Raw genomic sequence first — 72,089 nt, forward strand, 5'->3', positions numbered from 1 at the left:
CTTCCACACGGGCTATCCTTTGCCCTGCAGAATTTTGCGGATTTCCACTTCCCAAACGGGACACTGTCCCGCTCCTACGCTGCTGACTGGTGCGACAGGAAAATCTTCGGGGTTCATGAGGCGCTGCATCGCTTGCATTGCCTGCATGGCTCTCTCTTATCTGCTTGTTACGTTCGAATTTGGAACAGGGGGCTAAGGTGGTGTGGTAGATGCGGGTACGGCTTGCGCTAATTTCCGAAATACCAACTGCCGATAGTTTTGACGCAACAAAAAATTTATCAGTTTTGTCTTATAACCCTGTTAGTTACGCATGCATATACACACTTCCGAATTGTGAACCGCTTGAACACTTGTGTTTTTTTTTTTTGTTTTGTTTCCGATTGGATTCTAATTCAAAATGTTGGGGTTCTCCCGGAGTGGTTTTCCACTTCTAAGTCGGGTCCCGTCAGGATGTCGCCAATTATGTTGCTCTTTTTAACCTTAGTCTATTGGCTCTGATTACGTCACCTTTGCTCATGAGTCGCCAGGTATCTTTATGATACCGCCACGTGGTTCAAGTTCAGGTTATGATTAATAATACTGCACACCGCTTAGTAAGGATTAAAACAACGGTCATTTATTATATACAACAAGCAACATTAATACCCTAATACTACTTTCTATATAATAAACCGATCACTACTGGCCAATACTTAACTTAGGAAGAGCCCACCAGGTCAGGGAAACGAATGGCTTGTCCAATCAGATCTGGCCCGCGGGATTCAAAAGGCTGCTACAGGTTGGTGGCTAGGTGTCTCTACCGAATAGCGATCGCTGGATTCAAACTTACTGTTGCCGGTTGCTGTTCTTGCGAAGGTCTCGAGCAGGCGAAGAGGAGAGAGAGAGAGATCTGAACTTGGACCCTCACTTTTATAGGGCCCAGGGGCTTCCCGCCTCCCGGGGCGGCCCTTGACCCTGAGTCCCAAGTGATTGGATCTGTCCCCAATCTCTGGGGTCGATGTGTCCAATGGTGAGGCGATTCCTCGATCGGGGGGTGGTCGCTCACCTGTCTTTGTTTCGGCCACTGCAGGCGCCGAAAGGTCTGGACCGGGATTCAATTGCTAATACGTTGCAATTGTTCCCGTGGATAGCCGATTTAACTGTGGATGTCTGAGTAGATTAGGTGTAAACAGTCCTGAATGCAACTGCAAATACCTGGGTTGATGGGCTGTTGATAGCCCTGAGTATCGATCTGGGCTAACTTCCCAGAGCCGAATATGCAGCTGCCTGCTTGTGTCTTCTTAGCTGCTTTTTCGGGTCTTTCGGGTTAGCCATTTTAAACTGGGTTTTGGTCAGATTAATCGGAACGCAGCCATTTTACGTGGCTACACGGTCTACCCAGCTCATCTAACCGACAAGAAGACACTGAAGGTCTACCCACCTTATGTGCGACAAGTGACAAAGGTTTCACGATTCCCATACAAGATGTGCGACATCTCAGCGAGACTGACAGATCTCAGCTAGTATGTACAAAGGCACTCGACAATCAAAGTGAGGCTACTAGTGACTCCAGTGATACCATGTTAATTCAAACCTCATCTACTCGAGCCTCTCCACAAGAACCTGAAATGACTCCAGATGGGGTGCATCAAGAAACCAAAGGTGATTCAGGTGAACCAGAAAGGGCTGCAGATGGGGAGCATCGACAAGCCAAAGATGATTCAAGTGAACCGGATATGACTCCAGACGGGGAGCGCCGAGGAATCAGAGATGGCACGCTCAATGAACCAGCAGATGCCACAAAGGACACTGACACAAGTAACTTTGTGAAGGACTCAAATTCTCCACTCGGTGTGGTCATTGAGCGCAACAAATACAACAACAAAACCTACAAAAACAACAACAAAGCCAACAAGAAGCGTACCAGAGGCAACAAACACAACAAGCAAGTCAATAACAACAATGACAACAACAATAGAACAACAACTGGTACGACATGGTACAACTCTGCTCATGAAGGACAATGTTACTGCTCAGCTCAGAACAATGGCGAGAGTGCAAACATACCATGGCATGTCAACGCATCTTACCAATTCATGTTTGCTACACGACGGAGAAGCAAACCAGCTTTCAGGAAAGATGTCATCAAGAATTGCTACCACAAGTTTAAAAAAAAAAGTCCACCTCAGACAATGAAGTGATTTGACCATTTGAACACCTCCTGATGACTTCTTGGTTACGTAAACACCAGGACACTGACGGCGTTCACAAGGGAATGACAACATCAACATCGACACTTCCATAACAGCACAAGAAAGCCATTTGACCGTGTACATTCATGAACTTGGGACTCATAATTTGATATTGTATAATCCTCAACATCATCATAACTATTATTTGGTATTGTATAATCCTCAATGTCATTATAACTATTCTTTGATCTTGTATAGTCATCACAGTCATCATAACCTGTACATGTCGTCACTTATTTACCTGTTTTTGTTCAATTTTTCTTTAACACTGTACAGAAAATATGTAACACGAAAAAAGGGGGGATGTGGTGATATGCATCACTGTAAATACACAAGGGGTTAATGTAAATTCACTATGACTAAGTAAACACAAGAGGGAGCACCAGAGACGTCATGACATGCAGACATACAGCTAATGAACACTAGAATAGGACACGGCCAATGGGCAGTCAAGACACCCAGAGGCGACACTACCACAAGGGGGCATTACACAACCCATATATAAGGACAGGGCACACATGCTTTGTCTCTTTCCACAGGCGACAAATAGAGAGTAGGACAGGGACAGATCAGAAGCATCACACCCACCATGTGGCTTAGAGCAGACTGGTTAGTTAGGCTGAGTTACTATAGCAAGATTAGCAGGAGAGTCAAACTCATAGAGAACTGTGCTGATGGTTCAATAAATCACATTGAACTTACTTCAAAGTCTGGAGTATCTTTTGGTCAAAGCTGCATCGAGTTGCAGCCTGTGTTATCCCAGAGTACATAACACAACAGTTTCCTCCCAACTGAGCTCCCCACAGGAAATAACCCCCGGACCCGGAGGCAGTCGGGGAAGGAGACCCTGCAGTCTTGGCGTGGCATTGTATCCTGACAGTCGTGTCTCTGCCTATGTCTACAACAAAAATCTATACTTCTTTGCTTTCTCAGCATTGCTTAAAATATTTGTCCACACACTAGGTGGCAGCAAAACTCTATTACTTGCTCAGTAACAGAATATAATAACACATAAAGGTGTCGAGAATTCTCTCAGAAAAACTGATCAAGAGGAAGAGAATGACAGACATGGAAGACAAAACAACACAAAAGGCCAGAATTTTACACTTCCACCTCCACCTGGCGTGGGGGTAATGTTAAATTGTATGTACGTGATTTCCTTCCTCCAAGATCCCGTCCACCCAGACCGAGATGCAATTTTAGGTTGGGGCAGGCAAAGCGTCTGATGGAAAGCCTGCCGTCCCTATTAAGGCCCTCAAGTAGCCACATAATTCCCGGTCTCCCACATTTTACACTCCGTAAATCTGAGGAAATCAAAAACTCTGACTTCAATATCTTAACTCACAGCAAGTTCTGTTCACCAACACCCCTGCTCTCACTGACTTACATTGGTTGAAGGTCAAGCAACATCTTAAATTTAAAATTTTCATCTTTGTTTTCAAATCCCTCAATATCCTAATCCCGCCCTATCACGGTATTCTCCTCCAGCCCCACAAGCATCCAAAGTATTTATGTTACTTTAATTCTGGTCTTGAGCATGCTTGATTTTAATTGGTCCACCATTGGTGGCTGCAATTAAGCGAATACCTTCCCTTAGTACTGTAAGAGTTCTTCCTGCTATTTCTCTTGTCCCCATTGATTTTATTATTTTTAGTCTATAGACCCATAATTGGAATGTGTCTATAAGCAGAAATGTTTAGGCCTTGGAAGGAGAAGGAACACTCTCTCTCTTCCTTGCTCCAGTGAGAGAACTGCCTATCGTCCTAAAACTAGTGAGTGCCTGTCACATCTTTGCTGTGAGCTTGAAAAGATCAGGGGCGGGATTCTCTCAGCTCACACTGGTTCAGAGAATCGCTGGGCCGGGCGCGATTCGCGCGCTGACGCCCCGACGCCGGTCCGCCGATTCTCTGGTGACCGGAGAATTGGCGCCGGCGCAGTCGGTGCGGCGTCAGTCAGGGGCCGCTCTATGCGCCCCCCCCCCCGGCGATTCTCCGCCCAGGATGGTCCGAGTGGCCGCCAAAAAAGCACGAGTCCCATTGGCTTTTTTGGCTTTAACCAGCGGGCCCTCAGCGTCCATCCTGTCGGTGGCGGCCTGGTGGGGGGGGGTCCGATCCCGGGGAGGGGGCCTTCACCGTGGCCTGACCCGCGATCGGGGCCTACCGATTGACGGGCCAGCCTCTCCTGGTGGGGGCCTATTTTACTCCGCGCCGGCCCCTGTAGCCCTACGCCATGTTGCGTCGGGGCCAGCGCAGAGAAGGAAGCTACCGCGCATGCGTGAATTCATGTCGGTCGCAGCACGCATGCGCAGACCTGCGGCGCCCATTTGACGCCGGTATCGGCAGCTGGAGCAGCGTGGGTCACTCCAGTGCCATGCTGTTGTTCTGTCGGGCAGAGGATCGCTACACTTAGCGATCCGATGACGCCATCGTTAAACCCTCCAGTTTTTACGATGGCGTCAACACTCTGCAGTCAGAAGGGAGAATCCCGCCCCCTGAAACTGCAGAGAAAGTAGACAACTTTGCCAGAGAAAACCATCTCAAGCCTAGAAGGAAGACGTGCCAAAATGAAAACCTGAACTTCAGAAAGACATTAACCAGAAGTCATCCCAGTGCATCAAACATCCTTTAGTTTTATTTATATTTTCTTTACCTTTAAAAATTAAAAAAAAAATTCTCCTCCTTTTTCCCGCATTTACACCCATCAACAATAAACAATAATCAGGAGGATATGTCAATCCCCATAATAACAATGATCCCATCCGCCCACCAACCCCCAAACATCAGCCCGCATGTTTACATAAACAAATGACAAAAAGGAATCAGGGATTACCCAGAGTCACCCTTAATCTACACAGCACCGCCCCCCCCCCCCAACTAATGTTCGATGTTATCCAGTTCTTGAAAGTGCATAGTAAATAGTGCCCATGACTTGTAGAACCCCTCTGAGCTTCCCCTCAGTACGAACTTAACCTTCTCAAGGGTCAAGTATTCCAACAGGTCCCCCCCGCCACGGCAGGGCACCGTGTGGAGAGGCTGCTCTCCATCCCAGCAGGATCCGCCTTCGGGCGATCAACGAGACGAAGGCTATGATAGCGGCCTCCGCACCCGTTTCTAACCCTGGCTGGTCCGACACCCCGAATATGGCCTCCTGGGGACCCGGGGCCAGTTTCAAACACACCACCTTGGAAATTACCCTAAACACCTCCTTCCAGTACTCCCCTAGCTTTGGACAGGACCAAAACATATGAACGTGATTAGCGGGCCCCCCCCTGCAACGCTCACACACATCCTCTACTCCTTCAGAAAATCGGCTCATCCTCGCCCTTGTGAGGTGTGCTCTATATACCACCTTCAGCTGTATCAGCCCCAACCTCGCACATGAGGTGGAGACATTCACTCTCCGGAGCACCTCACACCAGACCCCCTCCTCTATAACCTCTCCCAGCTCTCCCCCCCACTTTGCTTTGATCCCTTCCAGTGGTGCCTTATCCTCTTCCAAAATAGCTCCATACACCGCTGACACTGCCCCCTTCTCCAGTTCCCTTGTCGGCAACACCTCCTCCAGCAATGTGGAGGCCGGTTCCTATGGGAAGCTCTGTATCTCCTTCCCGGCAAAATCCCGAACCTCCATGTACCTAAACACTTCTCCCTGCTCTAGCCCATACTTCGCTTCCAGCTCCCTGAATCCTGCAAACCGACTCCGAAGAAACAAATCCTTTAGCGTCTTAATCCCCTTCTCTTCCCATTTCTGAAAACTTCCATCCCACCTCCCTGGCTCAAATCTGTATTTTCTTTACCTTTCAACCACCCTTTCCGCTCTGTGTTGTTTGTCTGTGTGTGTGCATGTGTGTGTGTATAGCGAATGGGGGTAGATAGAAAAAGGAAGAGGGGGTGTTGGGAAATGGGTATTGTCATGATATTTAGATCAGCATATCATGGTGCAATCAAACACACACTGATGGACATGCAATGGGACCAACCAACACACACACAACATCGCAGCCAATCACCAGTGAGAGCACACGCACTATAAAAACAGGGGACACTACAGTGCCTGCCCATTCCAGCAGCAGCCAGCACAGAGCACCAAGCTCAGAGCCTGCCACTCAGACATTCACCATGTGCTGAGTGCCTCACCCAGATAGTAATAGGACAGGGTCCACAGATTAGCTGGTAATGCACGTACCCAAGTTAGCAGTGTGCTGTTACAGTTAACCAGTTAATAAAATTGAGTTACACCATCTCCAGCCATGTTGGATCGTTTGTACATCAGAACACCCAACACGACATGATACCAGTAGTGGACGCAACCCAGCGCCTGTGAGACCTACCTGCAACGTTTCAGCAATCCGCCGTCCTGCACCATGGAGAACATCAACCTGCCGCCTCCGCTCCGAATCGCTGGCAATCTCGGGGTCAATTGGAAACTGTTCAAGCAGCGCTTCCAACTCTTCCTCGAGGCCACAGACAGGGAGAATGCATCGGACACCAGGAAGATTGCCCTTCTTCTCTCCACGGCGGGGCAACATGCCATCCACATCTTTAACTCCCTTACATTTACAGACGGCGAGGACAAAACCAAACACAAGACGGTGCTCCTGAAGTTCGACGAACACTTCAGCGTTGAAGTAAACGAGAGCTTCGAGAGGTACCTGTTCCAGCAGTGCCTGCAAGGTAAGGACCACCCTTTCCAGTCTTACTTAACACACCTCCGCATCCTCGCGCAGTCCTGTGGCTATGGGACCACCTCTGACTCCATGATACGGGACCAGGGCCTGCGTCTTAACCGAGCCAAATGCTCTTTTGGACAAACCGAGCTGAAGTTCCTGGGGGACCACATCTCCCAGTTGTGGGTGCGGCCTGATGCCGACAAGGTGGCAGCCATCACGGCCATGCAGAAGCCCACAGACAAGAAGGCGGTGCTACGATTTCTCGGAATGGTCAACTTCCTGGGGAAGTTCATCCCCAACCTTGCTTCCCACACTACAGCTCTCCGGCACCTTGTCAGGAAGACAACTGAATTCCAGTGGCTTCACACCCACCAGTGTGAATGGGACGAGCTCAAGGTCAAGCTCACCACCGCCCCGGTACTGGCGTTTTTCGATCCTGCAAGGGAGACAAAAATCTCAACTGACGCCAGCCAGTCCGGCATTGGGGCGGTCCTCCTGCAACGGGATGACGCCTCATCATGGACCCCAGTCGCCTATGCGTCACGGGCCATGACCCCCACAGAGAAGCGCTATGCGTAGATTGAAAAGGAGTGCCTCGGCCTGTTGACTGGCATTGACAAGCTCCACGACTATGTGTATGGCCTTCCCCAGTTCACCGTGGAGACTGACCATCGCCCGCTGGTTGGCACCATTCAAAAGGACCTCAATGATATGACCCCTCGCCTCCGGTGCATTCTGCTCAAACTCCGGAAGTACGACTTTCAACTTGTCTACACCCCGGGTAAGGACCTCATCATAGCAAACACTCTGTCCAGGGCAGTCAACACGCTGTTCGACCCTGAGGGGTTCGTTTGCCAAGTCGACGCACATGTAGCCTTCACTTCTGTCAATCTGCCGGCCACTGATGCACGCCTGGCCCACATTCGACATGAGACTGCGGCCGGCCCCCTTCTGCAACGTGTGATGCGCCACATGACGTCGGGTGGCTCAAGGGACAATGCCCACAGTTTTGCAACATTCGGGACGACTTGGCAGTCGTTGATGGTGTCCTCCTGAAGCTGGAACGCATCGTGATGCCACACAGCATGCGCCGGCTTGTTTTAGAACAACTGCACGAAGGCCATCTCGGCGTTGAGAAGTGCCGGCGGAGGGTCCGAGAGGCTGTGTACTGGCCGGGAATAAGTGAGGACATTGTTAACACTGTGCTCAATTGCCCCACCTGTCAGCGGTTTCAGCCGGCACAACCCCGTGAGACCCTTCAGCCCCATGAGTTGGTCACTTCCCCCTGGTCGAAGGTGGGCATGGACCTGCTCCATGCGCTCGGCAGGGACTACATCATCATCATCGACTACTTTTCCAGCTATCCAGAGGTCACACGCCTGCACGACACTACATCATCGGCTGTCATCCGGGCCTGTAAGGAGACCTTTGCTCGCCACGGCATTCCACTCACCGTGATGTCAGACAATGGCCCCTGCTTTGCGAGTCAGGAATGGTCTTCCTTCGCCAGCTCATACAACTTCACACACGTGACGTCCAGTCCTCTGCATTCTCAGTCGAATGGCAAAGCAGAAAAGGGCGTCCATATCGTTAAAAGGCTCCTCTGCAAGGCTGCTGATGCAGGATCTGACTTCTGCCTCGCCTTGTTGGCCTATCGCTCGGCCCTACTGTCCACGGGCCTATTGCTGGCCCAGCTGCTTATGGGTTGCACCCTCAGGACCACTGTGCCATCCATTCACGTCCCAGACCTCGACCATGCTCCGGTACTTCGGCGGATGCAGCAACAGCGTGAGCAACAAAAGGCGACCCATGATGCTCGGGCGGCTGATCTTCCTGCCCTGGCACTTGGAGATAATGTCCGCATACACCTTCCGGAGGGCGGCTGGTCGGCAACCGCTGAGGTTCTCCGACAGATAATTCCCCGCTCATTCATGGTTCGTCTGCCTGATGGCTCTAATCGTCGCCGCAATCGGCGTGCCGTTCGTCTGGTTCCACGCTCGCTACGTGATCCTTCACCGGTGCCACGCCCTCCTGTTGTCCCTGTAATGGACTTTGTTGACCTTCCGGACACCCTGCATCCTCCTCACTCGACCGTGGACCGGCCCGTTCCTCAGCAGGTGGATCCTGACCCACCCTTGAGGCGGTCAACCCGAATTTGTCGCCCACCTGAGAGACTTAATTTATGAACCTTTTCATATTGGACTCACTGACTTGTTCTGACATACTGTTTCAGACGTTTTGCCATACTGTTTAAGATTTTAACCTTTTGCCATACTGTTTAAGATTTTGTTATTGTTTGTTAATGACATTGGTTTCGTTCTTGGTGTAAGATAGTTAGTTTCTGCACCTGGCACCTTCCTGTGTATATAGCCACATGTACATATTGTTGTAAATATTGCACACACATGATTAGATGCACTCACCACACTTCTTTATTTATTATTATGTAGGCACATATTCTTTGCGAAAAGGGGGGATGTCATGATATTTAGATCAGCATATCATGGTGCAATCAAGCACACACTGATGGACATGCAATGGAACCAACCAACACACACACAACATTGCAGCCAATCACCAGTGAGAGCACACGCACTATAAAAACAGGGGACACTACAGTGCCCGCCCATCCCAGCAGCAGCCAGCACAGAGCACCGAGCTCAGAGCCTGCCACTCAGACATTCACCATGTGCTGAGTGCCTCACCCAGATAGTAATAGGACAGGGTCCACAGATTAGCTGGTAATGCACATACCCAAGTTAGCAGTGTGCTGTTACAGTTAACCAGTTAATAAAATTTAGTTACACCATCTCCAGCCGTGTTGGATCGTTTGTACATCAGAACACCCAACACGACAGGTATTAGATAGTCAGTTACATTTTTCTGTCAGTTCAATTATAATGTTGTACATAATAAAAGGTTACTTGTGTTAAAGGTACAAACCTGATGGCTGTAGTTTGTATCTCAACCAAGGACCTTGGGTATTTTAAATAAAATCTAATTTCACCTGTGTTGCAATTCTGGGTATAATTTGGGGCTTTGTCCTGGGATCTTTGGAACAGTAGACGGTGCGAATTGGGGAACAGTATATATTAAAAAGGCACCAGGTCTGTAATAGCATAATAGGATGGCTGTGGAAGCTGCTCAGTCCTTTCTAGCACAAGCCCAGGGTGTTGTGACAGTACCATATTTTGTTTAATAATGCTCCTGTGAAGCACCTTGGGACATTTTATTACATTAAATGCACCATATGAATACCAGTTGTTGTTTCCAGCTCTTTGAAAAAGCTAGCAAATGAATCCCAGACCCTGAATTTTACCTGTAGCCCTACAATATTTTTTCATTTTTCATTTTCAAGTATATACCTAATTCCCTTTGAAAAATTACTATTAAATCAGCTGCTACCACCCTTTAAGGTAGTGCATTCCAGACATAAAAACGCACTGCTTGAAAACAATTTTTATCTCCTCACGGGTTCTTTTGTCAACATCTTAAACCTGTATCCACTGGTTTTCAAGCCATCTTCCAGTGGAATCAGAATTTCATTGTCACATTTGTAGCAATGTTTAATAAAAGGGTGAATGCTCTGCAAAAGCGAAGTACTAAATAAAGGAATTCTAAGTTCAACAAAATCTCCACTAGAGTGCTGAGAAAGGAAGTAAAGGGGAAGAAAATCCCTCTTACAAGGGGAGGACAGGAAGAAGCAGAGGAATAAAGACCATTGCTGCGCCAAGATTCGGGCTAACAATAAAGTGAAGGCACATCAATACAAGAAATGCAAAGAAAAATCTCAAAGTCTGAGCAGCAGAACAAAGTCATGAATCCTGGGCACTGAACATAAATATTAACTTATTGTAAGTAAAGTCCAACAAATGCTGACTTAAAATGGCATACTGTTATTTCCACCAATTAATGATATTGAACATAACCACAACTTACAGTAAGTAACCAATGCTAAATATTTGTGATATATTTGACCTCATGCTAATTTCATAAATTCACAATATATGTTAAATGACTCAGCAGCTAAATTCAGGCATTTTGTACTTTTCTGGTGAATTTTCAGCTTTGTCAAGAACTTCGGGGGAAAGGATTGAGGATTTCGGCGGCAGCGGTGCGCAGGGGCCTTCTTGGAGGTGAGTAGTGAATTTAAAAGCACTTACCTTTGCAGGAGCAGCCCTTTGGATTTCGGCGGCAGCGGTGCGCAGGGGCCTTCTTGGAGGTGAGTAGTGAATTTAAAAGCACTTACCTTTGCAGGAGCAGCCCTTTGGATTTCGGCGGCAGCGGTGCGCAGGGGCCTTCTGGGAGGTGAGTAGTTAGTTTAAAAGCACTTACCTTTGCAGGAGCAGCCCTTTGGATTTCGGCGGCAGCGGTGCGCAGGGGCCTTCTTGGAGGTGAGTAGTGAATTTAAAAGCACTTACCTTTGCAGGAGCAGCCCTTTGGATTTCGGCGGCAGCGGTGCGCAGGGGCCTTCTGGGAGGTGAGTAGTTAGTTTAAAAGCACTTACCTTTGCAGGAGCAGCCCTTTGGATTTCGGCGGGAACCGGAAGTTCGACCTCTGGCAAGTGCCCCCCCCCCCCCCCCCCCAATAAATTCTGGTGGAGAGGAAACCCGAGACACTACACGTGTAGTGTCTCCCACCCGCCCTCCTCCTCTAACCTAATAATAAGACCCATTGGTGTAAGGTAAGTGCCATATTATATTATTATATTATTAGCATTGTGCAGGTCAAGGATTGGAGGTGGAGGAGCAGTCTCTGTCAGCGAGGGAACCTGAGAACATCTCAGAAGGTAAGCAAGTGATTTTTACTTTTATACCTGTTTTTCAAATTGTGTGTGTCGGGGGGAAACTGAAGTGACATCACAGAAAAGCTGTGACCTGAGTGGCTGGTTGGGATTCTAACCTAAATTTTTTTGAGTATTTGGGATCTAATTAAACATAATAACTTAATTATAATTTAGAGGATATCTAAGCCAGAGATCGGAGAATATTATAGTTAGCTATCGCATTTCTATTAGAAATCTAGTGCTAGGAAACAGATAGTTGACAGTAACTTTGAAATTTAAAAAAAGTATTAAAAAAAAAAAAAGACAAATTTTAATTTTAATTAATTGACGCAATGTCAGTTAGAGGGGTGCTGTGCTCTGACTGTGAGATGTGGCAGGTCCGGGAGGCTTCCAGTGTCCCGGATGGCTTCATCTGCAGAAAGTGCACCCAACTGCAGCTCCTCACAGACCGCATGGTTCGGTTGGAGCAGCAATTGGATGCACTTAGGAGCATGCAGGTGGCGGAAAGCGTCATAGATCGCAGTTATGTAAGTGTGGTCACACCCAAGGTGCAGGCAGAGAAATGGGTGACCACCAGAAAGGGCAGGCAGTCAGTGCAGGAATCCCCTGTGGTTGTCCCCCTCTCGAACAGATATACCCCTTTGGATACTGTCGGGGGGGATAGCCTATCAGGGGAAAACAGCAGCAGCCAGAGCAGTGGCACCACGGCTGGCTCTGATGTTCAGAAGGGAGGGTCAAAGCGCAGAAGAGTAATAGTTATAGGGGACTCTATAGTCAGGGGCACAGATAGGCGCTTCTGTGGACGTGAAAGAGACTCCAGGATGGTATGTTGCCTCCCTGGTGCCAGGGTCCAGGATGTCTCCGAACGGGTAGAGGGAATCCTGAAGGGGGAGGGCAAACAGGCAGAGGTCGTTGTACATATTGGTACTAACGACATAGGCAGGAAGGGGCATGAGGTCCTGCAGCAGGAGTTCAGGGAGCTAGGCAGAAAGTTAAAAGACAGGACCTCGAGGGTTGTAATCTCGGGATTACTCCCTGTGCCACGTGCCAGTGAGGCTAGAAATAGGAAGATAGAGCAGACAAACACGTGGCTAAACAGCTGGTGTAGGAGGGAGGGTTTCTGTTATCTGGACCACTGGGAGCTCTTCCGGGGCAGGTGTGACCTGTATAAGATGGACGGGTTGCATCTAAACCGGAGAGGCATAAATATCCTGGCCGCGAGGTTTGCTAGTATCACACGGGAGGGTTTAAACTAGTATGGCAGGGGGGTGGGCACGGGAGCAATAGGTCAGAAGGTGAGAGCATTGAGGGAGAACTAGGGAATAGGGACAGTGTGGCTCTGAGGCAGCGCAGACTGGGAGAAGTTGCTGAACACAGCGGGTCTGGTGGCCTGAAGTGCATATGTTTTAATGCAAGGAGCATTACGGGTAAGGCAGATGAACTTAGAGCTTGGATTACTACTTGGAACTATGATGTTGTTGCCATTACAGAGACCTGGTTGAGGGAAGGGCAGGATTGGCAGCTAAACGTTCCAGGATTTAGATGTTTCAGGCGGGATAGAGGGGGATGTAAAAGGGGAGGCGGAGTTGCGCTACTTGTTCAGGAGAGTATCACAGCTATACAGCGAGAGGACACCTCAGAGGGCAGTGAGGCTATATGGGTAGAGATCAGGAATAAGAAGGGTGCAGTCACAATGTTGGGGGTATACTACAGGCCTCCCAACAGCCAGCGGGAGATAGAGGAGCAGATAGGTAGACAGATTTTGGAAAAGAGTAAAAACAACAGGGTTGTGGTGATGGGAGACTTCAACTTCCCCAATATTGACTGGGACTCACTTAGTGCCAGGGGCTTAGACGGGGCAGAGTTTGTAAGGAGCATCCAGGAGGGCTTCTTAAAACAATATGTAAACAGTCCAACTAGGGAAGGGGCGGTACTGGACCTGGTATTGGGGAATGAGCCCGGCCAGGTGGTAGATGTTTCAGTAGGGGAGCATTTCGGTAACAGTGACCACAATTCAGTAAGTTTTAAAGTACTGGTGGACAAGGATAAGAGTGGTCCGAGGATGAATGTGCTAAATTGGGGGAAGGCTAATTATAACAATATTAGGCGGGAACTGAAGAACATAGATTGGGGGCGGATGTTTGAGGGCAAATCAACATCTGACATGTGGGAGGCTTTCAAGTGTCAGTTGAAAGGAATACAGGACAGGCATGTTCCTGTGAGGAAGAAAGATAAATACGGCAATTTTCGGGAACCTTGGATGACGAGTGATATTGTAGGCCTCGTCAAAAAGAAAAAGGAGGCATTTGTCAGGGCTAAAAGGCTGGGAACAGACGAAGCCTGTGTGGCATATAAGGAAAGTAGGAAGGAACTTAAGCAAGGAGTCAGGAGGGCTAGAAGGGGTCATGAAAAGGCATTGGCAAATAGGGTTAAGGAAAATCCCAAGGCTTTTTACACTTACATAAAAAGTAAGAGGGTAGCCAGGGAAAGGGTTGGCCCACTGAAGGATAGGCAAGGGAATCTATGTGTGGAGCCAGAGGAAATGGGCGAGGTACTAAATGAATACTTTGCATCAGTATTCACCAAAGAGAAGGAATTGGTAGATGTTGAGTCTGGAGAAGGGGGTGTAGATAGCCTGGGTCACATTGTGATCCAAAAAGACGAGGTGTTGGGTGTCTTAAAAAATATTAAGGTAGATAAGTCCCCAGGGCCGGATGGGATCTACCCCAGAATACTGAAGGAGGCTGGAGAGGAAATTGCTGAGGCCTTGACAGAAATCTTTGGATCCTCGCTGTCTTCAGGGGATGTCCCGGAGGACTGGAGAATAGCCAATGTTGTTCCTCTGTTTAAGAAGGGTGGCAGGGATAATCCCGGGAACTACAGGCCGGTGAGCCTTACTTCAGTGGTAGGGAAATTACTGGAGAGAATTCTTCGAGACAGGATCTACTCCCATTTGGAAGCAAATGGACGTATTAGTGAGAGGCAGCACGGTTTTGTGAAGGGGAGGTCGTGTCTCACTAACTTGATAGAGTTTTTCGAGGAGGTCACTAAGATGATTGATGCAGGTAGGGCAGTAGATGTTGTCTATATGGACTTCAGTAAGGCCTTTGACAAGGTCCCTCATGGTAGACTGGTACAAAAGGTGAAGTCACACGGGATCAGGGGTGAACTGGCAAGGTGGATACAGAACTGGCTAGGCCATAGAAGGCAGAGGGTAGCAATGGAGGGATGCTTTTCTAATTGGAGGGCTGTGACCAGTGGTGTTCCACAGGGATCAGTGCTGGGACCTTTGCTCTTTGTAGTATATATAAATGATTTGGAGGAAAATGTAACTGGTCTGATTAGTAAGTTTGCAGACGACACAAAGGTTGGTGGAATTGCGGATAGCGATGAGGACTGTCTGAGGATACAGCAGGATTTAGATTGTCTGGAGACTTGGGCGGAGAGATGGCAGATGGAGTTTAACCTGGACAAATGTGAGGTAATGCATTTTGGAAGGGCTAATGCAGGTAGGGAATATACAGTGAATGGTAGAACCCTCAAGAGTATTGAAAGTCAAAGAGATCTAGGAGTACAGGTCCACAGATCACTGAAAGGGGCTACACAGGTGGAGAAGGTAGTCAAGAAGGCATACGGCATGCTTGCCTTCATTGGCCGGGGCATTGAGTATAAGAATTGGCAAGTCATGTTGCAGCTGTATAGAACCTTAGTTAGGCCACACTTGGAGTATAGTGTTCAATTCTGGTCGCCACACTACCAGAAGGATGTGGAGGCTTTAGAGAGGGTGCAGAAGAGATTTACCAGAATGTTGCCTGGTATGGAGGGCATAAGCTATGAGGAGCGATTGAATAAACTCGGTTTGTTCTCACTGGAACGAAGGAGGTTGAGGGGCGACCTGATAGAGGTATACAAAATTATGAGGGGCATAGACAGAGTGGATAGTCAGAGGCTTTTCCCCAGGGTAGAGGGGTCAATTACTAGGGGGCATAGGTTTAAGGTGAGAGGGGCAAAGTTTAGAGTAGATGTACGAGGCAAGTTTTTTACGCAGAGGGTAGTGGGTGCCTGGAACTCACTACCGGAGGAGGTAGTGGAGGCAGGGACGATAGGGACATTTAAGGGGCATCTTGACAAATATATGAATAGGATGGGAATAGAAGGATACGGACCCAGGAAGTGTAGAAGATTGTAGTTTAGTCGGGCAGTATGGTCGGCACGGGCTTGGAGGGCCGAAGGGCCTGTTCCTGTGCTGTACATTTCTTTGTTCTTTGTTCTTTGTTCTTTGATTTATTTGGTATCCACTCATTAGTATTCCATAAAAGGTTTTTTTGGTCAATGTCCCGTGTTCTCATAATGGATGACAATGGACAATCTTTCTTCATTCTTCTTTCATGAGATAGGTTATTTGCTGTTGTCACTTTTTGTCGCGCTTTGTGTCAACCTTTCCATTATAAATTCCTACGTCCGCTTCTATAATGGAAATGGCCTATGTAAACTTGTCATGCTTTATATGCCTTCTTGCCAGTGATAGTATTCACATGCCTCAGTTTGCATCCGAATCACCTTAACCTGAACTGCAGAACAATTCCAAAGTTCTATTCAATTCTCTATGTTTTGAACATAAAATCAAAGTGTTGTATAAAAATAATAGCAGAACACATTTTAAATTTGGGTCTGAATTACAGCACCATGGGGCGGGCAGGGGGTCGGAGAATCGGCGGGGCACGGCGTGAATCCCGCCCCGCCGGCTGCCGAATTCTCCGGCGGCAGGGATTTAGGGGGGGGGGGGCGGGAATCCCGCCGGTTGGCGGCGGCCCGTTTTCGGCCGGTCCTGCCGGCGTAAATTAGAGTAGGTACTTACCGGCGGGACCTGGCTGCGCGAGCGGCGTCCGGTGTCCTCGGGGGGGGGGGGAATCTGGCCCCAGGTGCCCCCACGGTGAACTGGCCCGCGATCGGGGCCCACCGACGTGGCCCATTCTTCCACGTTGACCGCTGTGGTCCTCCGCGATGGCCGACGCGGAGATGAACCCCCCCGTGTGCATGCGCTAGGACGACGGCAGCACACGCTGGCTCTCCCGCGCATGCGCCAACTCGCGCCGGAGGATTCCGCATCTTTGGGGCGGCCCGACGCCAGAGTGGTTCACGCCACTCCTCGGCGCCGGAGTTGCCCGCCCCACCGATTCCCGCAGATTCCCGCCCATGGTATTTATTGCCCAACTCTCCTCCATTCATGTTCATTGTATTTTAATTATGTTTTAATTATATGGAGGTGGTGGGCATTAATGAGGATTAATTTAAGCCCGCCAAATAGACATAACATGAAACGGTGGTTATTAGGTTAGGAGATGTGTACTTGTAATTATATAAAACTACATTTTATAATATGTAAAAATGTAAAAGTGTGTGAAGGTTGGCTCAAATGTAAAAGCGTGTGAAGGTTGGCTGCAGTTTTATCTTGCACCACCTGGCTTTCTGGAATAGAACATCTTTAACCAGGCCTCATCTGAAGGATACACTTGGGGGCTAATTTCTATCTGCTGACTACTCCATTTTTCTGTGCAAAATATGTTGACAGCAGAATAAAAATTGGTTAAAAAAAAAAAATATTATGAAGAGACACTCACTCTCATCTTCTTTTGAGCAACACAAGGCAGGAAAGAAGTAAGACCGGGGAGGCCACCCACATTCATAGTGTTGTCAGAACTGGGATTCAAGAACCTTTCCAAAACTGGGGACTTCTGTGAACAGCTTCTCTGGCTATGACTTGAACCATCCCTGAAACCTCAATTGAACTCACAATCAGGGCACCTGACAACAGAAATAGTTTTAAATCATGAAATGGAAGGGAGGGAGGAACTCAGGAAAATTACAATCACCATGGAAGTGATATTGACCAAATTGTTCGGTCTGCAAGTCTGATAAATCTCCTGTTCCAGATGGACTTCACCCTAAGATGTTGAAAGAAGTGACTAATGAGATTATTGATATATTGTTAAAATTTTCAAAAATTCACAAGATTCAGGGAAGGTTCTATTCGATTGGAAGATAGCAAATGTAACTCCTTTCCTCAAAAAGAGAGGGAGACAGAAAGCCGGAAAGTGAAACTACAGGCTAGTTAGCCGAACATTGGTCATAGGGAAAATGTTCAAAGCCATTACTAAAGATGTTATGGAAAAATGAAAGGCAATCAGGCAGAGTCAATATGGCTTTGTGAAAGGGAAATCATGTTTAATCAATTTATTGGAGTTCTTCAAAGGAGTCACATGTGCTGTGGATAAAGGGAAACTGGTGGATGTACTGTACTTAGATTTTGAGAAAGCATTTGATAAGGTGTCACAGCAAAGGCTAGTATTTATATAAATGATTTGGATGAAGGGACTAATGGTATGGTTGCTAAATTTTCCGATGACACTAAGAAGGGAAAGTAAATTGTGAAGAGAATACAAGGCTACAAAGGGACAGGCAGATAAAGTAAGTGGGCAAAAATCTGGCAAATGGAGCATAATGTCGGAAAATGTGAAATTGTCCATTTTGGAAGGGAGGCTACAAAAGTTTATCATCTAAATCATGAGGAGATTGAAGAACCCTGAGATGAAGAGGCATCTAAGTGTCCCGATGCATGAATCACAAAAGGCGAGTATACAGGTACAGCATGTAATTAGCAAAGCTAACGGAATGTTATCATATATTGTGAAGGAAATTGATTACAAAAGTAGGGAGGTTATGCTTCAGTTGTACATGGCATTGGTCAGACCACATCTTGAGCATTGTGTACAGTATTGATCACCTTATTTAAGGAAAGATGTAAATGCATTAGTAGCAGTTCAGAGAAAGTTTACTGGGCTAATATCAGTAATGGCAGGATGTCTTATGATGAAAGGTTGGACAGGTTAGGTTTGTATCCACGAGAGTTTGGAAGAATAAGAGGTGACTTGATCAAAACCTTTAAGATCCTGAGGCTTATTGACAGGGTGGGTGTGGAGAGGATATTTCCCTTTGTTGGAAAATCCAGAACTCGGGGTCACCATTTAAAAATAATTTTAAAATAAATCTGTTCATGGGATGTGGGCTGGGCCAGCATTTATTGTCCATCCCTGAGGGCACTTAATATTCAACCAGATTGCTGTGGATATGGTGTCACGTCTCGGCCAGACCAGGTAAGGACAACAGATTTCCTTCCCTCATAAATATGGAACAGGCGTAATGGCACCAGAGGAGGTGTCACAGACCACTGAAAGCCCCTGGGTGGTCTAGCATTGCACAGGGTGGCACCCTGGAACTCCTGCTGGCACCTGGACACCTTGGCACTGCCAGACTGGTACCTAGGCACCAACATCTGGGCACCCTGGCCCTGTCAGGGAACCCGGATGGTATTTCCAGGCTGGTAGGGGCACTGCCAGGGTGCCAGTGTCAAGGCCCTAATTCCTTTGTCCCTTAGCACTAGAGGATTATTGGGGGTGAGGGTTCACTGATTCATACCCGAGTCCTTTCACAATTAATGAAGCATTCGCTGAGTGCCTCACATTCAGGGACTGTGAAAAGATCTTTGTCCAGATGGGGAGAAGCACTATGTCACTGGGAGGAAGGTTAACAAAGGTGAGGCCTTAAGGTTGTGAAGACCAATAGAATTTAACATGATGACAAGTGCAATGTTACAAGTGATAAAGACCCTCATCTATCTTTGCCTAACTTCACCTGTGCCTATGCTGTGCCTCTACAATTCCTTACACTTGTGTACCCTCCCACTACACCTAGGTGTGTTCCCAGGATACACACCAGAGGTGGCGATGGCCTACTGCCTTCCACACTCTGTTGCCTGAGATGCCCTTGGTGGATGTCCTCTGGAGGCCTGGGCCTACCTTCGGGTGGCAGTGGGATTGGCCACCGCCCTGTTCTGCTCGCTTGCGCCGGTATCAGGAAGGGGCTATTTAGCTGGGCTTGTCACTCCCAGGGTCTCCTGGGTGGAAGCCCCCAGCGGATCCTCCTCTCTCCGGGTGCTCGTGGGTCCCTGCATTACTCCATGGGATGAAGGGGCAACTGGAGTGAGCTCCAGAAGCCTCAGCGTAATCTGGCACTGCCAGTCCTGGAGGCCTACCACTATCTGCACCATAGTGTTGAACCCCTTAGTCATGGTCCTCCGGGTTGAGCCATGCTTCGGTGTGTTCCCATCATCAATCTGATGTCCTGCCCCAGGCTTTCCATTGCAGTTTCCACCCTTGCAGTGTTGGCCTAGGTGCCACGTATCACCGACAACACCTCCTGCGACAGAAGGCTTTGGGATTCCTCCATTTGGCATTGCAGTCGCAGGAGTGTAGCTGACAACCCCTCCTGGTATACCTGACTCTGCCTTTGCTTCACCAGCAACTGAGGGAATGTGTCCAGAGGCCCCACACCTGTCAGCGGCACAGCTGTCCTGGAATCCAGACGACCTCCCAATGTCTAAACCCTGGAATGCTCTTGCCTCATCTGGTATGCATCAGAAGCTGTGCAGTGCTCACCAGAAAGTGAGCCTGAAACCTGCCTGCTAAATTCGCCAGTGTGTGTCGCTGCGATGGTGAATTGTGCAGGTAAAAGCTGTGACGCTTCATCTGTGCCCTCCTCTAAGGTCTCCTCCAAGGTTCAACACTGCTGGTAGACCAGCCAGGCTATTAAGTTGATGTTCACACAAGGCAAGGGACATGTTTTAAGTACATGGCCCAGTTAAGTCACTTGAGACTGGTCATCTGGATGAAGGAGTAATGGCTCCTCACTTTTCTGTCACAGCTCGCTCTTAGCACAGACCCGCTCCTGCTCCTCCTCTGCGAGCTCCATGGTCCTCTCCTCATATGAAGCCAGGATACTCAACTCGGGTATCCCACCACCCGTTTTCTCTCGCTTATGGCGGTTGTGGGTGATCTTCTCCTGCAGAAACACAATTTGGGATTTTATAAGATAGATGCTTGCCGTGTCAAAAGTTCGATAACACCTGGCATGTGTGCGCACTAAACAGGGCGAGGTTCTGATTAACTTTTTGGGGGAAATTCTGGCCTAAGTGCCTGAGGTTGAGTTGAATCTGGAGCAGATGGCCTATGCCTTGATGGGACTGTTTACCTTTTTATTTTAAATACTTCATCATTGAAAACATATTCTCGCAGATTAAAAGAAAAACACAAACATGTAGTTCCAGTAAAACTAAAGGCTCATTCTGGTGGAGAGTAATGTCCAAAGCATGAATCTGTCAGTTCTCTCCACAGTTGTTGCCTGAGTGTTTCCAGTACCTTCTGTTGATGTTCTTCCAGTGCAAGATGGATTCTTCACTCAAGACAATGATTTACGAAGAGGAGAAATGGTTGCTGGATGGGGCACAGAATTGTACTAGCATATTGCTTCTTTCAAAACAACTCATACTGACAGCAGCACCTGAAAGCAGTCTTGGGGAGTACAGTACATAATTACTCAATGTTTTGATGACTAACAATAATTAAGCTGTTTTTGTCAATTAATCTCATTGTCTCAAGCAACACAAGCAACTTAATAATTATATACAGCTGGTTTACATTATCACTTTATCGCATTGAGAAATAGCTTGAGCCAGTCTTCTAGAGAAAAACTTAATACACTATTGTAACAAAATTTGAATTTGCAGGGCAATTTTCTGGGCATTATGAATACCATTTGGTGTCAAAATGGTGTCTGTGGCACATAACCATATTTTTGGAGTGAATTATGAAAATGCCTGGCCACCATCAAGCCCATGCCTCTTTCCCCCACTCTATTCCCATGATTCTGCAAGTTTATTTCGCTCAAGGGTCCATCCAATTTTCTTTTCAAATCATTGATCAACTCCGTTTCCATCATCCTCATAGGTAGTAATTTCCAGGTCATTACCACTCAGAGGGTTAAATGGAGACAGTTACCTCCACCTAAAATAGTGAGAGAGGAGCAAGGGGGCCATTCACAGTGACAGAGGAGCAACGTGGCCATTAACAGATTGAGGTCAGTGTCATCCTCATGAGTTCATCAGGCTGCAACTGCACTTTATGAATCCGAGGGAATGTGGTCCTCAACAACAGTGACAGGCCGGAATGATGTATTGCTTTCATCGCCCGGGTGCTCAGGCTTTTCAACATTAACATCGCCACCCTAAGCGAGACTCGGGGGGGTGGGTGTGGGTGTGGGGGGGGGGGGGGGGTGGCCAGGAGAAGGCCAATTGAAGGAACAAGGCTACACCTTCTTCTGGAAAGATATATCAGAAGAAGATTGCCACTTCCACGGGGTTGGCTTCGCCATTAAAAACAAATGAACAAACTAGAATACCACCTCAGAAACTCCGTTTGTAGGATAAATGAATGCCTCATAACTCTTTGGCTCAGCCTAGTCCAGAACCAGTGTGCTACAGTCCTCAGCGCGTGCGCTCCAACACTAAAAGCTACAGATGAGTCCAAAGAGGAACTTCATTCGAGCCTCAAACAATCCTTAGCCCGAGTCCTGACAGGCGACAAACTGATCCTCCCTGGCAACTTCAATGTCAGAGTTTCAAGGTAATTACACCTCTGGGGAGGTGTAATTGGCAGAGAGCGGGTAGGGAAATCCAACACCAAACTTGCTCATGATCTTGTCATAACTGACATCTTGTTCCATCAGAGTACAAAGTACAAGCTCTCATGGCCATACCCTCACTCCAAGCACTGGCATTTGTGTGACGATGTATTCATTCCAGCGAGGAACCCGCTTCCATTACAGGATTTTCACTGGCAAGATTTACGATTGTGATCTTCCCAGGCCCTCCCCGATGACTCAATCAGGTTCATGCCCAGGAAGGACGCGAACCTGATTCGCATGAATTTGAATGCATTATCATGTACTTAGCATGTTTAACATTGTATTCTCAGCCCTCATTCAATCTTCCCACCCACCAGGCGTGATGTCACACCAGTGTGAATTACTACTGGGTGCCAACCCGATTGGGATTCTCCGGCCCCCCCCCACTTGTGTTGGGATTCAGGTCCATGACCGCGAGCTAGCGGGAACATGTAAATTAATGCAAATGAGTCTTAATGACTCATTTGCATCCATTCAATAGGCCCAGCACCCTATGCGTCGGCCCTCCTTTGATTCTCTCGTCCCCGTGGATGGGAATCACGTGGGTGCAGATCACATGTGGTCTCTACCAACTTGGCCCTGGCGTGGTGGACCTCGCGGTGAGCCAAGGGGGAAACTCACAGACCATCTGAGCCCAACCGAGGTCCACCCCCCCCCCCCCCCCCAACAATGCACTGCCGACCTAAACTTCCCTACCAGACCAGCCCCCACTCCCCCACAGGGACCCCAGTAATAGGGATCCCTGTAATGTGGGACCCCCACTAGGACCCCTGTATTAGGGAGACCCCCCAGAGACCCCTGTAATAGGGAGACCTACAGGGACTCCTGTAATTGCGAGGCCCCCCACAGGGACCCGTGTAAAAGGGAAGCCCCCAGGGACCGCTATCATCGGGAGCTTCCCCCAGGGAGCCCCGTAATACGGAGACCCCCCAGAGGGGCCTATGTACTTGGGAGACCCCCAGGAACCCCTGTACTAGGGAGGCCACCACAGGGGGCCCTATAACAGGGGGAACCCCCACAGGGAGCCCAAGCCTAAAGGGACCCCCAGAAAAAACACCCCTGTCTAGAGAAGCTAGAGAGCCGTCAAGACAGGGGCAGTGAGAAGAATTACAGCTATAACACTTATCTTGAAGCTCCACATGTCCAGTCCTCGAAGGAGAACAGTTGTGAACTGTATCTGGTTCCCACAGATCCATTAGCTGCAAGCCTTTCACAGATTTCTGGAGTGGCCTGAGATTCACAGCTTCTACAAACCATCTGCAGCGTCGATTCATTCATTCCCCTTCAAGGTTGAGTGGCCTAAGTGGTTAAAAACATCGACCACATCAAAGAGGGGTAAGTTCAATGCAATCACACCCTTGAGTGATTGGACTGGGCTGAGTGCTTGGAATGCACTTACCTTGCTTTCATGTGGTCAATGTTTGTAAACATTGGAAACACACAGCGGGTTGCTCGGTAAATCCCACCCACTCACCAAACGTTGTGCTGGCAAATTATCAACAATGGTCCTCTAAAAAAATTATAAGGATGCGTACATCCTCTGAAGCCCGAAGTCCACTATGACCCAGATCCTCCCACTGATGCATTTGCAACAGGACTGGGAGCAGGTGAACAAAAGATGGCGAAAAAAGACATGGGGCGAGATTCTCCAACCCCCACCGGGTCGGAGAATCGCCGGGGACTGGCGTGAATCCCGCCCCCGCCAGTTGCTGAATTCTCCGGCACCGGATATTCGGCGGGTGCGGGAATCGCGCCACGCCGGTTGGCGGGCCTCCCCCAGCGATTCTCCGGCCCGGATGGGCCGAAGTCCCGCTGCTAGAATGCCTGTCCCGCCGGCGTGGATTAAACCACCTCTCTTACCGGCGGGACAAGGCGGCGCGGGTGGGCTCCGGGGTCCTGGGGGGGGCGCGGGGCGATCTGGCCCCGGGGGGTGCCCCCACGGTGGCCTGGCCCGCGATCGGGGCCCACCGATCCGCGGGCGGGCCTGTGCCGTGGGGGCACCCTTTTCCTTCTGCCTTCGCCACGGTCTCCACCATGGCGGAGGCGGAAGAGACTCCCTCCACTGCGCATGCGTGGGGATGCCGTGAGCGGCCGCTGACGCTCCCGCGCATGCGCTGCCCGGCAATGTCATTTCCGTGCCAGCTGGCGGGGCACCAAAGGCCTTTCCCGCCAGCTGGTAGGGCGGAAATCAGTCCGGCGCGGGCCTAGCCCCTCAAGGTTAGGGCTCGGCCGGTCAAGATGCGGAGGATTCCGCACCTTTGGGGCGGCGCGATGCCGGACTGATTTGCGCCGCTTTTGGCGCCAGTCGGCGGACATCGCGTCGATTACGGAGAATTTCGCCCATGTTTATTAAACTGCCATGTGATACTGACTAGCATGGTGCTGTTATCAAAAAGGAAGCACTTGCAGCAACTTGGGCATGTGAGAAATTTTCTGACTCTGTACTGGGCTTCCACTTTAAGATCGACACTGATCACAAGCTATTAGTAACATTGCTAAACACAGAGGAAATCGCAAAGATTCCACCCAGGATTCCGCAATTCTAACTCAGACTCATGCACTATGATGCTATGACCAAATATATGCACGATAAATATCAGACTATGGCCGATGCAGGTCCAGAATACCTACTTACCACGCACACAAAGACAAAACTTTCATAGAATAAGTGGCAGCCTTTATATCCTGACTACCATGTACTAGCAGGCCACAAGTTGTGCAAACTTTGCATGGCCAAAAACAAGATGACAATTGGATGCAGATTCTCACATACTGCCAGGTCAATGGCCACAGTACAAAAGTTACATGGTGTCACATCTGAAGCTGCTACTATCTTCTTGAAAAAAATATTCTCTATAATGGGTCTGGATGTGGTCCCTCCTCCACAGTTCACCAATGAGAGCTTTCAATCCGTTGCAATATCTTAAGGATGTGTGCATACCATGATCTCCCCAGGCTAATGAAAATAGTCGTATGGGTCATCAAAGACCTTGAGGAAAAATTATGACATTGAGCTTGTTCTGCTTAGCTAGAGTTCAACATCATTACAGAATGGGTTTGCCCTAAGCAAATTCCTGATGGGCTGTAGGCTTAAGACCCAACTTCCCTTCCTGGCCCATACCTTGATACCAAGTGTATGGGGGGGAAGACCGCGATCGAGCTAGGAAGAAGGTAGAAGCCTACCACCAAATCAGGCTCATATATTTTACCAGCATCATAGTGCTCACCACCTTCTGATTTTGGTAGAAGGAGGTAGGATTGGATCAGAGACCAGAACCATACAGGTATGGTAGATAAAAAACAGTTTCAACTGAGATCTTGGGCTGGATTCTCCGATCGCCGAAATTGCATTTAGCGACGGTCCGGGGAATCCAAATTCTCAACAGAATCGGCCGGCGCCTCTTCCGCGATGCTCCGCCCCTTCCAAAGTGGCGTATTGCGAGTACACCACGTCTCATATCCACGGCCTCAGGCCATTGCCTGAGGCCCGTCTCCCGATGCTCTGCCCCTGACCCGGCCGAGTTCCCAACGGCGTGGGACCCATGTGGTCTCACCTGTCGGGAAATCGGCGCGGCAGCTGCGGACTCAGTCCAGCACCGCCACAGTCGGGGAGGGCCAATCCGCGGGCAGCAATGGACATATTTGGGGCTGGGGGCACTGTGGCGGCGCAGTCCGAGGCCGCGAGCACTGCTAAACTGGGTTTTTGACACTTAGTCCTTTTAGAATACAGAATTGATCAATGACATCTAACTACACTCATCTACTGCTAATCTCACTACTGGTATAAACTATAATGGAACATTCTCACACTAACTGCTCTCATGACCTTCACTAGCTGTCTCCTGCATACATTCCTCCCCTAAGGTCTAGCATCATTGCTTTATATAGTAATACCTGCAGCTCCCTCTAGTGGCTATTCATGGTACTACATTAACCCTTGTCATACTGATAGTTATGATAATACCACACTATCCATGTGATATTCCTGTTTTCCACTGAACCATTTAATGCTGATGTCCCCATGCCCTTTGTCGACCTGATTCCTCCCCTTCTTGAGGCCACATGCACCCTTACCTTTCAGGAGCCCCAACCATGATTCCATCTAATACCCCCCATGGTTTTCCAGCTATTGACTTACAGGATCTAGATGCCTCCCATGAATGTTACTGGGCCCTCTGCTTCAAAATACAGCCCAGGACTATCTTTCCAATGTGCCTCAACAGCATGGCCCCAGCCCCAAGACAGTCTTTTTCAATGTGCCCCGGGTAGTGTGCCTCAGCCCCAGGACAGTATGATCTCAGCTCCAGGACAGCCTCTCCAATATGCCCCCAACAGCACGGCCTCAGCGCCAGGGCACTCACTGCCCCTCCTTGGACAGTCATAACTCTTCCCCGGACAGTCTTTCATGACCCCACTCTGCTCCTTGACTGCCCCCTGGGTCTTGCCCCTGTCTCCACGTGCTCCTCTCATGTTCCACAACTCCCCAGTCTTTCCTCCATCTCCCACTCCTCCCTTATATTCTACACCTCCTTCTTTTGCATTTTAGCCGCCATATTTAGAACAAAAATATTTTATTCTAAACACAAACTCGAACATACACATACAACTAACAAATATAACCATGAATCCAACAGTTTGTCAATTTCCCCCCCTTTTCTCCCCTGAACTACCCCAACCCCACTTCCCCCAATCAGATTTAATAAAAATCTGAAAGCCAACAACACTGTTGTTTGAATTTGGGACAATTCTGGGATGTAGAAAGACAATGTAATTTAGCAAGTTACGTTAAAAAAATATGTCATTTAAGACAACGAACAAGCAATCACAATGTTATTGCCTGGAATCAAATGGAATTGTTTTATTTATGTTTTAAACATGAATATATTTTATTGGACTGCAAGATTTCTCCAGGGTTCATGGTTGGACTAGGATTAAGTAATTGAGGGTGACCCAAGCGGGAATCGAACCCGGGACCCTGGCACTGTGAAGCAACAGTGCTACCATGCTACAATACAGTACTGTGCTACCGTGCTGCAATAGTTCATGGAATAAACTGGAATTTAATACAAGCTATGTGAAGAGAAAACAGGAATTGAAAACAAAAACAAAGAAGTAAATTTTCTCCCTGCACATAAGACCATAAGACCATAAGACATAGGAGCGGAAGGCCATTCGGCCCATCGAGTCCACTCCACCATTCAATCATGGCTGATTTCAACTCCATTTACCCGCTCTCTCTCCATAGCCCTTAATTCCTCGAGAAATCAAGAATTTATCAACTTCTGTCTTAAAGACACTCAACGTCCTGGCCTCCACCGCCCTCTGTGGCAATGAATTCCACAGACCCACCACTCTCTGGCTGAAGAAATTTCTCCTCATCTCTGTTCTAAAGTGACTCCCTTTTATTCTAAGGCTGTGCCCCCGGGTCCTAGTCTCCCCTGCTAATGGAAACAACTTCCCTACATCCACCCTATCTAAGCCATTCATTATCTTGTAAGTTTCTATTAGATCTCCCCTCAACCTCCTAAACTCCAATAAATATAATCCCAGGATCCTCAGACGTTCATCGTATGTTAGGCCTACCATTCCTGGGATCATCCGTGTGAATCTCCGCTGGACTCGCTCCAGTGCCAGTATGTCCTTCCTGAGGTGTGGGGCCCAAAATTGCTCACAGTATTCTAAATGGGGCCTAACTAATGCTTTATAAAGCTTCAGAAGTACATCCCTGCTTTTATATTCCAAGCCTCTGGAGATGAATGACAACATTGCATTTGCTTTCTTAATTACGGACTCAACCTGCAAGTTTACCTTTAGGGAATCCTGGACTAGGACTCCCAAGTCCCTTTGCACTTCAGCATTATGAATTTTGTCACCGTTTAGAAAATAGTCCATGCCTCTATTCTTTTTTCCAAAGTGCAAGACTTCGCAATTGCCCACGTTGAATTTCATCAGCCATTTCTTGGACCACTCTCCTAAACTGTCTAAATCTTTCTGCAGCCTCCCCACCTCCTCCATACTACCTGCCCCAAAACCTATCTGTGTATCATCGGCAAACTTAGCCAGAATTCCCCCAGTCCCGTCATCTAGATCGTTAATATATAAAGAGAACAGCTGTGGCCCCAACACTGAACCCTGCGGGACACCACTCGTCACCGGTTGCCATTCCGAAAAAGAACCTTTTATCCCAACTCTCTGCCTTCTGCCTGACAGCCAATCGTCAATCCATGTTAGTACCTTGCCTCGAATACCATGGGCCCTTATTTTACTCAGCAGTCTCCCGTGAGGCACCTTATCAAAGGCCTTTTGGAAGTCAAGATAGATAACATCCATTGGCTCTCCTCGGTCTAACCTATTTGTTATCTCTTCAAAGAACTCTAACAGGTTTGTCAGGCACGACCTCCCCTTACTAAATCCATGCTGACTTGTCCTAATCTGACCCTGCACTTCCAAGAATTTAGAAATCTCATCCTTAACAATGGATTCTAGAATCTTGCCAACAACCGAGGTTAGGCTAATTGGCCTATAATTTTCCATCTTTTTCCTTGTTCCCTTCTTGAACAGGGGGGTTACAACAGCGATTTTCCAATCCTCTGGGACTTTCCCTGACTCCAGTGACTTTTGAAAGATCATAACTAACGCCTCCACTATTTCTTCAGCTATCTCCTTTAGAACTCTAGGATGTAGTCCATCTGGGCCTGGAGATTTATCAATTTTTAGACCTCTTAGTTTCTCTAGCACTTTCTCCTTTGTGATGGCTACCATATTCAACTCTGCCCCCTGACTCTCCGGAATTGTTGGGATATTACTCATGTCTTCTACTGTGAAGACTGATGCAAAGTACTTATTTAGTTCCTCAGCTATTTCCTTGTCTCCCATCACAAAATTACCAGCGTCATTTTGGAGTGGCCCAATGTCAACTTTTGCCTCCCGTTTGTTTTTAATGTATTTAAAGAAACTTTTACTATCATTCCTAATGTTACTGGCTAGCCTACCTTCATATTTGATCCTCTCTTTCCTTATTTCTCTCTTTGTTATCCTCTGTTTGTTTTTGTAGCTTCCCACTCTTCTGACTTCCCACTACTCTTTGCCACATTATAGGCTTTCTCTTTTGCTTTGATGCATTCCCTAACTTCCTTTGTCCGCCATGGCTGCCTAATCCCCCCTCTGATAACCTTTCTTTTCTTTGGGATGAACCTCTGTACTGTGTCCTCAATTACTCCCAGAAACTCCTGCCATTGCTGTTCTACTGTCTTTCCCACTAGGCTCTGCTCCCAGTCGATTTTCGTCAGTTCCTCCCTCATGCCCCTGTAGTTACCTTTATTTAACTGTAACACCTTTACATCTGATTCTACCTTCTTTCTTTCAAATTGGAGATTGAATTCTACCATATTATGATCACTGCCTCCTAAGTGCTCCCTTACTTTAAGATCTTTAATCAAGTCTGGCTCATTACATAACACTAAGTCCAGAATGGTCTGTTTCCACGTGGGCTCCATCACAAGCTGTTCCAAAAAGCCCTCCTGTAAACATTCAATGAATTCCCTTTCCTTGGGTCCACTGGCAGCATTATTTACCCAGTCCACCTGCATATTGAAGTCCCCCATGATCACTGTGACCTTGCCTTTCTGACATGCACTTTCTATTTCGTGGTGCATTTTGTGCCTCCGGTCCTGACCACTGTTAGGAGGCCTGTACATAACTCCCATTATGGTTTTTTTGCCTTTGTGGTTCCTCAACTCTACCCACACAGACTCCACATCATCTGACCCTATGTCATTTAGTGCTATTGATTTAATTTCATTCCTAATTAACAAGGCAACCCCGCCCCCTCTGCCCACCTCCCTGTCTTTTCGATAGGTTGTGAATCCCTGGATGTTTAAATGCCAGTCCTGAACCCCCTGCAACCACGTCTCTGTGATGCCTACCACATCATACCTGCCAGTCACAATCTGGGCCACAAGCTCATCTACCTTGTTCCGTACACTGTGCGCATTTAAATATAGCACCTTTAATTCTCTATTGACCGTCCCTTTTTGTTTTCTTAGTGTGGTGGACCTTGGTTTACTGAGCCTTTCCATACACTGTCTCATATTTTGTGGGATGGGGACTATCGTAACCTCTCCTGAGTTTTGTCTTTTCGTGCTTTTTTGTATTCCTAAGCAGCTACGCTTCCCACTGATTACTTCACCTCTTGGTTCCCTGACTTTCCCTTCCCCCCCAATCTCTAGTTTAAAGATAGGAAGCAAAGAATGAAATTAATAACATAGCAAGTGGCCAAAGTTTGTTTGTTTGTGAGTTGCAATGACACGGGCATAGCCAGTCTAGTACCCACACTTACAGGAGGAAACACAATAAGACACACAGCAGTGTGTGACTTTTGCCAGGTGTGATACCCTGCCGACATTCCATTCTGGGGGAGAAACCAACACCCTCCACTCACTTCACACTTTTTGCACAAAAATCACTCATGAACTGGATAGAAAGGGCCAAAACCAATTTTCCAAGCAGAAGCCATCTTGTGTGCAACCAATCAGCTCATGGCCGCCACCGGAAGCCCTCTTCCCTCCTCTTTAGTCTGGCCTCCTGTGCCCAGCCTGAGGCACCCAATATCTCACAGCAACATTCTTAAAGTTAGGCAAAAGCTGAATAAGAGATCACCAGGTGCATTCCACATCATGACATGTCTGTCAGGAAACAGACATTCGAATAATCTGCTGGTGGGGGACTTAATCTGGTGCAGGTAAGTCATTCCAGTGAGTTGGCCGTTCAATGAGCCTTCATTTTTTTTAATTTTAAGGAATGTGGGTATCACTGGCTAGACCTGATTGGTTGCCCAGCCTAAGTGCATCCTAGATGAATGCAAATGTTGTTTCTTGACAGAACAGTGGAAACCTGACCCAGCATCGAAGTGAGAACAAAATTGCAATCGAATTACCTGCTGGCTGGGTTTTCTGCTTTGGTGTGGGTGGCGGATGGTAAAAATCGGTACTTCTCCCGCTGACCGAAAGGGTGGGATTCTGCACAGCGTCATCCACTTTTCAGCTCATTAAATATGCATGAACAGAAAGTACATGGATCTTGTGGCAGGCTGAAATTCATCCACGCCACCATGACTTCATCAGCATCTTTCTGGGCTTCATATTTAAACCAACCCCACAAACATTATTCACTGTCTGCAGCCCAGGACTGGTCGAAAAGAGTGATGCAACCCAAGGAAAGAGGCTAAGTACTGTGGTGAACCACTGTATTATATTGTACATACTGTTCTTACTTATGGTACTTACTGTTCTTACTGTTTGTTACATGTCTGGGTTTGTCCCTGCTGGCTCCGCCCCTCGGGCTCAAATATAAAGGTAGCTAACCTCCAGCCCTGCCCTCATTCTGGGACCGGCTGCCAGCAGGTGTCTTTTAGCTGATTAAAGCCACAGTTTACTCTTCTGACTCTCGTCTGTCGTCATTGATGGTACGTCAAGTTAATCAGCTAAAATGTTAAGATGGATCCATCACTCAAGCCTGATCGCCTGGAGCTGGACCCCCAAGCAGCCAATGCCACTGCCACGTTTGAACACTGGCTAAGCTGCTTAAATCTTACATTGATGCCGCCATCACTGAGACGCACAAGCTGAGAGTCCTCAACTCCTAGGTGAGCCCGCAAGTTTTCCTTCTTATCAGAGATGCTACCTCGTTCGAGGATGCAATAACACTGTTGAAGGGGCAGTATGTTAAGGAAGTCAATGAGGTGTACGCTAGGCATCTCCTTGCCACGAGGCGACAGCGCCCCAGAGAATCGCAAGCTGAATTTCTGCATGTCTTACGGGTACTCGGCAGGAACTGCAGCTGTAAGGCGGTATCGGCTGTCAAGCACACTGAATTGCTGATCCGGGACGTCTATGTCACAGGCATAAAAACTAATTACATCCGCCAACGCCTACGAGAAGGGGGTACACTTGACCTCCAAGACACAGTACAACTCTCGGACTCGTTGGAAGTGGCCTTCCATAGCATGGATGCCTACACCTCCGACCACGCGGCACCCTCATGGATGTCGTGGGCACCGCCATCACCCAACCCAGGGGTGCCGCGCAGCGACCCGCCAAATCCGGAGGCCCGAAATGTTACTTCTGTGGCCAGGGTAAGCACCCCAGACAACGCTGCCCAGCGAGGAGTGCGATCTGCAACGGGTGTGGAAAGAAGGGCCACTTCTCTAAAGCCTGCCAGGCCCGACCTGTTTCTAAACCCAGCAGCGCTGCGTGCAGCCCGCGGGAACCGCCCCCATCTTCCACGTCATCCACCACGTGCGACCCGTGGGGCTCGCCATCTTCGACGCCACCCGCCACGTGCGACCCGTACGGACCGCCATCTTGGCTGCCATCTTTGACGCCACCCGCCACGTGCGACCCGTGGGGGCGCCATCTTCAACGCCACCCACCACGTGCGACCCGTGGGGGCCGCCTTCTTGGAATCACCCCGCCGCCCCCCGGAACCCCAGCTCACCAGATCGTGCGCTGGCCTCCGCTACCCTCGATCAGCCCACCCACCTTCCGAAGCTCGCCTCCATCACCCCCGACCAATCTCGACCTCATCGCCTCACTAAATCCATGATGGATTAATCCGTCCGGATCAACGGCCACAAGACGACCTGCCTCTTTGACTCCCGGAGCACGGAGAGTTTCATTCACCCAGATACGGTACGGCGCTGCTCCCTCCCAATTTTACCCGCGACCCAGAAAATCTCCCTGGCTTCCGAATCACATTCCGTGGAGGTGCGTGGGTACTGTGTCGCAACCCTTACAGTACTGGGCGTCGAGTACATAAATTTCAAGCTCTATGTCCTCCCCCAACTCTGCACTGCCTTACTACTAGGTCTAGATTTCCAATGCCACCTCAAAAGTCTTAACTTGGAGTTCGATGGACCCCTGCCCCCTCTCACCGTCTGTAGCCTCTCGATCCTTAAGGTCGCCCCACCCCCGCTCTTTGCTAACCTCACCCCGGACTGTAAGCCCATCGCCACTAGGAGCAGACGATACAGTGCTCTGGACAAGGCCTTTATCAGGTCGGAGGTCCAGCGAGTCCTGCGGGAAGGGATCATAGAGGCCAGTACTAGCCCCTGGAGAGCCCAAGTGGTGGTCGTCAAAACTGGGGAGAAGCACCGGATGGTCATCGACGATAGGCAGAGCATCAACCGGTACACGCAGCTCGATGCGTACCCTCTCCCCCGCATATCTGACATGGTCAATCAGATTGCTCAGTACCGAGTCTTCTCCACTATTGACTTGAAGTCCGCGTACCACCAGCTCCCTATCCGCCCAGAGGACCGCTAATACACTGTCTTCGAGGCAGATGGCCGCCTCTACCACTTCCTCAGGGTCCCCTTCGTCGTCACCAATGGAGTCTCGGTCTTCCAACAGGAGATGGACCGAATGGTTGACCAGTACGGGCTGCGGGCCACGTTCCCGTATCTGGATAATGTCACCATCTGCGGCCATGACCAGCAGGACCATGACGCTAACCTCCAACATTTCCTCTACACTGCCAAGCTCCTTAATCTAACATACAATAAGGAGAAATGCATTTTCCACACAACCCGCCTAGCCATTCTTGGCTAACGTTGTGGAAAACGGAGTCATAGGGCTTGATCCCGACCGCATGCGCCCCCTCCTGGAACTTCCACTCCCCCACTGCCCCAAGGCCTGGAAGAGATGCCTGGGGTTCTTTTCCTATTATGCCCAGTAGGTCCCCAATTATGCGCACAAGGCCCGCCCACTCATTAAATCCACCATTTTTCCTCTGACGGCTGAGGCCCGCCTGGCCTTCAACCACATCAAAATAGATATTGCCAAAGCCACGATGCACGCAGTAGACGAGTCCATCCCGTTCCAAGTGGAGAGCGATGCGTCTGACTTTGCTCTGGCCGCTACCCTCAATCAGGCGGACAGGCCTGTGGCTTTCTTCTCCTGTACCCTGCAGGGCTCTGAAATTCGACACTCCTCCGTCGAAAAGGAAGCCCAGGCCATTGTGGAAGCTGTGCGACATTGGAGGCATCACCTGGCCGGCAGGCGATTCACTCTCCTCACTGACCAACGGTCGGTTGCTTTCATGTTTAACAATACGCAGCGGGGCAAGATCAAGACTGAAAAGATCCTAAGGTGGAGGATCGAACCATATGATATCTTGTATCGACCTGGGAAGCTTAATGAGCCCCCAGATGCCCTAACCCGCGGTACATGTCCCAGCGCACAAGTAGACCGACTTCGGGCCCTCCACAATGACCTCTGTCACCCGGGGTCACCTGTTTTTTCCATTTTATCAAGGCCCGCAACCTGTCTTACTCCATTGAGGAGGTCAGGACCATGACCAGGGACTGCCAGGTCTGCGCGGAGTGCAAACCGCACTTCTATTGATAGAGCACACCTGATAAAGGCCTCCCGCCCCTTTGAGCGCCTTAGCATCAATTTCAAAGGGCTCCTCCCCTCCACTGACCGTAATATGTACTTTCTTAACATCATTGATGGGTACTCACGGTTACCTTTCGCCATCCCATGCCTTGACATGACCTCTGCCACAGTCATCAAGGCCCTGCATGGCCTCTTCACCTTGTTCGGTTTCCCCACTTACATCCATAGCGATCGGGGTTCCTCCTTCATGAGTGATGAGCTGCATCAGTTCCTGCTTAGCAAGGGCATCGCCTCAAACAGGACTACCAGCTACAACGCCCGGGGAAATGGACAGGTGGAGAGGGAGAACGTGACGGTCTGGAAGGCCGTCCTTCTTGCCCTACGGTCTAGATGTCTCCCTGTCTCCCGCTGACAGGAGGTCCTTCCCAATGCGCTCCACTCCATCCGGTCGCTCCTGTGTACCGCCACCAATGTGACCCCTCATGAGAGGATGTTTGTCTTCCCCAGGAAGTCCACCTCAGGGGTCTCGCTCCCATCCTGGCGGACGGTCCCAGGGCCCATCCTCCTCTGGAAGCATGCGAGGAGTCACAAGTCGGATCCCCTGGTTGAACGGGTCCTTCTCCTCCATGCTAACCCCCAATATGCCTACATGGCACACCATGACGGTCAGGAGGACACAGTCTCCCTTCGGGACTTGCAGGTTCCCCAGCGACCATCACCACTACCCCCGACTCTACACTGTCTCCCTCCGTTGCTACTCACGACTCTACACCGTCTCCCTCCGTTGCTACTTATCTGGAAGACGACACGCTCCTGGATATGCAGGCCTCAACACTTCATCCGACACCAGTGTCCTCACCACAGCCGGGACTGAGGCGATCACAGCGGAAGGTCAAAGCCCCCGACAGACTCGATCGCTAATTCAACCCGTCCACTTCACCCCCGCCGGACTCTTTTTTAACAGGGGGTGAATGTGGTGAACCACTGTATTATATTGTACATATTGTTCTTACTTGTGGTACTTACTGTTTGTCACATGTCTGGATTTGTCCCTGCTGGTTCCTCCCCTCGGGCTCAAGTATAAAGGTAGATAACCTCCAGCCCTGCCCTCATTCTGGGACCGGCTGCCAGCAGGTGTCTTTTAGCTGATTAAAGCCACAGTTTACTCATCCGACTCTCGTCTGTCATCATTGATGGTACATCAAGTACCCCAGAGTTCAGTAACAATGCGCTGACGTGACTTCTGGATGCAGTCGAAGCACACTGGGAGATCCTTTACCCCGGTGATGGGGGAAGAAAATCCACCTACCTCACCACTCCAGCTTGGGAGGAGGTGGCCAGCATGGTCCGCACCAACTCAGCTAAAAAGAGGTCCACAATCCACTTCAGAAAACAGATGAATGATCTCATCCGCACAGCAAGCGTAAGTCAGCCTTCTCCTCAATCTCAACTCTCACTAGCCCATCAGACATCCGCAGGGTTACATTCCACAGGGACCTTACATACTACCAGCACATTGGAGTTTATCAGTGATCCTCTCACATACAATTTGACATCTTCATCTCTTCTCAAAACCTCTGCAGTTTCCTTCCTCAGCCCTTACACAGATCCCTCAGCACCCACAGAAGGCAGGCATCCTTACCATCTGCCTCGGCATCAATACTGCTCATAGTCTGTCCAACTGTCTTTAGGAAGGAAAAATTCACGTACAACGAAAGGGTGAGATTCAAAACCAGAAGGGGCTTGTCTGAGCTTAGGCCTTCATTCCGTTTGAAAAGCGCGTGGCAGAGCTGGCCAGCAAGGACCACGACCATGCCTTTGCCGAGCGTGAGACCGGCGTCTTCTAAGCAAGTGAGGACCAATCACCAGCTTATCATTCAACCAACAAAACTGTGAGTGCTTTGTAATGCTGGTTACGATGCAGCAAAACACAAATGATCTCTTCTCTCTTTGATATGCACTAGCTAGAAACAAAAGAAGCTCAGCCCCGGCAGCAAAGCCTTCAGCCCCTGTACCTAGACCACCTTGTATGAGGATCCTGAGGACCCACATCTTCCATCTGATGCTATGCTTCATGGTCATTTAACTGTCACAGATTCCCCTGCCCAACATTTCCTTGCAGATGTCCCATCATATGCCTCAGCTCTATGTTATGTAGAACCATCTCATAACAGTCTCTGTCTGTTCTCTGCTCAGTAACGATATGAATGAAGCATCAGCCTCAAAGAACTTATGTTGGCCAAGGCAACTCTGAGATTGCACGAGAGGTTCATCTGACATTGGGCAAGATTCTACGGCCACGTCCGCCCGCCGACCGGAAGATCCTGCCCAAGGTCAATGGACTTCTCCATTGCCTGTGTCTCACCCGTGGTATTCTTGCGGCGGGCGGGACTGATGAATCCAGCCCATTGTGTCATGATTCTAGAACCTGGAGGCTGCTTTAGTCAGCCAATACTTCTGCATTTTAGAGTGCTCAATGTGTATCTTAGATTATGATATGTTGACTTTCATGGAGGAAGGGTATCTTTCATTATCCGGCATGTACTTTCCATCAGCCTTGCTTGTGTTTTACCAATGAACCCAAACTCTGAACTTTTATGCCTGCAGCATTATTTCATGTCTGCATATACAGTGGGCAGCACGGTAGCATGGTGGTTAGCACAGTTGCTTCACAGCTCCAGAGTCCCAGGATCGATTCCCGACTGGGTCACTGTCTGTGCGGAGTCTGCACGTTCTCTCCTTGTCTGCGTGAGTTTCCTCCGGCTGCTCCGGTTTCCTCCCACAGTCCAAAGATGTGCGGGTTAGGTGGATTGGCCATGCTAAATTGCCCTTACTGTCCAAAAAATGTGAAGTGGGGGTTACTGGGTTACGGACATAGGGTTGATACGTGGGCTTCAGTGGGGTGCTCTTTGTAAGGGCCGGTGCAGACCCGATGGGCCAAGTGGCCTCCTTCTGCACTGTGACATCGCTACATAATCCAAAGATTAGTGCCCACCTTCCCACCTCCATGTTTTTCAACTTTCAACCTCACTGACACGTTGGTTCTTGTGTTACCTGTGTAGCCATCTGAGATGGCCACCGGCAAAGGACCATGGGAATTGTGGCCAACCCAGGACTCAGACAGATACAGAGCTTCTGTGTATTTGAAACGCAGGTAGCCAGACCTGATCGAAACCCCCGCTCGTCTGCATTTTAATGGCCTATTCCCCAGAACAATAGGACTCCAATCAAGAAACCGATACAGCCACAGACTGATCGGCGCCACTCCCTTTACTCAGAGAGCCCAACTGCCAAGGTCAATGACCGCTAAGGACCCGCCCAGCCACCAAGGCACCCGCCACTTTATTGGCCGAAATCGAAGGCAGTGATCAGAGCCCTGTCAAACTATTGGGTCCAAGATCAAGGACCTCCCCAAAGAGCACGAAATCCCAGAGGGATAAAAGGGGACACAGCCATGTGTTCTGCCTCTTTTGGACCTGGCCTGTGCCAGCCTCCTTCGGATCCAGCCTGTGCCAGCCAATTGCAGCATAAGGAACAGCCAGCCAAGTTCAAGACCAATGATTGCTACCTAACGGCTGAGCCCAGCAGAGACAGAGTTGTCGTGTTGGGTGCTCTGCTACACAGACGAACCAACACGGTTGCAGATGGTACAACTCTGTTTTATTACTAACAATAACAACATCTGTAAACTTGTAACTGTGGTTCGTTCATTACCCTTTAACCTGTGGACCCAGCCCTAACACTATCTTGGAGAGGCACTCAGCACATGGTGAATGTCTGAGTGGCTTGCTGTGAGCTCTGTGCCCTGAGCTGTCTCCTGCTGGAATGAGCGGGAACTGTGGTGTTCCCCGTTTTATAGTGCGTGTGCCCTTGCTTGTGATTGGCTGTGATGTTGCGTGTGTGTTGATTGGTCCGTTGATTTGTCCATCAGTGTGTATGTGTGTTTGCACCATGATGTTTATCTGAATATCATGAGAAGAGCCACTTCTTCTAAGCAGCCGCGCGAGATCAGGATAAAGGCCTTGTCCATCTGCACAGAGCCGGTTGCCCTGAAGTTAAGTATAGGTTATTGTAGATGTTAGGTGTAGTTTAACTTGTAGTATATCGTGTTTGCATGTCTAAGTAATCCTTGTGTGTAAATAAACCACCTTTGAACTTGAACTGACTAACTGGTTGTGTGGTCATTTGACCGATATATGGGAAAGCCTTGTGGTTCAGTAAGAGAAATAGAAACACCCACAGTATTGGCGACGCTGTTGGGACATAACATCATACCATAAAAAGAGCCTCAGTATCATATTCAGTACCCCTAATTGGCAACATTATTATATGATACCTCAGTATCATTTGGCGACTCTAAAGAGCAACATTATTGGCGAACTCTGACGGGACTCAATTAGAAGTGACTTTGTCACTCCGAGAGAACCCACAAACTTTGAAATCCAATTGCGAGAAAGAGAAAGAACTACAAGTGTAAGCACCATATCGACCTAATCATCAGATTTCGGAAGTGTGTACTAACCTGCATGCGTACCTAACAGGGATATAAGGTAAACTCGTTAGATTGTGTAAAACTATCAGGAGAATTGTGAACCGGAAAATAGCTTAGGCCATACCCGCTGTTCGAATCACCGCCTTATTCCCCCTGTCCCAAATTAAAGGTAGGAGAAGAGAAGTCAAAAGTAGTAGCAGAAGAGAGATATTAGAAGCATTGGCCACAAAAGCGATGGAACGTTTAATGAACCCACAGGAACCTGAGGTCGCAGCGACCAACAGAGCAGAGCAATGCCCCATATGGGAGGAAGAGTTGAGGAAGTATTTAAAGGGGAAAGGATGGTCCAAATTTGGTCCAATTTTTGTGCGAATGATGAGTCAGGTCCAGGAAGCATAGGACAAACTTGGTGGGACAACCTAACCGAGGTCCACAAGAAAAATGCAGCAAAGGTTCGAAAGCCGATGGCAATAGTGTCCTGTTTGGCACAGTTGCGAGGCACAGAGGAGGTCGTGAAGACACTCCGTAGGCAGTTAGTTGAGAAAGAAGAGAAGAATGAGGGAAACAATACTGAAAGTGAAAAGATTATTGAGCGACTCCGGGAACAGTTGGCAGCTAAGGATAAGGAGATGGCTGATGTGAGACGTGCACACCAATCTTGTTTAGTTCACTTTAGCAGCTTTCAGACCCAGTACGATAAAGCCTACCAAGATACACATCGCACAGTTTTGGTAAGAGAAGAAACAGGACAGCAGGTAGCACAGTTAACGAGTCAACGCGCGGATTTAAAGGCAGCTTTGCGAGTGCTCCATAGCTCCACTACTGAACAAAGACAGAGCACAGTAGACCACGAGAAATGCAGACAACAAATAGAGAAACAGTCACTGCTTTCAGTGCAGAATGGCTTCCGTTATACCTTTGGACAAAATTTAGATGAGGAAGGCACCCCCGATTGGCAAGAATTAAATGAAAGCCCCCAGAGACATGTTGAGGATACAGTAAATCAGAATCCCCATGCCCTGAAAAGAAAAGCACCCGCACCACCGACTGCACAGGCAGCATACAGCCCCACTCACAATTCGACCCACATGAATCTGGTCACCACGCAGCGCAAGTCATCGGATCAGGATGAGCCTGATTTCATTTACACCACCCCGCTATCCATCACCCAGTTGAGAGATGCCTGCACCAACATCGTTCCATTCTAACCCACCGCAGACCCGCACAGCTTCTTTGAGGAGGTGCACCAACAAAAGGTTATGTACGGCCTAGACGATAAAGAGGAAGTCAAACTCATAGTGATGAGCCTTAGCCAGTCCATCAGATCAGCTTTGCCCGTCCCCCAGAATGTAGGAGGAGGAACCCTACATGAGATGAGAATGGCCATTTTAGATGCAATCAGGTACAACAAGGGAGACCCAGTAGAAGGTTTGAACCGCTGTAGGCAAATGAAGGGAGAGCATCCGACCGCATTTGCAGGTCGCCTTTGGATCCATTTTAGGGCAGTATTTGGGGATTTGAACCGCGCACACTTAAATGAGGACGACACCACTAAATGGTCCCGCATCTTAGTCTCGCATGTCACAGAAGCAGGTCAAAAGGCTTGTGTGAATTACGACCCCGCAGACTCCACACATAATGAAGTTTGGGTATTAAAATGACTCTCCAGACTTGGGAAAAATTCCTACACAGACAGGCAGATCAGGAACAGGTAGAAGCGAATATGCACCCAGTTTTACTAACCAGGACCCAGCATAGATATACGAGGTTCGACATGAAGGACAGCACCCCAGAGCACAGGCACCATGAGGTTGCTATAACTGTGGACACATGGGACATTACGCCCGCGAATGCCGACAAAACCCCCCGAACCAGCAATGCCACCAACAACCAGGCCCCCCACCTAGGAAAAATGTTAGGCCCATGCATAGTGTTAGCGCCCGTTCAGACGAGTCAGCGATAAATTCCACAGATTGACGGTGCTCGGACTCCCCAACTTGGGTCTGCGACGCACTCTGGGACAAATCAGGCAGACCAGTAGTCACAGGCACAGTCTGGGGACATCCAGTAGAATTTCTTTGGGACACAGGAGGGCCCCGCACCACTTTAAACTCCTCCACCATGTTTCAACGTGACAAATGGCCCACCACAGACACCATCACCCTTAGTGGATTTACCGGACACGTACAGCAGGAATACATCACAGCCCCCGTAGATATTCAGATAGGAACCATAAGCACCAGACACCCCGTTGTTTTGGTCGACTTGCCCCAAACAACCGAGCACATTCTAGGAATCGATTTTATGAGCTCCCATAACCTTTCCTTTGATCCATAAATGTGTATGGAGAATGGCCAAAACAGCGAGAGCCCCTGCTACGCTCACAGTCGGGGATTATGAACACATGATTTGCTCAATAGGAGACTATTAGTTTAATCCGCAAACAATTAGTGCAGACCAGACAATTAGAGAGGTCCTCATAGAACACAAAGCTTAGTTCGCACAACACAAAACACGATTGTGGGAAGATCCCAGGTGAAGTCACAATTTCAGGACCCAATCCTAATCAACAGGAGCAATATGGTTTCCCACAGCAAGCCGAGGGTGAGATTTCAAAAGTCATCAATAGTTTATTAGACCAAGGAGTAATTCAGCCCATAGTCTCAACGAATAATGCCCCAATTTGGCCCGTGAAAAAACCGGATTGTTCATGGCGACTAACGATCGATTACCGAGAACTTAACAAGGTAAGTTGGGAAGCAGCCCCAACGTTGCCACGAGTCCCAAAACCATGCTCAAGCAGGGAGTACAGGCAAAGTACTTCACAGTGCTGGACATCAGCAATGGCTTTTGGTCCATCCCGTTAGACAAAGCCTGTCAATATAAGTTTGTGTTTACATTTCAAGGGCAGCAATACACGTGGACATGCCTCCCGCAAGGATTCCACAACTCCCCCTCCATTTTCCACCGACAATTGGCCAACAGACTTTCCAAATTTTCCCGACCCGAATGCCTTATTCAATATGTGGACGATTTGCTCCTACAAACGGACACTAAAGAAGAGCATGTAAAGCTTCTTTCGGAATTACTAGGTCTTTTGCAGTCCATTGGATGCAAGGTCAACCCCAAAAAAGCCCAAATCTTAAAAGAAAAGGTCCTTTACTTCGGCACCATTATCACCCACGGGAAGAGAGAAATTGAACAGAAACAAATCGAATCAATCGTTAAATTGCCCCTGCCCCACAATGTCACTGCACTCCGGTCATTCCTCGGTTTAGTAGGATATTGTAGGAACCATATAGATGGTTTTGCCACAAAAGCAGCCCCACTTTCAGAACTCCTTAAAAAGAACGCCCCATGGGAATGGCTTCCGCAGCACACAGACGCCATCGATGTATTAAAACGCGCCCTAGGCACAGCCCCCGCTTTGCAAGTTCCAGACCCACACTCGCCCTATGCCATAGAAGTAGCAACTACCGACTGAACCCTATCAGCTGTACTCCTGCAGGAAAGACATGATCGCTTAGGACCCGTAGCCTATGCCTCACAAGTTTTGGGCCCCGTAGAGCAATGATTCTCAGCCTGCGAACGGCATTTGCTTGCAGTCTTTTGGGCAGTACAGTATTTTGCGTACATCACAGGCCTTAACCCAGTGACGATTTAGCAAAACGACCACTCCTGGAATAAAGACCTGCCCTTCGAACTCATGATAGTACGGAACTCTGTGTCTAGTTCCACCGGATACACCCCCACGTCCTAATGACCGGACGACCATGAGAGGTATACAGCCTCTACTCGGGTTAGATCTATTCGGACCCGAAGTCACGGCACTCACACATGAGAATGCCATGAAAACACTGTTGCAGAATATCCAGACTGTACAACAGTCCGCAGCCGTCAAGATAGGCAATCAAAGACAACAGAGTAAGGCCTACTTTGGTGGGAAGGTGAATACTGTCGAATATGAGGGAAGACAACAGGTAATGCTCCAAGCTTTCCAGCCTGGTACTTTCTTGTCCCCCAAATACACTGGGCCCTATTCGGTGGTAGATAAAGAAAGCCCCTCTGTATACAAGGTATTGGTGGACCCCAAGAAAACCGGATGGTACTATGTCAACCAGATGAAGGCATTTGGTTCCCAACAGAACTTCCACCAGCATCACATCACCTTAGAGGGAATCTTTGAGCCCCTGCAACCCATACCATAAGACACAGACAATGGGGCCCACCATGTACCCCCTGAACCAACCTATGCCTCCTCAATTCCAGCTCCAATATGCCGGGCTTCAGTAGGACGACTCCGCTTGAAAGGACGCCGACCAAAAAGACGGGATGTCAACATACCTTACCCCTATCATGCACCTGGTATCGGGACTCCCAAAACCGTTTGACCCAGACCGGAGCTCACCACCAGTCACAGTGGGTACCAGATAGTCAAAACCCGCCCACATAGGTTCCGTCCTTTGAGGAGGTAACAGGACAAGTCAATCCCAATTGTAAATAGCTTTTCCTCCCACTCCATGCATCCACCAGTTGCAAAAGCTTTTCTGCCCACTCCACGCATCTGCCCAGTGGCAAAAGCTTTCCACTCTCCCATGTTATACTGTCATAATCTTTCAATCAACAGTTGACTGGTTATGGGGAAAGAATGTATTTACCAGTTGAATACACCTCTTTTTCGATAAGGTCATTAGGGTCACTCACCTACTCCAGCCAAGCATATTCCCCATGCCATACTGTGTCATAACCCTTCAATCAACAGTCGACTGGTTGTGGGAAGAAGGATGTATTTACCAGTGGAATACACCTCTTCCCCATCACACACCCTACTCCACTACTGACATGCCCTCAATCAAGTGCTGCCTGAGCTGATTCCAAATTTTAAGAGATGCCACCACCACCAGACTCGCAGTATACCTAGCTAAGGAGAGCGGGAGGGGGGCAGTGACCAATGCCTTTAAACACACTCCAACGCAAGAAGTCTCCTCCATTTGCCCCACCCTGACCCCCTCTCTCCCACAATTACCGCACCTTTTCCACATTCGCTGCCCAGCAATAAGATAATACATTTGGCAGCGCCAGCTCCCCCAAACGCTGTTCCCTCTGCAGGAAGGCTCTCCAAATCCTAGGTGTCTTGCCTGCTCACCCAAATACCAAAATTAACTTATCCACCCTCACAATGTATCTCTCAAAAGTCTCATTTTTCTTGACAGAACAATGCCGATCGAAGTGCTTGATCACTTCATCATATCTCTTGCTTTCATCTTCATTATCAAACACAGAAGTATTGCATATTTCAATTGCTTGGGGACCTGCCACCATGAGCAGCAATGCAATCTACCCCTCTTCAGTCTGTGCCTGCAGGCCAAGGGCTGAGATATAGAGTTTAAACTGCTGTTTGAAAGCGCACCAGGTTTTGTCGACATTACCCGATACTTGAAGCTGGTGGGGTGCCTTTATAAAACATAGGAGCAGAATTAGGCCACTTGGCCCATTGAGTCTGCTCCGCCATTCAATCATGGCTGATATTTTCTCATCCCCATTCTCCTGCCTTCTCCCCATAACCCCTGATCCCCTTATTAATCAAGAACCTTCTATCTCTGTCTTAAAGACACTCAGTGAATTGGCCTCCACAGCCTTCTGCGGCAAAGAGTTCCACAGATTCACCACCCTCTGGCTGAAGAAATTCCTCCTCATCTCTGTTTTAAAGGATCGTCCCTTTAGTCTGAGATGGTGTCCTCTGGTTCTTTAAACCTTCCATCTCAAACTTCAATGTAGTTTAATGCACTGAGTCGCCAATGGTCACAGTTCACCAGTTAGGTGCTTCAGCTGATTTAATTTTGCCTGGTCTGAAGTTACCCTCAAAATCTTCAGCACTCTGGTTCCATGTTGTGTTCTGTGATCTTGTTTTACAATTAATCTACAGAACTGCTGATGACTTAGCCAGAACTATGTTTTATTGATGTACACCTAGTAAGGTAAAAGATCAGAATCAATACAGACCAAGTTATCATAGAGTTACATTAGACTCTCCTGGAACTACCCTTATGCACGACTGTCCTCATGTACGCCCTACAACCTTATGATGAGGATCCAATGTCACATGACCGATGTCTCAAGACCGCATGGTAGGTCTGTACTGCCACCTGCCGGTTGGAGGTCGCACCACCAACTATATACAATATTGTCTACAAGCATATCACCACAAATCTCACCCAAGAGATAAACTGCCCAAACCCAAAAGTCCCAGGACCTCAAAAAGGTACCTCCATTCCACCCGATTAAAAGCCTTCTCTGCGTCCATAGAAATAATTACTTCTGGCACCTTTCCCCAGACATGGTCATGACCATGTACAAAAGCTGCCTAATGTTGCTCGACAACTGTCGTCCTTGCACAAAGCCAATCTGATCCTTGGAGACCACCTCCGGACCGCAGCCCTTCAGATGCCTCACCAATATCTTTGCTAGCACATTCACATCGTGTTCAACAAGGAGATGGGCCTATAAGACCCAAATTCCACCAAATCCTTATCCTTCTTTGGAATCAGGGAGGTGGACTGAGCCAGCATGTCTGGCAATTCCCCCAACAAATCATTATACATCCCCAGTAGGCTTGATGCCAGTGAAGCTATAAATTGCTTATAAAATTCTACCGGAAAGCCGTTGGGCCCCGATTCCTTCCAAATTGCATAGACCCAATGCACTTCATTATCTCCTGCAGCCTAATGGTGCCTTCAACCCCTGTCTCCTCCCACTCTCCACCACCGTGAAATCCAGGCCACCTAAAAATTGTGGATGCCTAAACCTCCACGGATCAACTCCCCATCTGTTCAATGAATAACCCAGGTCCTTCGCTAGTCCTGATGTTAATAACTACTTGGGGCTCCATCTATCCAGCTTTGGGTCCAAAACACAGTTGAAATCACCCCCCCTTTTTTTAATGTATTTTATTCCACACATATTCAAAAATACAACAACACGAATCAATAGCATTCTCAACACCCCAACAATTCACAGTTTGTACAATTTCCCCTCCTTTTCACCCCTTCACCAGCCCCCGCACGACAAACAGTGCCTCAAACATTGCCATGAACAGTCCGCCACTCCCGGTGGGGTCGCCGACTGCCAATCCAGCAATATCCTTCATCGGGCAATTAGAGAGGTGAAGGCCACGACATCGGCCCTCTTCCCTTCCATCAGCTCCGACATTTCCGACACCCCAAAAATCGCCACCATTGGATCCGGCCTGACCTCCACCCCCACAATCCTCGATAGCATTCCCAACAGTCTCACAGTGTCTCTCCAACTTCTCACTGCCCCAGAACATGTGCGCATGATTTGCTGGCCCTCGCCACCCCCTGGAAGAATCCACCCATCCTTGCCCGGATTGTATGCACCCTATGCATCACCTTGAATTGTATCAAGCTCATCTTCGTGCACGAGGTCAAATTTACCCGACACATCGCCTCACTCCACACTCCCCATCCTATCACTCCCCAACTCCTCCTCCCATTTATTCTTGATCCTCACCATCTGCACTTCCCCTTGCTCCCCAGCCAACCAGGTATGTCAGCAATCCAACCCACCCCCTCAACATCCAGGAGAAGCAGCCACTCCAACAGGGTATACTCAGGCAACTTGGGAAACCCTCTCCATTCCTTCCGTGCAAAATCTCTCACTTGCATATACCTGAATTCACTTCCCTTTGGCAACTCAAACCTCTCCTGCAGCTCTTCCAGGCTTGCTAACATATTTTCCAGGTACAAATCCCTTGCCCTCACCAGCAACACCTCCCTCCACTTCCTGTATATATACTTCCATGTCCCCCGGCTTAAACTTGTGATTTCCACACAATGGTGTCAGCACCGACATCCCCTCCATCCTATAGTGTCTCCTCAGCTGGTTCCACACCCTAATTGTAGACTGTACTACTGGGCTCATGGTATCCCTCCCTGGTGCCAGTGGAAACGACGCCGTCACCATGGCCCTCAAGCTGGACACCCCACAGGACTCCTCCTCCATCCTAACCCACTCTAATCCCTCCCCCTTCCACCAGCATCTCACGTTCGCCCGCCAGTAGTAATGCAACAGGTTCGGGAGCACCAGCCCCCCTTTCTGCTTCTGCCTCTGTAGCAGGGCCCTCTTTACCTTACCCTTGGTATCTTCACCGCCCATACAAACTCCGAGATCACAGCCTCAAATTTTCGGAAAAAAGCCTTTGGGATAAAGATTAGGAGGGTCTGGAATACAAACAGGAACCTTGGCAGCAAATTTATCTAAACCACTGGCCCCTCTCCGCTAATGGTAGGCGCAGTGCATCCCATCTCCTAAAATTCCCCCTAACCTCCTCCATCAACGTCGTCAGATTCCACTTGTGCACCATTGCAACTCTCCTGTCACCTCGACCCCCAAATACCTAAACCTGTCCCTGGCTAACCTGAACGGCAATGCCCACAAGCTGGCCCCCCCAACTCGCCACATTCACCTGGAACACCTCACCCTTCCCGATGTTTAACTTATATCCCAAAAAGGCCCCCAAATTCTCCAGTATGTCCATAATTCCCCTCATACTCTCCAGCAGGTCCAACACAAACAGGACAGGTTGTCCGCGTACAACGGCACCCAGTTTTCCCTATTCCCCCACACAATCCCCTGCCACTCCATTGCCTCCTTAAGGGCCATCACCAAGGGCTCGATTGACAGCGCAAACAGCAGTGACAACAGCGGACACCCCTGCCTCCTTCCCCTATGCACCCTAAACTCCGCAAACTCATCTCATCTGTCCATACACTCACCACATAACAGATGTACCCACACCACAAACTTAGGACCAAACCCAAACCTTCCCAAGATCTCAAACAGGTACCTCCACTCCACCCAATCAAAGCCTTCTCTACATCCACAGAGATTACTACCTTCGGTACCTGCCCTGCCAACGGGGTCATAATCATGTTTAACAGCCACTTGATGTTACTGGAGAGCTGCCTGCCCTTTATGAAACCTGTTTGGTCCTCGGCGACTGCCCCAGGGACACACACCTCCATCCTCCCCGCCACTAACTTGGCCAACATCTTCACGCCCGTGTTTAACAGTGAAATGGGGCGATATGACCCACACTGCAGCAGGAACTTCTCCTTCTTCCAGATCAGTGTAATTGATGCCTGTGTCAATGTCTCTGGCAGCTCCACCTTTTCCAGTGCCTCGCCAAACATCCCCAGCAAACGCGGTGCCAACTGCTTCGCAAACTCCTTCACCTATCTCAGCCCTAATGCTCTTCCAGCGCCTGCCTCCTCCCTTCATCCAGCCTTGGGAACTCCAGCCCATCCAAAAACCGCCCCATATCTCCCTCCTCACCGCCGGCTTGGCCCTGTACAGCCTGTTTATAGTACTCCCTAAATGCCTTGTTGATCTTCCCGGCTCCGACACATCCCTGTCCGTACTCTCAGAATTTCCCTAGACACGGCCTGCCTTCTTAGCTGGTGGACCAGCATGCAGCTCGCCTTCTCTCCATATTCATACTGCACCCCCTCGCTCTCCACAATAGCCCTACTGCTTTCTCCTGTCGTCAGTCTGTCACACTGCCCCTGTAACCTTTTTGGTGGGAGCTCTCGAGTATTTCCTGTCACCACGACTATCTCATCCAACAGCCGTCCATACTCCTTCTTCCTCCTCCTGTCCCTGTGCGCCTTGAACGAGATAACCTGCCCCCGAACAACTGCCTTCAACTCCACAAATGTGGCCGCCGACACCTCCCCATTCTGTTCAACTCCACATAATCTTTGATCACCAACTACACCTTCTCAGAGAACCCCTTGTCTGCCAAAAGCCCCGAATCCAGCCTCCATCCTAGCCTCTGCTCCTGCCTTGAACCAAGCCAGACCTCCAGCCAGTGCAACGAATGACCTGAGATCATGACTCCTGCGTACTCCAACCCGCTTCCACCACCTACACCACCATGGCAAATACCTTGTACTCATGCGAGAAGAAGTACTTCCTCCCCCCGAGTTCCTAAACCTCCACGGGTCCACCATTCTCATGCGTTCCATAAACCCTCCCAGCTCCTTTGCCATTCTCAACCTTCCCATTGACTTAGGGCTCGACCAATCCACCCTTGGTTCCAAAATCGCCCCCCATAATCAACTGGTGCATGTCCAGGTCCAGGAGCACTCCCAGCAACCTTTTCACAAAACCCACACCATCCCAATTCAGCACATATACATTCAATAGCACCACCACCATCCCCTCCAGCACCCCACTTACTATCACATATTTCCCCCCCCCAGGTCCTGCACTTCTTTGGCCCCTACAAACCCCACTCATTTGCTCATCAGGATAGCCACCCCCCCGCAACTTTGAGTCAAACCTCGAGTGAAATACCTGTCCCACCCATATCTTCCTCAACCTGACGACCTGATCCTTCACCTGGAGGTACTGCAGAAAGACTACCCCCGCCTTCAGACTCCTTAGGTGTGCGAAGACCAAAGACCACTTAACTGGCCCGTTCAGTCCCCAGAAATTCCATGTTACAAAACCTACCAGAGGCTTATGCCTCCACTCCCTCTACCGTCCGCCATCATCCCCTTCCGACTCTCCCTCTTTCAATTTTGCCCTGAACCGGGAGCATCCAAGATGGCCTCCTTTTCCGCCCATGACCACGCTCAATCTCTAACGCGACTACGTCGCAGCCCCCCCATTCCCTACTGTCATGTGAGAGTACCTTTAAGAAATGGGTGTTTTTTAATAGACTAGCTGTAGTGGGTGTACCTTTAAGAAATGGGTGTTTATTACTGCAGGTGATGTCAGAGTGTGGGTTGAGCTGGGCTGTCTGTCAGCTTTTACTTTCGCTTTGGACTTTCAGCTACAGTGTGTGTTTTAGTTTCATTTTGGAGAGCTGGTAGCTGCAGGCAAAGCAAGCAGCTGTAAGGGTCTCTCTCTTCAGGCTACAGACTGACTTCAGCTCATTTAACATAAGAACATAAAAACTAGGAGCAGGAGTAGGCCACCTGGCCCCTCGAGCCTGCTCCGTCATTCAATGAGATTGTGACTGATCTTTTGTGGACTCAGCTCCACTTTCCGGCCCAAACACCATAACCCTTAATCCCTTTATTCTTCAAAAAAGCCTGTACTGCTTCACTGGGCAAGGAATTCCATAGATTTGAGGATTTCAAAGTGGTACATGTCTCTGTAGAGAAGTTGAACCTGATGTCTTTCTGTAAAAGGGTTCCTTTCTTTTGTCTTATGGATGTTGCAAGGAAAGATTAAGAGTTACTAAGAGGGTACTGTATTCTTTGGGGGATTTATTGGTGTTGATAGTTGTTAAGATGTTTACTGTGGATTTATGAAGTGTTAACTGGTTTCATAAATAAACATTGTTTTAATTTAAAAGTACTGTAAATCTCTCTTACATCACACCTATAAGGTAGGCCCTTGTGCTCCCCATAACCACAATCTATTCATTGTTGTGGGTCAAGTGAACTCCATGATACACTTTGGGGCTCTCTAAACCCTGACCCATAACACTACCACCCCCCCAACCTGGCCAACCCTGCGGCCACTTCCCCTACCTCACTTCTGTTCACCAGCATTATCTGCCAGCATGGCAGCTCCCGCCTGAAGACCCCTCATAGAATCATAGAATTTACAGTGCAGAAGGAGGCCATTCGGCCCATCAAGTCTGCACCGGCCCTTGGAAAGAGCACCCTACTTAAGCCCACACCTCCACCTGATCCCAGTAACTCAGGAACCCCACTTATCCTTTTTGGACACTAAAGGCAATTTAGAATGGCCAATCCACCTAACTTGCCCATCTTTGGACTGTGGGAAGAAACCGGAGCACGTGGAGGAAACCCACACAGACACGGGGAGAACGTGCAGACTCCACACATACAGTGACCCAAGCCAGGAATCGTACCTCGAGTCCTTGAGCTGTGAAGCAACAGTGCTAACCACGGACGTCCGATAGTGGTGATGTGCTGAGCGGACGCATATCAGGCGGCTCTACTCTCAATCAGACCCAAATTAGCCAATTTTCAAGGATTTTAGGCTAAAAAATGTACCCTAAACCTATCTAAACCCAGAAGGTATTAACAGTACAGAAGTAGAAGGGAAGATGCCGGCAAACCATAGTTCAAAAGGACGGTGAAAAGGCAGAAGCAGTGGAAAAGGGCAGGAGCAACAAGTGGACGGACCAGCAGACCTACGAGGCAAGGCAGAGGTCCCGACGAACCAAGAGTGGGGACGACCGGCAACCTTAACGGCGGAACAAGAACAGGCAGTGACGCCCCCCTCCACACCGGGGGATGGATGAAGACATTCCTAAATAAGGAGCTGACTGCCATGAGGGAGGCTATTAAAATGGAGATCCACGTGGTGGTGAAATAGGTGGTGACAGAAGCGATGGCCACCCTCCAGCGCATGATAAGCAGCCTGGGAAGAAAGGTGGAAGTCCAGAAAAAGACGATCCTGGACCTGGAAAAGGCTCCAACCAATCAGAGTGATAGGATCATGGCTCTGGAGACCGAGGTGAAGAGGTTGGTGGCGGCCCAGGGGAACTTGAAGGGGAAGGTCGAGGACCAGGAAAGCCTGTTCCGACGGCAAAATGTCCGTATCATGAGCCTGCCAGAAGGTGTTTTGGAAACGGACCCAACGGACTATATTGCCCAAATGCTAGGCAACCTGGTTGGGAGGGACAGCTTCCCAAGCCCCCCCAGAACTCAACAGGGCACACAGGTCACTCCGCCCAAAATCACGAAGCTGTACTGGTACCAGGACCGGGAAAAGATTCTGAGGTTGGCCCGACAGACAAAGTCATACACAGGGGAAGGACACAGAATTAGGGTGTATAAGGACATTGGGGCGGACCTTGCAAAAAAGATGGCCGAATTTAATAGGGCAAAATCAACACTATAAGAACGGGGTGAGGTTTGGCATGTTGTTCCCGGCCAGACTCTGAGTAATGTACCAGGGGAAAGAGCACTACTTCGGCAACCCGGTGGAGACTGAAGGGTTTGTGAAAAAGAACAATCTAGAGAAGGAACAAACGCAGCAATGGTGAGGGCAGCGGGAAGAAAGACTAAAAGCAGAGGACAAAATGGGACCAAGATATGTTGTATGGACTCTGTGTTTGCGCAGGGCTATGCTGCCTTGATCTCGGATTAAAGCTGGAAGACAGAGAGAAGTAATAGAGGATAGCGGAAACAGGTGAGGGGGCGAGGAAGGGAACGGAGACAGGCAGACAGAATAGGGACAGGGCGACATCAGCCCAGGGTGGGGAGACACCGTACTAGCAGGGAGAGCAGGCACGGGAAGACAGGCAGTAAAGATGGCTGCTGCGCACCTGCCAGGGGAGAGTGAGAGTCTAGCCGGGGGGGGGGGGCAGAAAGGGGGAAGAATACAGGGGGACGACGACAGGGAGTGGGGGAGGGGAACAGGGAGGGGGGGACGACTCACAGAACATCAAAGGGGCAGAAAGACAGGAAGGGGTTGGCAGCAAGAAAAGCACAGGCCTCGGCGGGCATGGAACAGGCCGAGGAACCAAGATGGTGCCGCAAGCAGTCACTTTGGAAGGCCCCTAAACAAAGTGAGGCCCCGGAGTGCAGGGGCGCACCCATGTGGCATACCCACAGTTGCTGGCCATGTTGGATGCCTGCCATGTGAGAGTACCTTCAGGAAATGGGTGTTTAAGAAATGTACCTTTAAGAATTGGGTGTTTATCAGTGATGTCAGAGTGTGGGTGGAGCTGGGCTGTCTGTCAGCTTTTTACTTTTGTTTTAGGCTGTTTGCTGCAGGGTGTGTTTTAGTTTTGTTTTCAGTGTTGGAGCTGAAGCCAGACAGAGCAGGTGTACTGTTGATCTCTCTGCCATGAAAAGACTATCTCTTGATCATTTGGTGAATTCAGAATTATAAATATTCTCAGTCGTGAATGTAAACCTAATGTGCTTCTGTTAAAAGGTGTTTCTTTTGTCTTCTGGATGTTGTTTGGGAAGTTATTAAGGATTACTTAGTGTTATATTCTTTGGGGGTTGTATTTGAATTGATGGTTGCTAAGATGTTCACTGTATGTTTTAAAAAGGTTAACTTGAGTTCATAGAATAAACATTGTTTTGCTTTTTAAAAATACTTTTTCATTTCTGCTGTATCACTCCTATAGAGTGGGCCATGTGCTCCTCATACCACAATCTATTAAAAGTTGTAGGTCAGGTAAACTCCATGATACACTTTGGGGTTCTCAAAACTCTGGCCATAACAAATTGGGGGCTCATCAGGGATGGCTTTGTGAACTTAAAGACGGTGAGGTGTGAGCATATTGTGGTTGCTTTTCAGGTGTGGTATTTCAGTTAAGTAGGGAGTGTGTTGTGGACAATAGCTCTTTCAGAGGCTCTGAGGTTTCTGGGGGTGGAGACGGTCACACGCAGTACCATACGGACAGAGACTAAAAGCAGACTGTTAGATTTGGCAAAAACATTGCAGTTAACATTACCTGACAAAATGCGAAAAGATGAGGTAATTATGGCGGTGGCTAAGCATTTAAAGTGGCCTGAGATACAGTTTGACTAATTGGAAATGGCAAAAAATCCGTTGCAAATTAAACAAATGGAACATGAGAAAGAATTAAAGCAGCTTGAATATGAAAGATATGAAAAAGAAAGAGAGAGAGCGGAAAAAGAAAAAGAAAGCGAGAGAGATAGAGAGGACAAAGAAAAGGAGAGAGACGAAAGGAGAAAAGAAAAAAAATCGCCCTAGCAGAACAAAGAGAAAGAGAAAGGGAGATACAGATCAGGGAAAAAGATAAAAGAGAGAGTTTGAACTTCAGAAAATGGCCATGAAACATGACAGTCAGTTAAAATTGGCAGACGTAAAGGGAAACGTACAGTTGGATGATAGTAATGAGGATAATGAGAATGAGCGTCAAAGTTGAAGGCTTGGTGGGGATCTATTTAAAGATGTCCAAGCATTGCCAAGGTTTGACAAGAAGGAGGTAGAAGCCTTTTTCATTTCATTTGAGAAGGTAGCTAAATAAATGAAATGGCCACAGGACATGTGGGTATTACTGATTCAAACAAAGCTGGTTTGTAGGGCTAGTGAAATGTATGCATCACTACCGGAGGAGGTATCTGGGACATATGAGGAGGTGAAAAAATCCATCTTAGGTGCATATGAACTAGTGCCTGAAGCCTACAGACAAAGGTTTAGAAATTAAAGGAAAGAATTTGGTCAAACATACATGGAGTTTGAAAGGATCAAACAGAGTAATTTTGATAGGTGGATAAGGGCTTTGAAAATAGACAAAACGTATGAAGCTCTCAGGGAAATTGTACTTTTGGAGGAGTTTAAAAATTCAATTCCTGATGTAGTGAGAACTCATGTAGAAGAGCAGAGGGTTAAAACTGCGAGATTAGCAGCAGAAATGGCAGATGATTCTGAATTAGTTCATAAATCAAAGCTTGGTTTCCGACATCAGTTTCAGCCTGTGAGGGATAGAAACTGGGGACATGAGAAAAAGTGGTAAAAGTAAAGGTCATCTGATGGGAGATAATGAGAGTGTACCTCAGTTTAAAAAAGAAATCCAGGAGGGTGGACGAGACATGAAAAGTTTCAAACGTTTTCACTTTAATAAAATAGGCCATGTAAAGTCACAGTGTTGGTGGTTGAAGAAAAGCACTGGGAAGGCTGATGTGGTAAAACAGGATAAGACAGTGGGTTTTGTTAAAGTGGGAAAGGAAAGCCCAAGTGAAGTGAAGGAGGGGCAAAAGATTGTACAGCCTGATCAAGAGGTGATTGATAAGAAGGTGCCAGATCTCTTTAAATAATTTACTTGTGTGGGTAAAGTTTACTCGTGTGTATCAGAAGGAGCAGGTAAAGAAGTCACAATATTAAGAGATACGGGAGCTAGTCAATCTTTAATTGTAAGAGATGAGGAGTTATGTAGTTTGGGAAGAATGTTGCCAGAAAAGGTGGTAATAGGTGGAATTCAGGGTGAGAGGAGTAATTTTCCATTATATAAGATAAGGTTGGAAAGTCTAGTGAAGAGTGGTGAAGTGGTAGTAGGAGTAATAGAGAAACTATCTTGTCCAGCAATACAGTTTATCTTGGCTAATGATATAGCTGGATCGCAGGTGGGAGTGATGCCTACTGTGGTTGATAAGCCAGTGGAAAATCAGACAACTGAAGTGTTGAAGGACGAATATCCTGGGATTTTTCCAGATTGTGTAGTAACAAGGTCACAAAGTCACAGGTTAAGACAAGAGGAGAAATCAGAGAGTGAAGATGAAGTTTAAGTGCAATTATCAGAAACGATTTTTGATCAGATGGTTGAAAAAGAACAAGTACAGGTAGAGGAAAAGGTGGATATTTTTAGTTCAGGAAAATTGGCAGAGTTACAACAAAAAGATATTGAAATAAAATGGATGTATCAGAAAGCATATACGGAAGAGGAATCTGAGTGTATACCAGAGTGTTGTTACCGTAAAAGTGATGTCTTGATGAGAGAATGGAGACCTTTACATATGATGGCGGATGAAAAGTGGGCAGAAGTTCATCATGTAGTATTGCCGGTACGGTACAGAAAGGAGGTGTTGCAAGTTGCACATGAGGTACCAGTGGGAGGTCATTTAGGAATGAGGAAAACTCAAGCTAAAATCCAGAAGTTTTTTTATTGGCCTGGACTACATAAAGATGTAGTTAAATTTTGTCAATCATGTCAAGTGATAGGGAAACATCAAGCAGTGATAAAACCAGCGCCCTTAATACCCAATCCAGCAGTTGGGGAACCTTTTACAAGGGTCCTAATTGATTGCGTAGGACCGCTTCCTGAAACAAAAAGTGGGAATCAATATCTTTTGACGATAATGGATGGGTCTACTAGGTTTCCAGAGGCCATTCCAATATGTAATATTACAGCTAAAAAGATTGTGGAGGAGTTACTTAAATTCTTTACGAGATATGGACTACCCACAAAAATACAGTCGGATCAAGGATCAAATTTTACCTCAAGATTATTCAAAGAAGTTATGGATAGCTTTGGAATAAAACAATTTAAATCAACTGCGTACCAGCCAGAATCGCAAGGAGCATTTAGAAAGGTGGCATCAGACATTAAAGACAATGTTGAGGGTTTATTGTCACAATTATCCAGAGGATTAGGATAAAGGAATTCCATTCGTACTGTTTGCAATTAGGAATGCACCTAAAGAGTCAACCAAATTCAGTCCTTTTGAACTCATTGTTGGTCATGAGGTAAGAGGACCTCTTAAATTGAGTAAGGAAAAATTGGTGAGTGAGAAATCGGAAATGACATGATAGGATTACATGTCAAATTTTAGGGAACGATTAAATGGAGCAGGTGAATTGGCTAGACAACATTTAAAAGTTGCACAAAATGTGATGAAATGGTTAGTGAACAAGAAGTCCAAAGTTCGTAGTTTTGCCAGTGGAGATAAAGTTTTAGTATTGTTACCAGTGGTAGGTGAACCTTTAAAAGCAAGGTATTGTGGACCTTATCAGATTGAAAGGAAATTAAGTGAGGTGAATTATGTGGTTAAAAACACCAGATAGAAGGGAGACTCAGTGAGTGTGTCATGTGAATATGCTTAAAAGGTACTTTGTAAGGGAAGGAGAGAAAAAGGAGGTTTTAATGATTCTAACGCAAAGTGACGAACCAAATCCAGATGACTGTGAATTTGACATACCTCAAATTAAATTGGAAAACGAGGATGTTCTTAAAAATTGGGATAAATTGTTGAGTTACCTTCCAGAGGAAAAACAAACTGACCTGAAAGCGTTATTGATATCACGTGGGCAAGTTTGTGGAGATAAATTGGGAAGTGCTAAAATGGCTATACATGATGCAGATGTGGGAAATGTTGTTCCAATCAAACAACATCCATACAGACTTAACCCTTTAAAATTGGCACAGGTTAACAAAGAGATTGAAAATAGCATAATTGAAATAGGTTGCAACCAATGGAGCTCACCCATAGTGATGGTACCTAAACCAGATGGTACCCAATGGTAGTGTGTGGACTATAGAAAGGGTAATGCAGTTACAAGAACAGACTCTTAAACTATCCCATGTTTGGAGGATTGCATTGAGAAAGTGGGACAATCAGCTTTTATTTGTAAACTGGATTTACTTAAAGGTTACTGGCAGGTACCTTTATCCGAAAGGGCGAAGGAGATTTCAGCTTTTGTGACTCCAGATGGTATATACCAATTCAGAGTTATGCCATTTGGCATGAAAAACGCACCAGCCACATTTCAATGGTTAACTAACAAAGTTGTTTCAGGATTACCCAATTGTGCGGTATACATCGACGATCTGGTAATTTTCAGCCAGACATGGAAAGAACATTTAAAACATCTGATGGAGTTATTCAATTGACTTCAGGAGGCGGGTTTGGTGATAAACCTAGCCAAAAGTGAATTTGGAAAGGCGCAAGTCACTTTCCTTGGCCATACAATTGGACAGGGTCGAATGGCCCCACGGGATGTGAAAACAAAAGTTATTGTGGAGTTTCCGATACTCTTGACACGACGGGAAATAATGCGATTTTTTGGTACGAGTGGATTTTACCGGAAATTTGTACCGAATTTTAGCAGTGTGGTCGCTGCACTGACGGACTTGCTCAAGAAGCGTAACAAATTCTAGTGGACAGCGGAGTGTCAACAGGCATTTAACGGTCTGAAGGCTGTGTTAACCACTGCTCCTGTATTAGCCATCCCAAATTCGACGAAACCATTCAAAGTGGAGGTTGTTGCGAGTGATGTGGGTGTGGGTGTGGTGCTTCTACAAGACGACAACGAAGGGCTAGAGCGGCCTATTCATTATTTTTCAAAGAAATTGAATTCTCACCAGAAAAAGTATTCTACGATTGAGAAGGAGACTTTGAGTTTGGTGCTGGCTTTGCAACATTTTCACATTTATGTGACCAACAATTCGTCTGACACCGTTATATATACTGATCATAATCCGTTGACGTTTTTGGAGCGATTCCGGAATACCAATGCAAGGCTGTTTTGCTGGAGTTTATTGTTACAGCCATTTTATTTAAAAATAGTACATGTGGCAGGACGAGAAAATGTGATAGCCGATGCTTTGTCACGAATGTGATGAACGTAAGCAGTTTCAGTTGGAGGAAGAAGAACGGAAAAACAAATGGACTATATTATTATACCTATTTGCGTGTGTTGTTTTTTGAAATGAGAAAGTATATTTACTGTGTGCATTTGTTAAAGGATAGTGAAAAGGTGAAAAATGAAACCATCTTGAAGTTGATGGTTTATTTATTTTTCTTAGGGGGGAGGTGTCATGTGAGAGTACCTTTAAGGAATGGGTGTTTAAGAAATGTACCTTTAAGAAATAGGTGTTTATCAGTGATGTCAGAGAGTGGGTGGAGCTGGGCTGTCTGCCAGCTTTTTACTTCCATTTTAGGCTGTTTGCTGCAGGGTGAGTTTTAGTTTCGTTTTCAGTGTTGGAGCTGAAGTCAGACAGAGCAGGTGTACTGTTGATCTCTCTGCCATGAAAAGACTATCTCTTGATCATTTGATGAATTCAGAATTATAAACATTCTCAGTCGTGAATGTAAACCTAATGTGCTTCTGTTAAAAGGTGTTTCTTTTGTCTTCCGGATGTTGTTTGGGAAATTATTAAGGATTACTTAGTGTTGTATTCTTTGGGGGTTGTATTTGAATTGATGGTTGCTAAGATGTTCACTGTATGTTTTTGTTATAACCTGCCTGCTTACCATTGGCTGGGGACTAATGACAATCCCACACTCCTGTGGGAGTATGAGCTTCCCCAATGAGGGGGCGGAGAAATCATTAACAGACTCCCTGTATAAATAAAGCTGGCCAGTTTGGAACCAGCAGGAAGGAGTGAGCAGCAAGCGAAGTTGCTGCTGCTGTTGTATATATATATATTATTGGAAATAAATGTTACTTCTTTGTATCCTTAAAACTCGTGCTGGATTCTTCGTGGCCTTCACAAAACTAGCGATGAGGATTAAAGTCAATAGCTGTCTACACTGCTGAAGCCACCTCCCTGGATTTTTGTTGGATACAGGTTGGAAATTGTTTTCTATGACACCATGCCTCTGTACGGACGTTTGGATTATCGTGGACGGGGTTGGGTTAAATTGTTGCCCCACTAAATTCACAAGTTCATCAAACGTTTTGGTGTCCGGCGCAGCTGGGTACGTAAGGCTCCTAATCACCCCAAACGTATGTGGGCCGCAGGCGGTGAGCAATATGACCACCTGGCGCTCATTTTCGGTGATATTGTTTGCCCAGAAATAGTAACGCATCCGTTGTGCGTACTGGTTCCAGCTTTCCAGCGCAGCATCAAAAACATCCAAACGTCCGTAGAGGATCTCTACACGAAGCTTGCAGGCGGACTCTTGTTCACAAAATTAGATATGAGTCACGCCTACCTACAGTTGGAGCTGGACCCTGCCTCCCGACCATATGTGACGATTAATACACACCGGACCCTGTATGAATGTACACGTTTGCCCTTTGGAGTATCCTCTGCCTGCGCTATTTTTCAACGCGTTATGGAGGGCATTTTGAGAGGTTTACCGCGTGTCGCTGTCTACTGAGATGACGTTTTGATCACAGGGACGTCGGAGCAGGAACATTTGGAAAATCTGGAGGCTGTCCTTAGATGCTTTTCGGAGGCTGGAGTCCGTTTATGTCGCACAAAGTGCGTTTTTCAGGCAAAGGAAGTAGTCTACCTGGGTTATCGGGTGGACCGCGAAGGTTTGCACCCCGTCGCAGAGAAGGTGCGCGTGATTCAACAGGCCCCCGCCCCGACTGACACTTCGCATCTTCGTTCTTTCCTCGGCCTCGTAAACTATTACGGGAAGTTCCTCCCCAATCTGACAACTACGCTAGCCCCGTTGCACCTTCTGCAAAAGAAAAATCACACCTGGGTTTGGGGTCAGCCGCAAGAAACCGCTTTCCGGCTGGTAAAACAACAATTGTCGTCGTCTGGGGTCCTAACCCACTATGATCCTGGAAAGCCTTTGCTCTTCACATGTGATGCATCCCCGTATGGTATTGGGGCCACCCTGTCCCACAAGATGGAGAACGGGGCCGAGCGGCCGATAGCTTTCGCCTCACGCACATTGACTGCAACGGAAAAAAAGTACGCGCAGATCGAGAAGGAGGGCCTGGCAGTGGTCTTTGCGGTGAAACGTTTCCACCAATACGTGTATGGCCGCCACTTCACTATTGTGACTGATCATAAGTCTCTGCTGGGACTTTTCAGAGAGGATAAGCCAATACCGCCCATTGCTTCCGCACGGATCCAGCGCTGGGCTTTGTTGCTCGCTGCATGTGAGTATTCTCTGGAGCACAAACCAGGAACGCAGATAGCGAATGCCGACGCACTGAGCCGATTGCCTTTATCGACCGGCCCCATGTCGACCCCCACAACCGGTGAGGTTGTTGCAACCCTAGATTTTATGGACACCTTGCCTGTCACGGCATCACAGATCCGTGAGTGGACCCAGACGGAGCCAGTCCTGTCAAAGGTTCAGCACATAGTCCTGTACGGTGGGCAGCATAGACAGCTCCCAGGTGAGTTGCGGGCATTTTCCTCCAAGCTGTCAGAATTCAGCGTGGAAGACGGCATCCTCTTGTGGGGGACGCGTGTGATTGTCCCGGAAAAAGGCCAGGAGCTGATACTAAGAGACTTGCACAATGGGCATCCAGGTGTGGCCAAAATGAAAATGTTGGCCCGGAGTTATGTCTGGTGGCCAGGCCTCGACACCGACATTGAGAAGGTGGCCCAAAACTGCTCCATTTGCCAGGGGCATCAGAAGCTTCCGCCGTCCGCACCCCTACACCACTGGGTATGGCCAGGGCGGCCTTGGGCGCGCTTGCATGCAGATTTCGCCGGCCCTTTTCAAGGATCCACGTTCCTTCTATTAATCAACGCCCAGTCTAAATGGCTAGAGGTGCATAAGATGCTAGGCACAACGTCCTGCGCAACAATTGAGAAGATGCGTTTGTCTTTTAGTGCGCATGGCCTCCCCGAGGCGCTGGTCACGGATAACGGCACTCCATTCATGAGTGAGTAGTTTGCGAGGTTCATGAAGTTGAACGGCATACGCCATATCCATACTGCCCCTTACCACCCGGCTTCAAATGGGTTGGCAGAGCACGCAGTGCAGACATTCAAATGAGGCCTAAAGAAGCAGTCTTCTGGGTCAATGGACACGAGACTGGCTCGCTTTTTGTTTTCGTATAGGACCACCCCCCATTCGGTGACTGGGGTAGCTCCCGCAGAACTCCTAATGGGCCGGAGACTTCGCACCCGCCTTAGCATGGTTTTCCCGGACATTGGTGCAAAAGTACGCCGCACACAAGAACGGCAGGGACAGGGTTTTTCTCGGCATCGGCCGATTCGGCAGTTTGCGCCCGGTTACCCAGTGCTCGTTTGGAATTTTGCTGGTGGTGCCCAGTGGGTCCCTGGCGTAATCTTTCGCCAAACAGGCCATATATCTTACCAGGTGCAAGCCCAGGGTCATCTCCAGCGCAAACATGTAGACCACGTTCGGTCCAGAAGACTATCCCTTCCAAAAATTCCCTGCCCCCGGAGCTCATTTCTACAGCCACAGAGACCAGAGACAATGGAAAGTAGTCCTCACAATCTTCCTCTGGTGCCTCACTCAAAGCCTGCGCAGGTCGTTACAGAACCGCGTGGAGATAGAGACGCCGAGATGACGGAGGCAGCAGACTCTGATTCCGAGATTGAGACACAGGACGCATCAGCGGGGGAATCCTCGGACCCACGGGCCGTGGATGTACAACCGTTACGCCGTTCATCACGGAAGCGCCGGTCTCCATCTCGTTACACACTGCCCGATCCAGCGCCTCGTGCAAATGGTGTCCGGCCTGCGGCAAAACAAGTCCGACGCCCTCCTTCGCCAGGGTCTTCGGTGGATTCCTTAGACTTTGGGGGGGGGAGGGATGTTATAACCTGCCTGCTTACCATTGGCTGGGGACTAATGACAATCCCACAATCCTGTGGGAGTATGAGCTTCCCCAATGAGGGGGGCGGAGAAATCATTAGCAGACTCCCTGTTTCAATAAAGCTGGCCAGTTTGGAACCAGCAGGAAGGAGTGAGCAGCAAGCGAAGTTGCTGCTGCTGTTGTATATATATATTATTGTAAATAAATGTTATTTCTTTGTATCCTTAAAACTCGTGCTGGATTCTTCGTGGCCCTCACAAAAGTTTTAAAAAGATTATAGAATAAACATTGTTTTGCTTTTAAAAAGTACTTTTCCATTTCTGCTCTACCACACCTGTAGAGTGGGCCGTGTGCTCCCCATACCACAATCTATTAAAGGTTGTGGGTCAGGTGAACTCCATGATACACTTTGGGGTTCTCTAAACTCTGGCCCATAACAGTGCTCCCTGAACAAGGGGAAACCCTGGAGCGCAGGGGCCCGACCTCATGGCGAGAGCGGCGACCATGGCCATTTTGGACTGCCCCCTAACAAAGGGAAACCCTGGAGTGCAGGGGCACGTCTACCAGGTAAGTATGGTTGATCCCGTAGAAACCCCCCATCAGGATAGTCACCTGGAATGTAAGGGGACTTAACGGCCCGGTGAAAAGATCCAGAGTCTTCGCACACTTGAGAAGCTTGAAGGCTGACATAGTCTACTTCATGAGACACACCTGAGGGAGAAGGACAGATTACTGGTAAGAAAGGGCTGAGTGGGACAGATGGACCATTCATGCTACGAGGGCTAGGGGAGTAGCCATACTGATCAGCAAAAGGATGAGATTTACAGAGACCAGGATGGTTACGGACCAAGGGGGACGGTACGTCATGGTCAGCGGTGTCCTGGAAGGGGCACCGGTAGTCCTGGTAAATGTGTACGCTCCCAACTGGGACGACACAGAATTCATAAAAAAGACCATGGAGGAATCCCCGACATTGACTCATGCCTATTTCTTTTCTCTATCCAAATTGAATGGCTCTCTGTACCATGGTGGTGTGCTTAGTTAGTTCATCCTCTCCACAGTCCCTGCTCTCATCCACACAGGGAGAAATAATCTTTAACCTGTTGGACACGGACAAGGGCTGGGGCTCCTGCAATTCTACCTCCTGGATCCTTCTAAGGACCTCACTCAGTCACACCCTCCTGTTCTTAATCACTGGCCGAATTCAAGGTAGTTAATCTAAGGGATGTGACTGCCTCCTGAAACACAGTGTCCAAGTAACTTTCCCCCTCCCTGATATGTCGCAGTGTTCAAAGCTCAGACTCCAGTTCATCAACTCTGATCCAAAGTTCCTCAAGCAACCAACACTTGCCAAAGATGTGTTCACTAGGAACCACCAGCTCCCACATCATGTAGACACAACACATCACCTGGCCCTGCATCTCTTTTGAATTTAATTAGTATTCAGGTCCTTACCCGGGGTGCATACAAGTTGGAAGTCGTACCTCCGGAGTTTGAGCAGAATGTGCTGGAGGTGAGGGGTCATGTCATTAAGGTCCTTTTGGATGATGCCAATCAGCGGGCGATGGTCGGTCTCCACAGTGAACTGGGGAAGGCCATACACATAGTCGTGGAACTTGTCAACGCCAGTCAACAGGCCTAGGCACTCCTTCTCAATTTGCGCATAGCGCTGCTCTGTGGGGGTCATGGCACGTGACGCATAGGCGAGAGGGGCCCATGATGAGGTGTCATCCCGTTGCAGAAGGACCGCCCCAATGCTGGATTGGCTGGCATCAGTCGAGATCTTCGTCTCCCTTGCAGGATCGAAGAACGCCAGTACCGGGGCGGTGGTAAGCTTGACCTTGAGCTCCTCCCATTCACGCTGGTGGGTGGGAAGCCACTGGAATTCAGTTGTCTTCCTGACAAGGTGCCGGAGAGCTGTGGTGTGGGAAGCGAGGTTAGGGATGAATTTTCCCAGGAAGTTGACCATTCCTAGGAAGCGTAGCACCGCCTTCTTGTCTGTCGGCTTCTGCATAGCCGTGATGGCTGCCATCTTGTCGGCATCTGGCCGCACACCCAACCGGGACATGTGGTCCCCCAAGAACTTGAGCTTGGTTTGGCCAAAAGAACATTTGGCTCTTTTAAGGCACAGGCCCTGGTCCCGTATCCGTTGAAAGACGCGTTGGAGGCGGCTGATATTCTCCTGCGGTGTGGTAGACCAAATAATGATATCATCCACATAGACGCGCACGCCTTCGATGCCCTCCATCATCTGTTCCATGATGCGATGGAAAACTTCAGAGGCTGATATGATTCCAAATGGCATTCTATTGTAGCAGCATCTGCCAAATGGAGTGTTGAAGGTGCACAGCTTCCTGCTGGACTGATCCAATTGAATCTGCCAGAAGCCCTTTGAGGCATCAAGCTTGGTGAATATTTTTGCCCAAGCCATCTCGCATCATGTTTGGGTATAGGGTAATGTTCCCTCATTATATTGCGATTTAAGTCTTTCGGGTCAATACAGATCCGGAGCTCGCCGGCAGGCTTCTTGACACACACCATGGAGCTGACCCATGCAGTTGGCTCCGTCACCCGGGAAAGCACTCCTTGGTCCTGAAGGTCCTGCAGCTGCTGCTTGAGACGGTCCTTGAGGGGTGCTGGGACACTGCGAGGTGCATGAACTACCTGGGTGGCATCCTGTTTGAGCAGGATTTTGTATGTGTAGGGCAGTGTACCCATGCCCTCGAAAGCATCCTGGTTGTGAGAGAGGATTGAGTTTAGTTGCGCCCTGAATTCCGCATCTTGGAAGTCAGATGTGCCTTCTGGAGAGAGAGAGTGTACTCGCTGAACGAGGTGGAGGAGTTTGCACGCCTGTGAGCCTAGCAGAGAGTCCTTTGAAGAGCCCACGATCTCGAAGGGTAGGATAGCTTTACGCGAGTTGTGTGTCACTTCGAGTTGGCACGACCCTGTGGCGGGGATGACGTTGCCATTATAGTCGACCAGTTGACAGATGGATGGAAGAATTGCTGGCTTGACCCTGAAGGTTTGAAGTGCTGACCATGCAAGGAGATTTGCGGAAGCACCCGTGTCCAGGCGGAATGTGATCTGGGATCGGTTGGCTGTCAGGGTGGCACACCACTCGTCGTCCGGATCAATGCTGTGCACCGACAGCGGCTGGTGCGTTCGACTCGGGGACAGCTTGTTCTTGTTGATGACAGCAATGCGGAAAGGCTCCATGTCCTCAGTGTCACTGGTCTGTATGATGTCAGGATCGGACTCGGTGAATGTGGGTACAATTGTCCGAACATTTCTGCGAGGTTGGTTAAACTGTTGCGAGTTGGCAGGCTGAGGTTCTCGACAGCAGGCAGCATAGTGGCCAAGCCTGCCACAGCGTAGGCATTGTCGTGCTTTGGCCGGACATTGCCGCTTTAAATGGGCGGAGCTACAGTTGCCGCACGTCATGACGTCAGTGCGTTCGTTGCGCCACCGCGCATGCGCGGTGCGGTCTTGCGTAGTGCGCGCCTGCGCATCGCGTTCCTCTGCGTCAACGTCCCCTCTTTTGGCGCGTACAAGCACGGGAGGTCTCGGAAAGCGCGCGAAACGGCCGCCCTCCTCCGGGCCGCGAGCCGGGAGGTACCCGATCGTCTGGACCCGCTCCGCCTCGTGGGGCCCCTGCCGCGCCGTTTCAGTCGCCTGCATGTGTGAGTACCAGCTGGTGGCGTTCTCATGCAGAACGCAGGTCTCGATGGCCGTCGCTAGGGTGAGTTGCTTGATTTTAAGGAGCTGCTGGCGCAGCGTGTCCGACATGACCCCAAAAACTATTTGGTCGCGTATCATGGAGTCGGAGGTGGGCCCATAGCCGCAGGACTGCGCGAGGATGCGGAGGTGCGTTAAATAAGACTGGAAAGGCTCGTCCTTACCCTGCAGGTGCTGCTGGAATGGGTACCTTTCAAAGCTTTCGTTAACTTCAATGCTGAAGTGTTCATCAAATTTTAGGAGCACCGTCTTGTATTTGGTTTTGTCCTCGCCGTCCGCGAATGTAAGGGAGTTAAAGATGTGGATGGCATGTTGCCCTGCTGTAGAGAGAAGAAGGGCAATCTTCTTGGTGTCCGATGCATTCTCCCTGTCTGTGGCCTCTAGGAAGAGCTGGAAGCGCTGTTTAAAAAGCTTCCAATTCACCCCGAGATTGCCAGCGATGCGTAGCGGCAGCGGCGGGTTGATGTTCTCTGTGCTGCAGGATGGCGGATTGCTGATAAGTTGCAGGTAGGTTTCACAGGGGCTAGTATGCGTCCACTCCTGGAACCATGTCGTGTTGGGTGTTCTGGTCTACAAACAGGTCAACACGGCTGGAGATGGTGTAACTCTATTTTATTTACAACTCAACTGTAATAACATGCTGTAAGCTTGGGTACGTGCATTACCAGCTTATCTGTGGACCCTGTCCTATCACCAACTAGGTGAGGCACTCAGCACATGGTGAATGTCTGAGAGGCAGGCTGTGAGCTCTATGCTCTGGGCTGGCTGCTGCTAGAATGAACAGGAACTCTGGTGTCCCCTGTCTTTGTAGTGCGTGTGCTCTCACTGGTGATTGGCTGCGATGTTGTGTATGCTGGTTGGTCCTACTGTATGTCCATCAGTGTGTCAGTGTGTGTGTGATTGCACCATGATATGCTGATGTATATCATGACAGCGACCAGTTGAGGAGGATGAGAAAGTGGAGCAAGAAGAGAAAAGGAAACGGCAACCAACATAGCCCATTTCTGGCTGGGCTGTCTGTGAATGACTCATTCAGTTACAATGTGGGCAAATGCAATCCCAATTTCCCATTAACCAAACATCCCACATTTTACCTTCTCGATTACTGACTATTCAATCTCCACTTGGTCAGAAAAATATAATATCCACAATGAAATAAATATTCCAAACCACATTTCTAAATTGAACCATGCGTGCTGCATACAAATGTCAATTAACAACCCTTAGGCATTCCATTATGTCTGTCTTATGGGTGTCCACGTGGCAGCAACATGGCTGGTGGCCATCCCAGTGGCAGCAACATGGCTGGTGGAATGCTGATGATTTTCAGTGGGGAGGACTGCAAATGGTCTTTTAAGATGACACCGAAGAACTGCTGTGCTCTTGAGAGAGGACAGTGGCTTTGTGTTCCATGGAGCCTCTGCTACTCCCCAAAGGTGGCACATCATTATGTATAATAATCTGTTGAAGGACAGATTGCTGGACTCTACAAACTCCTTTGGATGCTGGAACCTGTAACAATGATAGCAGCAATATGAGCTTGCATGGCAGTAAGCTGAGCTTCCATTGCAGCACCCTGAGTTCTAACATAACAATGTCAGACTGTTGCTTGATTAGTCTGTGGGTCAGCTCTCCCAATTTGGGCACCAAAGGTGGTGAAAACCAAACTCTGACCCTCCATAAAGACAGAATACAATATCAGGATGCATGGGGAGACAATATTAACTTATTGTGGTAGTATGTATTAGGGGTCATGTGGGACTGGAAGCCCTAATGTCATTGGCTGACAGATCCCGGGTCCTGGTTGGCCGTTGACCTCTAGCTCCGCCCTGAAGGCGGAGTATAAGAAGCCGGAGTCCTCCCCCGCAGGCCATTCTACTATCGAGCTGCGGGGGAACAGACACGCTTAATAAAGCCTCATCGACTTCGCTCTATTCGTCTCTCGGAGTCTTTGTGCGCTGCAATTTATTAAGCGTGCCTAAAAAGGACTATGGAGCTCAGGATCATCCCGGAATGCCTGAGGATCAGCCCCCACGCAGTGAACGCGGCAGCAGCCTTCAAGCACTGGCAAACTTGTTTCGAGGCCTACCTCAGAACGGCCACCGGCCGGGTCACAGAAGACCAAAAACTACAGGTCCTGCACTCGAGGTTAAGCATGGAGATTTTCTCCCTCATCGAAGACGCGGAGGATTTCCAGACGGCGTTCGCAGCACTGAAAAGTCTCTATGTCCTCCCAGTTAACCAAATCTACGCTCGCTACCAGCTCGCGACGAGACGGCAAAGTCCCGGAGAATCGATGGACGAATTCTACGCCGCGCTGCTGATTTTGGGACGAGCCTGCAGCTGCCCTTCGGTGAACGCAAATGAACACACGGACATGTTAATGCGCGATGCTTTTGTGGCAGGTATGAATTCCGCCCAAATCCGCCAAAGACTTCTAGAAAGAGAGTCGCTAGGACTCTCAGAGGTCCGGGCCCTAGCAGCCTCCCTAGACGTGGCCGCGCGTAATACCCGCGCCTACGGCCCCGACCGCGCGGCAGCCCATTGGGCTCCGTACGTACCCGTCGCGACAAACCCACCCCCCCCCCGGACACCCCACAGGCTTGCGCGGTCCAAACGCCAAGTCGCACCGGGGGCGCCCGCTGCTATTTCTGCGGCCAGGCGAAACACCCCCAGCAGCGCTGCCCGGCCCGCGCAGCAATCTGCAAGAGCTGCGGGAAAAAGGGCCATTTCGCGGTTGTGTGCCGGTCCCGCGAGGTCGCCGCTGTCCCGGGAGAACAGGGAGCCCTGCAAGCCGTTTACGCTCCCCAGCCCCCCCAGCGCCCCATGTACGACCCGCAGGCGCAGCCGCTCTGGGTCCCGACCACCGCGGTCCCGGGAGAGCAGGGAGCCCTGCACGCCGCTTACGCTCCCCAACCACACCCCCCCCCGCGCCCCATGTATGACCCGCCGGCGCTACCACTTTGGGTCCCGACCACCGCTCTCCCCGAAGAAGAGGGAGTTCTGCGCGTCTCTAACGCCCCCCAAACCCCCCCCCGCGCCCCACGTCTGACCCGCCGGCGCTACCAACTTGGGTCCCGACCACCGCTGTCCCCAGAGATAAGGGAGCCCCGCGCGGTCCTAACGCTCCCCAACCCCCCCAGCGCCCCATGTGCGACCCGCAGACGCCGCCATTTTGGGTCCCGGCCACCACGAGGGGAGGAAGGGCGCCGCCATCTTGGACCACCCCAGACCTGTACAACGCGTGGGGGCGGCCATTTTGTCCACCCCCGCCGCCATCTTGTGACCCCCCAGCCATGTGCGATGTATGGGGGCAGCCATTTTGTTCATCCCCGACGCCATCTTGGACGGCAACAACGGACCCCACTCCACTACTACAACCACGTCTCGCTTCAATTACGCTCGATCAAGCTCGGCCCCGGACACTCCAGACGACGACGACAACGGTGCTAATAAACGGCCACGAGACACCATGCCTAGTCGACTCCGGGAGCACGGAGAGCTTTATTCACCCCAACACGGTAAGACGCTGTTCCTTGACCACCTATCCCAGCGCACAAAAGATTTCCCTAGCTGCAGGATCCCACTCCGTACAGATCCAAGGTTTCTGCATAGTTACCCTAACGGTGCAGGGGAGGGAGTTCAAAAACTACAAACTACACGTCCTTCCCCAACTCTGCGCCCCCACTTTACTGGGATTAGATTTCCAGTGCAATCTACAGAGCCTTACGTTCAAATTCGGCGGCCCAATACCCCCACTCACTAGCTGCGGCCTCGCAACTCTCAAGGTGCAACCCCCGTCCTTGTTTGCGAACCTCACCCCGGATTGCAAACCCGTCGCCACTAGGAGCAGACGGTACAGCGCCCAGGACCAGACCTTCATTCGGTCCGAAGTCCAGCGGCTACTAAAGGAAGGCATAATCCAGGCCAGCAATAGTCCCTGGAGAGCACAGGTGGTAGTAGTGAAGACAGGGGAGAAACAAAGGATGGTCATAGACTATAGCCAGACCATCAACAGGTACACACAACTAGACGCGTACCCTCTCCCCCGCATATCCGACATGGTCAATCGGATTGCCCAATATAAAGTCTTCTCCACCGTGGACCTCAAGTCCGCCTACCATCAGCTCCCCATCCGCCCAAGTGACCACAAGTACACAGCCTTCGAGGCAGACGGGCGATTATACCATTTCCTAAGGGTCCCATTTGGCGTCACAAACGGGGTCTCGGCCTTCCAACGGGAGATGGACCGAATGGTTGATCAACATGGGTTGCGGGCCACGTTCCCGTATCTCGACAATGTAACCATCTGCGGCCACGACCAGCAGGACCACGACGCCAACCTCCAAAAATTCCTCCAGACCACCAAAGCCTTGAACCTCACGTACAACGAGGACAAGTGCGTTTTTAGCACCAACTGGCTAGCCATTCTGGGCTACGTAGTGCGCAATGGGATAATAGGCCCCGACCCCGAACGTATGCGCGCCCTCATGGAATTTCCCCTCCCGCACTGCTCAAAAGCCCTGAAACGCTGCCTGGGGTTTTTTTCATACTACGCCCAGTGGGTCCCCCAGTACGCAGACAAGGCCCGCCCCCTTATACAGACCACGACCTTCCCTCTGTCGACAGAGGCTTGCCAGGCCTTCAGCCGCATCAAAGCGGATATCGCAAAGGCCACGATGCGCGCCATCGACGAGTCCCTCCCCTTCCAGGTCGAGAGCGACGCCTCCGACGTAGCTCTAGCGGCCACCCTTAACCAAGCAGGCAGACCCGTGGCCTTTTTCTCTCGAACCCTCCACGCTTCAGAAATCCGCCACTCCTCAGTGGAAAAGGAAGCCCAAGCCATAGTGGAAGCTGTGCGACATTGGAGGCATTACCTGGCCGGCAGGAGATTCACTCTCCTCACCGACCAACGGTCGGTAGCCTTCATGTTCGATAATGCACTGCGGGGCAAAATCAAAAACGACAAGATCTTAAGGTGGAGGATCGAGCTCTCCACCTTCAACTACGAGATTTTGTATCGTCCCGGAAAGCTGAACGAGCCGCCCGATGCCCTATCCCGCGGCACATGTGCCAACGCACAAATTAACCGCCTCCAAACCCTCCACGAGGACCTCTGCCACCCGGGGGTCACTCGGTTTTTCCACTTTATCAAGTCCTGCAATCTCCCATACTCTTTAGAGGAGGTCCGTACAGTCACAAGGGACTGCCACATCTGCGCGGAATGCAAACCGCATTTTTTCAGGCCGGATGGTGCGCACCTGATTAAGGCTTCCCGCCCCTTTGAACGCCTTAGTCTCGATTTCAAAGGGCCCCTCCCCTCCACCGACCGCATCACATACTTTCTTAATGTGGTGGACGAATACTCCCGCTTCCCATTCGCCATTCCCTGCTCTGACATGACCGCGGCCACAGTCATTAAAGCCCTGAACACCATCTTCACACTGTTCGGTTGCCCCGCATACGTCCACAGCGACAGGGGGTCCTCTTTCATGAGTGACGAGCTGCGCCAGTTCCTGCTCAGCAAGAGCATAGCCTCAAGCAGGACGACCAGCTGCAACCCCCGGGGGAACGGGCAAGTAGAGAGGGAGAACGGCACGGTCTGGAAGACCGTCCTACTGGCCCTACGGTCCAGGGACCTCCCAGTTTCACGGTGGCAGGAGGTCCTCCCGGACGCTCTCCACTCCATCCGGTCGCTATTATGTACGAGCACTAATCAAACGCCTCATGAGCGTCTCCTTGTCTTCCCTAGGAGGTCCTCCTCTGGAACGTCGCTGCCGACCTGGCTGGCGGTCCCAGGACCCATCTTGCTCCGAAAGCATGTGCGGGCACACAAGGCGGACCCGTTGGTCGAAAGGGTTCACCTCCTCCACGCGAACCCGCAGTACGCTTACGTGGAGTACCCCGACGGCCGACAGGACACGGTCTCCCTGCGGGATCTGGCGCCCGCCGGCAACACACACACCCCCCCGACACCATTCACCCAACCCCCCCCCTTCCTGCCACTGCCGCACCACGCGACCGCCCCCTTCCCAGGAGGATCGGTTCCCCTCCCCTCAGGCCCGACCAAGAATAAAGCCCAAGCTGAAACCGTAAGGCTCCCGGAGACGACAACACCGGTACAAGCACCACCACCACCACTGGGGCCGAGGCGATCGACACGGACGACCAGACCGCCCGACCGACTCGTGGCGTCGATCTAAATCAATATATGGACTTTTCACAAGAA

Source organism: Scyliorhinus torazame, chromosome 10, assembly GCF_047496885.1.
Source record: "Scyliorhinus torazame isolate Kashiwa2021f chromosome 10, sScyTor2.1, whole genome shotgun sequence".
NCBI classification, from domain to species: domain Eukaryota; kingdom Metazoa; phylum Chordata; class Chondrichthyes; order Carcharhiniformes; family Scyliorhinidae; genus Scyliorhinus; species Scyliorhinus torazame.